Genomic DNA, 72,089 nt, shown 5'->3' with positions numbered 1-72,089 from the left:
TGATTACACGCTATGAATTGGATTGATTCAGTTTGTATACGTAAAAATGTAATATTTTCGGACTTAATCTGGAATGTAATTTCCCATTGAATCTTTTATAATAGTTTTATATTATATGACTCGAACAAAAGTAGTTACTTGGTTGGCAAGTATTTGCCTTTACGTACTTTATATTTTTTTGATTCAAAAATTAAATTGGCACTAGATTTTTTATTGCATTGGGCAATAATTTACATATTTGAACGACAATTTGTGCCAATAGAACTAAAGAAAGACTGGATGAAGACTTGTTAAGTGATTTTAATATAACATTAAAATAATTTTAAAATTTTAATTTTTTATGACGTTGGGATTTGGCAGCAAAATAGCAAATCATTAATGGTTCGATGGCAAAATATCAATGGATGAATTTAAAGGACTTTGGCAAAATTTGTTTGTATATCGTGCTTAGTGCTTATATTAAGGCCAAATATTATTATAAATGGGGTAAACTTTTTGCATATTATAGAAGAATTGCACATAAAAAATCTTGGTATTTCCCAGTTTGTAAAAAAGATCAAAAATGATACTCAATGTATAATTCATCTTGTACACTTCAATATAAAAATGTATTTGAAAGTAAATAAAAACAAACATATAGAAATTATTTATGTACATACCTAGATTTATTTACTCGTACATAGACAACAATTCCTTTAGAACCTTTTCCTTTATTATTCGGTTTCATTTCAACAAAGATCCTTTGAATCTTTTTGATTAACAAAAAAATTAGGACAGCATCGTCAATTCAATCATAATCTCAATCATCTCAAATATTTTGTATTGATTATTAATCGCAATAAGTCTATAAATATTTAGTTTAATAACTGTATTATAATCGGATATAAGTACATCATATTGTTAATATAGTTTAAAGAGGGAACAATTATAAACAGAAACTAAATAGAAACAGTGCGGATACAAAAACAAATATCTATATAGTAACTAAGTAAATAGATTTGGATAAAGGGTAAACTACAATATGAAAATCAAGGATTACAAGTATAAAATAATTTATTTTTTTTTTGCTTTATTTTATTTTTGTTCTTCTCCTTTTTTTGGATTGAAATTGGATTTGCTAATATTTATATTTGTAGAGGTAGTATACATTTGTAATAATATGTGCTTGAATACGTAATTAGACACATTTTTCAAGAATATTTTGTAATATTTTATAAATAAACCATTATAATTTTAATGTACAATATTTATTCATTGAGATAATTTTAATATAACAATTATTTTGTTTTTGGTTTTCATCAATTCAAACAAAAATTATAATATTATTGGCCTTTAATAAAGAATTCTCTTATACATTTTATAGAATATACATTTTTACAAAATAAACCTGTATTTTCGATTATATATGTATACAATACAGTTAACAGTAGAGTCGCACTTATATAAACTAATAATATATAGAAAGTTGTTCAGATAAAAAATTGTTAGATATGAGTGAGAAAAAATGAAATGGATGAAAATGTTCAACAAAAGTTTATAGAATGCTAATTTTACTGATTTTCTAACAGTTATTATGGATTGACTTATACAGAATGTTTCGTATAAAGTTGCAAATAATTTCAGGGATGTTTCTTTGATCAATTTCTATTAAACTTGTTTAAAAAACATATGAATAAAATTGGATCAAACCAATAGTTTGAACCGCAGAACTTTTCCCTTCAAAAAGTGCAACTACTGCTTTTAAATACAATTTATATTTACCTATTGCACTATTAAAATTATTTTCAATTATATACGAAACTATTTCTAAGATTGCATACATTTAGGACGAACGATTTATGTAGTCTTTGAAATAAAACAAAAATGAATTTAAAATAATGCTCGATTTTAAGGGTTAATTATTGCGTGAGTTAAAAATAATTATATTTTTTAATGGCTTGGAATTTACATTAAAAATTTGGAAAAAATGGATTTGAGATAACAGTAAATTCTAACGGTTATTTTGTTAAAGTTCAAATGTGGTAAAAGTTTTGCAAAATTTGAAAAATGCTTGTTGTTTCCCTGCGATAAATAGTTAAAAAAGGGCGTTTGTAGGCTATTGGCGGTATAACTTTTAAAGGGGGGCAGATAGGTAAAAATTTTGTTCTACAGAGATAATTTTTTAGTAAAGATCTATGCACATATAAAATTTCAGCTTTCTATATTGAAGCAGACAAAAGTTTTGTAAACATTTCTACGGACGGACGGATGGACAGAGTGAAACTAGTAAGCAGTTTTTTTCAAATTTTTTTTGGAAAATTGCTAAAAATATGTGAACTATGCATACATATCTCCGAGTATATCTGCACAACTGCAGCCATTGCTATTCAAAATCTTGTATAAAACGGGCGTCTATTATTGTGGCATGCGAGTCTGTACTGTATTACTGCATTTATATATGTAAGCATATGAAAAATATGAATAATATTTGCAATAATTATGTTATATTAAAAATATTTTTTTTGTGTAGTCTCTAATATTATTTTGGAAAATATTCATATGAAATCATTTAATGACATCCTACCTATATGTCTTTATGAATATATGGTGGAGTAGAGTGCATATATAATATTACTTATCTAATATTTTTGTATAAATAAATTTCAATTGTGTTGTTAAACTATTTAAACATTTTTACAAGTATTTAACAAATTTTAATACATATTTAATAATTTTATTTTGTTAATATTTATCATAGTACATTTGAGTATCCTTAGTTTTCAGTAAAATATTATTTTCAAATAAAAAAATAAATTATAAATAGAAATATAGCAAGATAGAAAATTACAAAATAATTTGAAAATTCTATATGTTTATATGGGGAATATTATGTACATATATATTAGTTATATACTATGTGTATTATGGGCACAATTTGTGCTTAAATGCAGAATGGGAAATATATAATTATTTTATTTGTTAAATGATTTCGAATATTTGAATGATACTCGAAGGATATCAACATCAAAGTATACATGAATACAAATATTTTAAAAAGATTACTTTACTTCTACAAATATAAAATGTAAATATGTAATTATGTTGTATTTATTTTTTTTTTTAATTTATTAATAAAAATATTTTTTTTTAATTTTAATTTCAATAAAGGTAATGAAATTGAGAAATTATTATTGTGAAAAATTCATAATTATTTTGTTATTGTTAAACTTGATATTTTGTAGGCAGGATAAATTTTGTATATGTAAAAGAATACTAAATTATTATAATCTTGAATTATGAATTATAAATGAAGACTTTCTTCTCTAAATAATCTCTGACTTTATAAAAACTATAATATTCCTATGTTATTGTAAAATATACCAGATTGCAACAAAAATCTTATCAAATCTCGAAGAGATATTTTATTTTATATTATTAGTAGAAATCATTCAAAGAAAATAAGCTATTAGTATTAGTCTAAAAGTATTTTTTCTCCGGGTCATCAACATTTGAAAATATGAGAGTAAGTTCGTTGGTAAGTTAAACATTTGTATGATAGAAGAGGGACAACTACATATTTTGAACGGTTGTTGTAAATTTTTTTAAGTTATTGAACAACATAAACTTGGAATAAAAAAATATTTGCAGTTATTTATTTTGCTTAATAAGAACCGATCTGGGTCCAGATAAGAGGGAAAAAGTGGAAATGAATAGGCCACATTCTGAGGCGGCCAACAACATCACTGGTGCGCCAAGCCCTAGAATGGAATCCCCAAGGGAGGAGAAATGTGGGGAGATCGAGAACAACTTGGAGAAGAACGGTTAGGACAAAATTTGAGCGGAGCGAAAAAAGGATGGCGCAAGGCAGAAAGAATTGGCGAGGAAGACCTATGTTCCCTAGGGAAATAGAATAGAGAAAAAAAAATTTTGCTTAATAACTCTTAAATATAAGTAATAATAGAATATTATTAATTATATAATTATATAATATTATATTATTTAATTAGTGATAGAATGATGATTGATTCAACAAATTAAAGTTCAGTTAACTTTGCTAGAATTAGAGAAAACGAAAGCTTTTTTTTTTAAATTAAAAGTTAAAAATTAAAATTTTTCGTAATTTTAGACTCATGTGATTTCGAAAGCTGAAAATAATGTGAGAAATGCGTTGTTCTTAGGTTTTCAAATTATATTAAATCATGTGCTTATATAACGGATTTATACTTAAAATTTTAATAAATGAAAAAAAAAAATAGTCGTGATTGAACTAAGGTCTCTGTAGCACGGAATCTGGTGAACTACGAACATTATCTCCTTACAAAAGTTTTATTTCCTCATGACTGTTTGCGATGGTATATAACATTTAACTTAGATATCAGGCATCCTGTATATGAATTGAGAAATTCTTATAATTTTCTGCATTCTTTTTATTTATTATTTATTAGAAAATATTAATTGTGGGAAAGCACACCTTTAAAAGTTTTAAATTGACGATAAAGGAACAACATAGATCTAAGTTTTTCTACATAACTCCAGTAATTATGCAATATGAATATTATAATTGATCGAATTATCTATGAGGCAATAGATTTGAGACCTTTTTTAAGCAACTAATACCTGGAATAATTTATTTCAAGAATTTCTTATATAAAATCTCGGGTTCATTATGTTGTGTGCTTGAAATCTCATCATCAATAGTAAAGTTTTCCTTAAAAATGTTTTTTAGGATTAAACAAAACAAGAAAAACTAAATTTCTTTTTTTGTTTCTTATTTTTTAAATTAATTTGAAACAAAATTAAGTGATTCTTACATAATTTATTATTACTGTTTTTTCAATTTTCAAATATGCATATCTATCTATAACATATTGTTGTACAAGAGTATATATGTAGATGTAGGTAGATGTTAGAAATTCAGAATCAAAATCGAAATTTAAACAAATATCTTTGAATAAATAAAACTTTGTGAAATAATATTTACTTATTTACGTTCAAATACAAAAAAGAAACAAAAAGAGAATAGAACAGCAAAAGATAGATTCTATTTATTTTCGAAGACGAGCAATGAAATAATTTATAAACCCTTTTCATTCAATTTTGTGTATTTCTTAACTCATAGTCATTTGTTGAAATATCCTTTATATAAAACATTTATAACATTAATGTGTGTTGGTGTGCACATATTAAACTAAAATGAAATATTCATTAAAAATAATCTATATACCTATACTTTTGATATCAAATATGTACGCAAAAAAAAAAAACTAAAAAAGAAAAGGAGAAAAAAACCCTTTCAAATGAAAATTCCATTAAAAAATAATTTTTAGTTTTAAGTTTTTTTTTTTTAATGTTTCATCATTTTAAATGGTTTTTACCCCTGCGTACACTTCTCTTTCGAAAAGTAGTGTATCGTTTCTAAATAATAATATTCAATATATTCACTTTATTTTATTTACTTATATTTTTTGTTTGTTTCAATTCAATTTACACGATTCGATACGATTCAACCGCACAAAATATTTTTTTTTTTTAAATTACTTAATTTCAAACATGAGAATTTATTCCTTGCAGGGTAAAGAAATTTTTCTGATAAAAAAAGTCAAGAGTTTGAGATGATTTGGTATACGACAGTGAGCGCAGTTGGTGGCCCGCATGTTAATTATGATTTTCGAAATATTTTTCTGTACGTGCCTTAATAGTTTAACGAAAAATTTATTACCATGTAGCAATTTGAAATACCGATTTCATTAAATATGTGACAGTTCAAAGTATATTTTTGACAGTTCAAGAACCTTATCATTTTTGTAATGTCATCATTTATGAAAAATTATTTTTATTCTGCAATATTTTCTTCTTATCTTCTAGGAATGAAGGGAATTTTCTGATATTTATTTTAATATTGCCAATAATAAACTGTTGAACGGGTCAATAGAAGCAAACTTACAATATTTTTTGGCCCACTTTATTGAAAAGGTTGTCTGAATTTATACTGAAGTGAAAATGAACATACAACTACATATATGTATATTTATTTTAAATTTGTATTTTCGTTTTATTTATTTATTATTTTTTATTACATTATCACAATCCACCCCCATCATACTAATAACATTTAATCTACATTTTCATTCTGTAATAAGAACCTGCATGTAGAGTTATTTTTGTTTTGTTTTTTCAAATATCCTCAGCATCTCTTAACCCCAACTTCTGTATTTAGTAATTGGAGAAATACACGTTTATATTTGTAACCCCAAATTTTGTTTCAATTTTTATTTTATTTACAAAAAAAAGAAAAACAAGAAATTGAGAAATATTACTTTACATATACCGAATTTTAAGGGGGGGATCATATTGCACGTTTTACAAATTTGTTTTTAAAAACCAGTTAAGATATGAAAAAAACACACACACAATTGGTAATACGGAAGTCTAAAAGTTTGGTGCTATTTTATTTTTTTTTTATTATTTTTATGTAATTTTCAAATAAATTGAAAAATAAAAGGATTTTAAATGAGTCCTTTTATGATGGTTTTCAGGTTTGTTTTTTTATTTTATTTATTTGCATTTACGAGGTATGGCACGTGAATTAAGATTTATAAGTATTTGATTTTGTAGGAAAAATGTTAATAATATTTTAATAAAGTTAAAATTACTTAATATAGCTTTGTTAAATTTAGCTTAATAATTTAGTAAGATAAATACACTATGGTATTTGGGATGACTATAATAAAAATTCAATATTTAGGTAATCGTAAAAATAGGAACAGTTTTTTGATTATTTTAAAAATAATTAACTAATAAGTAAAATTTCGCAAAAATTTTTTTTGGAGCAACATAGCGATAAATTTCCAGGCAATTGTAATTTTCGAACGAACAAGCCGAATCTGAGAATATTCGTTTCAAATGAGTTTCAATAGATGATGCCATTAGAAAAATAAAAAGTAGCCAATCATTCCTTGTCTATTTTAATTAGAGCTTGCGATTTGCAATGACGCAAAAGACACAATCCGTTTTTAATCTTTGGTATTCCTTTGCTGTGCGTACATTTCGATCTAACTTCAAATAATTTCCCTGTCGAAGGTTTTTATCATATCTATTTCTTATTTCGTATTAAATCTATTGAGTGCAATTCGGAACCTCATCCTAGAAACTCTTAACTATGTTTTAAAAATTTTACAAGTCACAAGTTTATTTCAAAGACCACGATTACAAAAATGTAGCGGATTTCTGATATATAAGTTCTATGCATGCAATCATGTCTAATTGAAATTATTAGCATAACAAATAAAAATAAAGTTGGGTCAAACCAATGGTTTGTATTGTAGCACTTTTCCCTTCAACAAGTGAAAATTCTGCTTTTAAATACAGTCTATGTAAACCTATCACACTATTAAAATTATTTTCCTTCATATACAAAACTATTTCTAGTATTGCATATATTTAGGATGAACGATTTATGCAGTCTTTGAAATAAAGCAAAAATGAATATAAAGTGGGTTGCACATAATGCTCAATTTTAAGGGTTAATTGTGTGAGTTAAGAAAAATAATTATATTTTTTAACGTCACGGAATTTACCGTTAGCTTATTGCGTTTATAGAAATTTGAAAAAGCTTCCGGTTTCGGAAATATAAGGCGTCAAAAATTCAAATTTTACAAATTTCAAGAGGCGATAGCTTAAGAGGGGGTGGAGATGGAAAAAAATTTTCTTCCACCGGAATGAAGCATTTATTAGTGTCTAAAAGTCCTTAAATTATTAAATAGAAAATTTCAGGCTTCTAGAGGCTGGGCTCTAGAAAATAAACGACATCAAAAATTTGAAAAAAACGGACTTTAGATAACGGTAAATTTGAGCGGACATTTTGTTTTTCTAAAGTTAACCTTTAGTATACCCCGCTAGGGGAAGCAAGCCACTGCCTTTCTGCGTTTTTAAAATTTGAAAAATGCTTATGATTTCATTACACTAAATAGTTAAAAAATGGCATTTTTAGGGTTTCTGGGGGGTATAACTTCTAAAGGGGGGGAGATAGGTAAAAATTTTGTTCTACGAAAATAAGTTTCTAGTAAAGATCTATGTACATACAAAGTTTCAGCTTTCTATCTTCAAGGGTGTAGAAGTTTTGTAAACAGACACACGGACAGACGGACGGACGGACGGACAGAGTGAAACTAATAAGCACTTTTTTTCAAAAAATTTTTGGAAAAGTGCTAAAAAGACAGAACAGAAAGAGCAACACGAAAACTCATAAATATTTTAAACTATCAATATAATTTTCCAGTTCAATTGGAGGAATGAGAAAATTTTTGAACTACTAGATTTTTCTTCACACACCTACATATAACCAACTTATTATAGATATTATTTTGGTAACTTGCAAGAAATTTTCTTTTTGACCTTCGGAAAAATTCTTAAATTCCTTTATAAATAAAAATACATCAAATGTGTACCAGCATACAATATAAATTATTTATGTATGTATATGTGCGTATATATAGTATAAATTTCTGAAATGGGTGTTAATATTTCGGTAAGGATAAAATTAAATTGTTTGAATTTGTAGTGTGGCGACCACCAACCATCCCAAATTCATTATTGATGATGATGACTCTTAAAAATCATCATTAAAAAGCATTTTTTTTCATCTTTCAACTTTTAAAAGTAAATTTAAGCGTGTAGAATAACTTTGTCTTTTTATTTTGTGCTTTTTTTGTCTTATGTATAATTTTATATCGGTTGCAAAAAGTAATTGAATTCACTTTAGTGAGAAACAGAAAGCTAAAAAGACAAAAAAAAATTTTTTTCTGTTTGTTTTTTTAGAAAATATTTAGAAACATGAGATAAAAATAAACAACTAGAGAATATTTGATATTAAAAAAAAGAAGTGGGTACATTTTTATATGGTACTCTTACGTGATAACATTAAGTGCGAAGTAGACTGATGCTGGGGTGGAACAACGTTCAACGTTCAACTGAAAAGCAACGTAACATATTATACGTTTAAAGCCTCTATAAAAAGAGATTGCGCTTTTAAAAGTTCACGTGAAACAGTAACTTCTAACAAATTTCGTATACGAATTTTTAATTTTAATTCAATCGAAATTTAAGAAAAATTTAATAGCGTAAAAAAAATTTGAAAAACCACTTGTACTGAATCAGTCATGTATTGCCTTGGAAACAGTTTGCAAGTGCCATACCAAATTACACATGTGGAGACGTAAATCGATAATAACGCTTTTTTCTCATAGCATGGTGTTCAAAAAATCTTCTTCATATTCAAAAACTTTTCTCACTTCTACGAGTACCAAAACTTTTAAAAGCTAAATTTTAAAATTTTAATATTTGAAGCTATAGAGAAATAATGTTGTAATAAATTTCCATTTGAGAAATTTGAGAAATGAAAGGCTCTGAGCAAGTGTCAAGTTAAAACCGCGGAAATAGTCTTCTTTTTTCCGTTCTTAACTGCACATTTTTTTAAATTTTTTAAGATATTCCAAAAAGGAAACGAAAAACAAAAAAAAGTACAATAAGTTAAAAAAAATACGAACAGAATTTTTCTAAATGTAATTTTTATTATTTTGTAACTAAAAGCTTTTACCGTATTTCGATTTCATTTTGGACACAAGAACATGCACACAAAGTACAAAAAATACACGCAAATGAAAAAAATAAGCGGAAAAAAAAATAAAAATACTGAACTTTGAGCGTTATCAATTCGTGCCGAAAGTGAGTGCTAAAAAATGCTATTAAAATTGTTTTTCTTATCTTTCTTTTAAGAAAAGTGAATAAAATTCGATTCTATGCAGGCCGAATACAAAGTTAAAAGAAAAATTTTGTCTGTCTTTTCTTTTTGTTTTTGCTTCTTAAAGCACACACATGTCAAATTATCGTTTTTATTTTACGGAAAAAAAAAATATTTTTAAAAAATATATTGCTGGTTTTCTTGATCCTATGGGTTTCCATTTCATTTTCACAAGTCGGATTACAAATTCAGCATAAAGAAATGGAAGGAAAGGAACGAAAAATTAATATTCTTATAAAAATATCTACATATACATTGATGTTCATATAAATGTGAAATGATTGTTGGCTATTGATGTTGGAACGTGAATTTTTAGCTTAAGTTCTTGTATTTATGTATATGTTGTACGCGTATAAACATACAAACTATAATTTTTAAAACACACTCAATTATTTTTCCATTACCTAAAAAAACAGTAGAGTATCAAAGGCGAATAAAACCATTTTTGACATGATCCAAATTTTAGAAGTTAAAAGATATGCAAAATGCGGTTTTAGTATGTAACATGCTATTCTTTTTTTTTTGTGCTTAATAGCAATTTTATTTGTAGATAAATGCTCTTGAAAATGAATAATACCTTTACGGAGTGTTTCTCAGACAAGTCATTATAAAACGTTCTTTTGAAAATTTTTGTTACCTTTTTTTGTAAAACATGCCTCAAAACTTCTTCAAGATCTTACTCTGAAAATATCTTGATCTGAAAATATATTTTAACGCAGTTTCACTTTCACCTTAAATTGAAGTGATCGCGCTTTAAATTGAAATGACGTTTTATTAAAATTTTGGTGTTCAAAAATTGTTTTTACTACTTGAATTCCATTGAGATTCTTTATTTTGTTCTTGTATAATAAGAGATCGAATTCATTTGCTGAACACATGATTACCTTTTGGTTAAATAAATTCTAAGTATTACCATGAAAACACCACTAGGGCATAATAAAACTTGATACGCCCCATAAAAAACAAATAGCCATTCTAATACATTATACACAAGAAATGTATTTATATTTTTAGTATTATTTTATTATATTTATATACGTTTGCTTATTTATTTTGCTACACAAGGTGTTCATTCTTTTCTGTTCTTTTATATGTATAATTGTGTCTGAAATTGGTATTTTGTTGAGACAATGAAAAACTGGTAACTAATTTTATTACGGTAAAAAATCATTGGAAGGTACCAGCATCCTACATCAACAGTTTAATTAAGGTTTTAATGGATTTTGGGTAGTTTTAAATCATTATAGACATCAGTCAGTAGTAATAAAATATAGTTCAATCTTTTCGAAATCGGAAGGGTAAGAACAAAATGTCAGTTAACTGCCTCGACCTTTTCGGAAATTTCGATCCGCATCGAACTTTTATGAAAGTGATGTTGTATTATGTATTATGTTGTACTCAGCACTTCTTTTTTTAAATAAATTATAATTTAAATTGCTTGTCAAAATTAGTGTGTTAATGCTTCGCCTAAAAGAATGCAATTACATCTTTCTTTGAGAGATCATTATTATTTTACCATTTAAACACACCAAATAAGAGTTTAAGTAATAGTTTTTAGTAATTTTTAACCAACAACATTAAATTAAAATGTGTTATATTTTATCGACCGCAAATATTTATTATAATTTTTAATAAGCCTTTTACCTTGCAGACCGACTAAATTATTGGATTTTGAGTTGAAATTGAAAAAAAATCAATAAAAATTTTTTATTAAAGTGTTTTAAAATTTTATGAATAGAAAATTTCTAACATATTTACAAAATCTTGGATTCTCACTTTCTAACGGAACAGCCTGTTTATGTGTACTTCCATACGTATGTGGCCATGATACGTTCGTGTAAATTTTGTATTTCTTTGTAAAATATTCTTACTATTTTATTTTAATATATCAAAAGTTTGTAATATTTATTGCATATAGAGCAATTTTGTTGCTTATGGATAAATTTTTAATGAAGCTTTTAGGAGTTTGCAAAATAAAAATAAAAATATTTTATTAAAAAGCAAACAATTTCTTATTATTATTATTATTATTCTTATACTGTTATTGTCTTTAACATTCAACTATAAAAAGTTGAGTGTAAAGAGAATTGGCGAGCAAGACTGGAAAATGAAAAAAATACTTTTTGTGTTTTGTCGTAAATAATGTTGATTTTTGACCATCTTTACCTAGTGGAAAAAGACAATTTTTCCAATTCAATTTTTTGTTTTCTTTAGACTCTTCCTTTGCCACAATCATGAATCTATACACTAATATAAGTAAAATTATTTTGTATATTAAATGAAAATTCCCGTATCTTATCCACTCTCTTTTTAAATTTAATTTTTTGCTTCTGTTATTGTGCTTAATATTATGGCGAAAACTTTTAGACCACTCAAAATAAAAATGCCTAAGCCATCTAATATTTTACAAATTTATTATCCATTGGGCAAAGGATACTAAATAATATTCTTTATTGAAATTGAAAATTTTTACTTGTATAAAATTTTCTACTTGTATAAATGAATGACCTTACATACAAAGTTATCATTTTAAATTTATGTAATAAATGTGACCACATAACTATATACAACATGATCTACTAAAAATGTATGTTTATGATCAGGCCAAAATACATATATTTTGTATGTGTGTACTTAAAATTTATTAACATTTATAATATGAGAAGGAGATATTCACGTGTGGAATTTCGTGCTAAACTAAACTTTTAATATAAAATAATAAAAGCAAAAATCAGAAAAATTGTTGTAAAGTAAGAGAAGAAGTCTCCCTATTACTACACCATTCAGTTTTTTTATTGAAAATTTGTAATTTGTAGGGAATGAAGTTAAAAAGTAATTGGATTTATTATGACCGTCAGGATATTATTGATTTAAATAAAATAAAAAAAAATATGTATGTGTATGTATACAAAAATAAACATTAATGTTGGTCGTTTTTTGTTGTTTTTGTTTTCTTGTTTCATTCATCCTTGTTAAAATAATAAATAATCATAAAAAAGGGATAATGATATGGTCTAGAACATGGACATATACTGACGGTAACCATAAAAAAAAAAAACGGAGAAAATGGAAAAAAATGCACTTTAGCTGAAGTGAATTTTAATTAATGGGATAAAATTCGGGAGTTCGTAAATGTGATCATTCCGTTTTCCATTTGGATTTAGTACTGTTAAACAGAAAATTTTAATAATTAATATTGGTACAGGAATGAGTTGAATTTTAGAATGAGTTTAAGGTGTAAATAAAAGTGCTATATAATTACGGATTTTTATAATATCCTTGAACAATACTATATATATAGATTTCAATTAACATATAGCTACATATAAGACTTGTATACAGAGTAATACTCACTCATATAGAAGGCACATATTGTATATAACCTGAGTATAATCTTGTTTTTTTTTATTTGAAGAGAATTTATTACGGTTAAAAAGGATTTATAGTTTAAAATAAAATTTATTTGTGGTGAAAAAAAAGACCGAAAACAAATTTAAGTTGAATAAAATTATTTTGTTAAATTAATTATTATTTTTTCATTTTAAATAAATTTATAACACTTTTAATTTTTATTATAATTTTATAATAAAATTTTGAAAAGGTTAAACGGTATTTCATTCTGTTATTGAAAACTTTATTAAATTTTTCTGGAAAATTTAAAAAAAAAATCCTCATTTAATATCATAACCTGGTCCCACAAAATTTTGTAGATTGACCATTTCATTTAAGTATTGTGATATAACCTTAGAATGGGCGGGAATTGCAATTAAAACACGTAATACAATAATAACTACATTTTTTAGTAGGAGGAAAACAACTACGGTGTACAATGTATTGTTGTATGTAGCTTAACAAAACATAGTTATTATGATATTCTTGCTGCATTATAGGCATAATCCTTTGGTTAAATTTTTTTAAATGTTTAAAAATTGAATGTTAGAGACCTTATAATAATGAAGCAATGAAGCAATTTCTTCTAGTAAGGATTCTTCTGTAATATATTTTCCCCCAAATCTAATATTTTTATAAAGTTAGATAGAATTATGTATGATTCAATTAAAACACTTAATTTACTTGTCTAATAATAGACAAATGCTAAATTTACGTGATCTAAAACGAGAATTCCAAGGCGTAATTGTGTTAAATTTAAAGACTACAATGAATTACAGCAGCATTCATAGTTTAAAGAGTTTGTTACTAAAAAGTTGGTCTTAATGAGTGTTACATAAATATTTGAGTGTATACGAGTGGGATGAGCAAGGAATGATTTTTGAAAACTTAGCTTCCGCTACTATAAGATTTAGTTTCTCAAATTATTCATATTTTCAAAAGTTTCCATTTTCAAGAATATTTTCATATTCTATTTTCAATATTCAATACTTTAGTTTTATGTTTTTAATTAACTGAAAAGCGTATAAACCTGGCAGAGCAATTTGAGTGTTAAGTGAAGTTCTTCATATTCATCTGAATTTATTACCAAATTACAGGGTTATTAAATTTGTAATTTTTCATTTTACATTTTCATTTAATTAAAGATTTTTAATAAGTCGAAAATTTTTCTCAAAACAATTTTTTAAATTCGGTTTTATTTCAATTTAATTTTTTTTCAAAACATTTTCTTATAATTTTTTGAATATTATGCAAAAGTTTTTGGTTAGAACATAACCTTAAAGAATGAGAATAAAATATTAAAATTGTAGGAATTATGGGAAAAAAAAACAAGAAACACTAATGGACAGATAGGAAAAATTTTACGGATACTTGAAGTTACAAGGGGAATAAAAGTATTGGTACGAAAAGGATGAAAAACTTTATGAAATTTAATTATATTCGAATTGAAAAAATTGCGGTACCATCACAGCTTTATCACTACGACTATGATATTTTCAACAATAGTATATAAATATGGATCAAAATTGCAATTGTAGTCTAGTTGAAGGATTCAGTCACTTCAGTCATAAAGTTAAAAGTACTTAAAGACTGGAAATTAGTAAATTTTGTCAACTAAAAATTTGCTTTTTATTTATTGATCTTAAATTGAGGTTAAAAATTCGTCTGCTCTAAGTCTACAAAATTTTCATTCAAAATTCATTGAAAATTCGACACATTGAACAACAAACTTATGAATAATTTACAATTACTTTGGACAACAAAGATAATAAATTTGCATATAAAAGCAAATTTTTAATTATAGGTTCGCAGTGTCAAAGGTTCGGCGTTTAAGCGCATACTACAAAATTTGCTCTGGGTAACTAAAAAAATTATGTATGTTAAGCAAATAATGATTAACAGTCAATTGTTTCCTGAAGCTATTGTAATTTTGTAATTTCTTGAATAGTTACTGCTACGTGAACAAAGAATATGTTAAATCATACAGTTCTGTTACTTAGAAACTGTCGATTTTATAGTTAGATAAAATTTGTATTTAACAGTTTATTTTGTTAGAAAAATTTTTTTTTTATCTCCATCTCATTGCAAAATATCACCTTTTAAAATTTTTGAAAATTTGAATATTTGGATTCTTATATTTCTGAAACCGCAAGCTTTTCAAAACTTCTATAAAAGCAGAAAACTAACAGTAAATTCCATGCAATTAAAAAATATAATTTTTTTTCTTAACTCACACAATTAACCCTTAAAATCGAGCATTATGTTAACCCCTTTTTATATTAATTTTTGCTTTATTTCAAAGACTGCATGTATACGTCATCCTAAATATATGCAATCCTAGAAATAGTTTTATATATGAATGAAAATAATTTTAATAGTGTAATAGGTACAAATAGACTGTATTTAAAAGTAGAATTTTCACTTGTTGAAGGGAAAAGTGCTACAATACAAACTATTGGTTTCACCCAACTTTATTTTTATTGTACTCGTAACTGCAGAAAAAAGTGAATAAAACTCAAAATTTACTTTTTACCAAATTGCAGCACAGCAAAAAAATGTTTTTTATTCTAGAACTAAAAATGAATTTTCCTTAAAAAGAAAAATAAAATTTTAATTGTTTTTCATTTTAGTTTCAAGTTTATTTTCATTTTTATAAGTAAATATGGCAAAAAAAAAAGAAATGATCAAAAAATGATATAATTTAATTAAAATTAAATTTTTCTTAAAAAAATTTGATTATTTCATTCAGTAAAATATTTTTTACATTCTTAATGGAGAAAATTCTTACGGTAATGGCATTTTAAATAACAAAATGAAAAATAATAGCGAAAATAATCGAAGTTTTCAAGTTTTGATGGCTGGACCAAGTGTAATGATTTAAAAATTAATTATATTTGCAGTTAATTATGTTAATTATGCAATTCGAAAGCGTTATAAATAGATGCTCAATTAATTGAATAGAAGCGGAATTGGGGATTTCCCAAATGTGAAATAAATTAATCAAATGACTATTAATTAAGAAATAAAAAAATAAATTGGGGATTTAAAGCTCATTTCAAATAAATGAATTATATTTTACACGTTTGAAACTAGAAAAGATTTATTGAATCTGGAGATCTTAGTACAACACTCAAAATGTTTTCGACCTCTAAATTGGAACTAGTTAATCAATTTTTTAGATAGCTATTTTAATTTTTTAAAAAGTTTAATTCAGCAATGTGATATCTCTTCGTTGTTGTGGGAGTAAAAATAACACTTGAGGCACATTCGAAATTGCAAGTACGTGAAAAACAAAAATCAAAAAGGAAAACTCTCTTTAAGAATAGAATTAATATCTCGGTGTTTTGGGCTCCTCCTAATCTTATTCAACCTCTTAATTGGGTCTCCCTTAATTGGATTCTTTCCCATTGAAACTTATAACAAAATGATGACAATTTGCACATTTAAATAAGAAAACGCTGGAATAAGACTAAAATCAATAAAAATAAATTCTAAGAAACAATATTATCTAGTACTTCCAGCACCATGCCGAAACATTGTTGATGAATGTGAAGATAACAGCTATAACTGTTTCGGAAAATAGCCTTCCAATATTTCCAATTTACATTTTTGAAAATGACCTGAAATTCTACACATATTTTGTTGGTGGAACTTTTTTTTAGAATTGACCGTAAAGAAGGTCTTGAAAAGAGCCTTAAAATATAATCTTAAAGCCAATTATTAATTTTTAAACAGGTCTGTAACTTGTTCAATAACGTTGAAAAACATATCCCATATCTCTGTTACCGAAGAAGGTCTTTATTTAAAAATCTTTTATTTTGAAGTTTGAAGTCTTACTTAACTAACTTTCATATCTCTCATACATGTTATTACACACATACATAAGCAATTTAATTTTATATTTTTATCAATATACCGTTATTACATAAACAGTTCTGGTTCTCATATATTAAACTATATATGTACATATAAATAATAAAAGATGAATAATATTTTAAATTGTATTCGTTGCACTATTGCATTTTCCATTACACGTTATTCACTTACCAACACACATACATATTTACTTATATACACATATTTTCATACTTATAATAATATAAAGTAATGAATTTCAGAAGAGGAAGAAATAATTCATTACAAATTCACCTGAACAAAAGCAAAAGAAAATGTAGAAAAAAAAAACATAAAAACAAGGAAAAGGAAATTGAAAGAACAAGAAGGGAAAATAATAATTATGAAAGGCAATTGAAATTTTATTATTTTGTAATTTGTCTGCTTTCTCTTTTCAATCTCTTAGAGAAAATTTATTATTTTTCTGCATCTCAAAAATAAAATCGTATATGTGCCTGAAATAGCAATTTATTAATATTTGCAAAATTTTAAAATTAAGACGACCCAAACTTGAGGGAAATAAAGTGAGTAACTTAAACGTCGATATATTTTAATAAAACACTCTGGGTAGGCACTAGAATACGCAAAATTAAAGATACTAAGAAAAATTAGAGAAATTTTTCCAAATGTAAAAAATGGTTTCGACAAATTCGATTCTAGGTTTGTTGTAAATTTTTCTCTCATATTTCTTAATTTAGTAATTTGGCCATTTGAAAAATTTAAGCTCCATAAAAAAGCTACTTTTGAAAATTATTTTTGGAACCTTTATGAATTTTATCCAAGTAGAGCTGTACCATATTAACTGACCAGACTAAGCATCTATTTAAGTTCATTATTGTTTCACGTAACATTGAAATCACTTTGAATAATTTGTTCATTTCTTTGTTTCTTTGCGTCCCATTAGCAAACCACATTAAAATTTTAAATTAAATTTTTTTGTATTTATGTTTGTATGGTGTGTACATATATATTATGTGTCTCTTTATGATTTGTTTTTATATTATTTTTCGTATGTTTCTCATTTTTTACATTCATACAAGCATATATTAAATAATACGTTTGTTTGTACAAATATGTGAGGTTGAAATAGTAAATATTTTATAATTTTACCGTTGTATCATGAATGATTTTATTAAGTGAATTATTTCTGTTTGCTATTCTTTTTTTTTTGAAAGTTTATGATTTATTATGAATTGCTGAATTTAATTGTAATTGTGAAGGTGGTTTACAAATATAACAATGTATACAATCCTTTTTCCTTTTGGGAGAATTATTACTCGTCTAGTGAACATCAAAAACATGAAGAGTTTTAAAAGAAGAAAAACATTTCATTTTTCTCTATTTTTTTTTCATTTTTGAAGATTTTACTTTTACTGAGGAAATTTTGTAACATAACCGCATTAAGTGAATAGAGTTTATGGTCCAGGAATTTACATATGTACGTAAATATTAACTATCAGGTATAAAACCACCATAATATATCTTTGCATGGTTAGAATAATCTGTTATAAGTCATTTTATACATAACATGGTTGTTTACATACACTTGAGTTAAAGAAATTGTAAAGAAATTGAAAGAAATTTATTTATTAATGTTACCATATATACTCTGTATATATGGTAACATTATTCGACTCACAGAAATAAAACTCAATAAGTAAATTGTAGATTTCAAGTTCATATTTTTCTAAAAATAAACTTTTGAATAATTAAAAGGATAATATAGATATAAAATTGCGAAAATGATTATTAATATTAAATATGGAGCAAATAATTAAATTAAATGACTGAAATTTGCTTAAATTAAATTTTAAATTGATAAAATATTATCAGTCGCCGAAATATATGCAATTTTTTTAAATCAATATTTTAAAATGAAGTAGTCTTTAAGGCCTACGACTTAAATAATTATTTAAAATATATTGCACCTCTAGAGTAATCATATCACAAGCTAGGCTCTGTGTAATGTCAAACTTCCTCAAAAAATGGGTCTTTAATCGATTCAAATTGGTAGTACTAATTTTTCTTTTGGTTACATTTAAATCTGCCAATATAAAATGTGGAAAAGTATGTGTTAAGTATAAACAATCAAAATTAAAATGAAATTGAAAAATAAAATATTAACAACCACATTTGTAAATAGCGTCATATTTCGAAAGGGTAATTTAAATACCGAAATGATTCATCATAGGAAATTTTTTTTTCTACATACATAATAAATAATAAAAATAAGTGTATGGATAGACCAAACACGGCAGTGAATATAACAAAAGAAAATTTTTAAATACCATTTATGCATGTGTGTATGTGTACATTATATATATATGTATAACATACAATAACAAAGTAAATATGTATATATTGTGAGATTTCTTTTATATTTGCTTATGTGCTATTTGCACAATGGTTTTTCCTTTATTATATTTTCTTTTTCCCTTGTATTTTTATAATAAACTCACACCCCTTGAAAATATTGTTTTGTTTAAAAAGTAAGGATTCAGTCTTCTGTAAAAGTGAAAACAATTTATTTGAAAGTAACAGTGCGAATTGTATTTCTGTTACATTTTTTTTTATCGTTATTGTTCGTACATTACTCAAAAGTGTACGGTTATAATTTTTGTTACTGCAGCATTACACTTAACCCCATACACTACCTTAATTTTAAGTAACAGATTCAGGTGTACAATTAAATTGCTATTTAGTATTTTGCCGCTTTAGAAAAAAAGGTGGAATGAAAAATTAGTGTAAAATATTTTTAAAATTGTTATTGATTATAGACTTACGTACAAACTTAAATTTTATTTAAATTAAAAATTTCAGATTTAGATACAAAACGAAAAGGAGATTTAATTTTTGGTGCGATCAGTGTGTATTATTTTTGCTATTCCTGACACTATTATATGACTTTATTCTGAAATATTTAAAACACTATTTGCAGAATGGTCGAAAGTCAGTCATCAAAGCGATTTCTTGAATTCAATTTAAAAATATAAAATTGTAAAAATTTTTACTCTTCAGGAGGAAAATTTTTTGAAAGGAATCTAACACGTTTTACATTAATCTATAGATGAAGAAATTCCATAAAATCTTGAAAATAAAAAATCATATTATTCAGAATTTATAAATAAAATTTAAATACTATCAACTATGTAATATCATCGCTAAATGAAAACTCACAAAGTCAAAAAAATACATTTTGAGTAATTCAACTTTAAAGTGAAGATTTTATTTAGAAATGAGGGACTCGTGACCTATGATCCATTAATTTCATTCGCCTATGGAAAATAACTGCAAAATAAGGACTTCTTAGACTTAATGAGTTTTCAAAGACAATAAATGGTAATATTTGTAAGGTTTTTTATTTTCAATAAGTAGGAAAAAGGAAAGAAAATCAAACAATATTAATAACGTAAATATGAAATCCTTTTAGAGAGAGACAAAAGATATATTAATAAAATAAATAGCCTTTCTAGCATTAGTTTAAAAAAATGAACAAAAATAAATTATTGAAGCTCTTTAAGTATTTTTAATTAGACTTTCCGACACTGAGATCTAAAAAATCGTAGTATTTCAGTTCTGTTACGTCATATTTAAGTCGCATAAGTGAATTTTCATTGACATAACGTTTTCATTTGAATGGAATTGGTATTGTATATACTGCATAACTTTCAAACTACTAACCGTCCAAGAACTCTTAAAACTTTTTAACATAAAATTTCAAATTTTACCACTATTGTGTTACATCTAACTCAATTTAGCCAAAAATGGACTTGGTGAGTTTTCATTTAACGATGACGATATAGGCATTGAATTGTTCCAATTAATGCATTAAATTGGAAAAAGATTCCAAATAATTTTATTTGATTTAATTTTAAAGAATAAAAAAAACATGTTTACAACTTTTGTGTATTTCATTCAATATTTTAATTAATTTTATTATTTTGTTATTTTATATTTGAACATGTGAGCAAAATTATAAATTTAACTAAAAAAAATTTCTTTTTTTTTCAATTTGCTAAAATTAATGTGATTTAATCATTTAAAAATTAATTTATAATTCGAAAATATTTTCACTTTAAATGTTAATTCAATAATAATTTTTTGTATATAATTGTGTATATGTAAATATATTTGCATTTTAATTTATTTATTCAAATTTATTTTAATCGAGTGTTTCATTAGGATATGAGTAATTAGGTAAATAAATCTAGCACTAAATTTTATTACGCTTAGGTAATACCTAAGCGTAATAAAATTTAGTGCTAGATTTATAATTATATCACTTAAAATTGTATTAGAGGCGAAAAGATATAATTATATGTATAAGATTGTTTGGTTGGTAAACGTGGCTGATGCAGTAAGGTCTAGCCCGCCCCAATTAGAACAAATGTGCCATTTTGATACCATTAACCCGTATAATTATATGTATATTATAAAGATCAAGAAAAATTGACATCAGATAGTTGTACAGATTTGATTACCACATATTAAGCTATGTGAAATTTTTCGAGAGCGATTTAGTGAACAAGAATTTTTGAGTTAATAAGTAAAGAATTCTAATTGTTTACTACCAATTGTAATCTAATTCTTTACCATTTTTTAAATGCAAACGCAATTAATGACATAATGATGATGTTTTTTCAAGAAAACTGAACTGGATCAAGTTTTCCTGAATTATGCATACATTTAAATGTAGGGAACTTAAAATATAAAATTTATAAGCTAAAATTTTGTATATAAAGTCACCGTAGCATTTGTTTTGCCATATTATCCCACATAATGCAAATTGATTTTGATGAATCATACAGATTCGGTTTAAAGCCCGATGTATTTTTCAATAAAGGGTGTTCATATATTATATTTCACTTAAATTCACATAATATAGTACAAAAGTATATTTCACATATTTATGACAGTTAATAGCAGGACACCTTCTGCTTAAATGATGCACATATTATGTATTTTTATAAATTATAACATGAAGAACTATATCTGTTTGATATGTTTGCATTCTTACAAAAACATTGTGTAACAAATTTATTAATTTTATCTGATTTATTTTAGAAAACCATTTGTGAATGAGTTCTTTATGCTGTCCTTTTGTTTCTAATTTACATATACAAACATACATAAGTGTGAGTATATAATGTTATATCAAAATACATAAATATACATACATATTTTATTATAAAGCTATTTAAATTCTATTGTTTTCTAATTTAGCAATATAATTTTTATGATTTTACAATTTTCTATTGTGAATGATTGTATTTATACGGAGCTGTTGGTACAATATGTAAATTATGGCGACATAATGTATGTATCTATATATACGAAATTATATACGTGATTAATATACAATAAAAGAGACATTATAAATTTTCTAAATGAATGATAAATTTATGTTTAAATGATTTTAAAACAATTTAATAAAAATTAAATTAAAAAAATTATGAAATAATGAAGAATTTTGTATAAAAATTTTTTGAAAACATCGAAGTGAATAAAAGCGAATGTAATAATTTTATTTTAAAATAATGCTTTCGTAGAAGAGCATATTTTGTAATGGAAATTTTTAGTATTTCAACTCCAACACTTAACTTTTTTTGAACAAGTGAAAACACTGTTTTTTGAAAAACCTACTAGCCATTTCATAAAATATCAAATTTTTGCATATATTTAGGGTGATATAAAAATTGAAACAAACGATAACATAATGGTCGAATTCAATTTCTATGCGAAGCAAGAGGCACTTAGCATTTGCAAAAATAATAAGGAGCCAAAAATTCAAAAGAATTCCTTGGCTACTTTTGATTTTTTCAATTGAAAAGCTTTAAAATTGAAAAGAGTAGAAACTACTGAAATTATAAAAAATGTGCAAAATTTTTGAAAAACTAGCGATGCAAATTTATAAATGACAAAATTATTCGTAAAATTAAAGCACAGATGTCTGCTTCTTATGTGCGTCTGCAAATGTTACCGTTTATATTAATTCCTTGTTTCACAACAAAAATGTCTTAATTGCATATTAAAAACTTTATTAAAATGTTACTAATGATACACTTTAAAGATTTTCACTGATTACAAGTTTTGTTTTAAACGATCCAGTTTAGATGATTGCAAATAATTTAGTTATGATTTAAATATAAATGGAATATATTTAGTTAAGTTGTAAAATTCTATGAAATTGGAATATCGTGTGTTTGTTGATTTAAATTTTTCATAAAACTGATACTGTATAATTGTAAGCTTGTTGTCAACGATATTGCTAGTTGAAAAAAGTTAAGCTGGTTTTTAGTATTTTTTAACTACTATTTATTTCAGATACGCATCAATAATTTATTCGGAAAATTCACAGTCAGCTTATACGTTGAACATAGTTTACAACTTGACTCCTTAACATTTTTTTTGTAGTACAGTCATTTCACAACATTTTTCGTAATTTTAATTTTATTTTTTATATTTTATTAAAATTTCCTATTATAATAACGTAGATCTTGTACAAATTCTAAGAAATTTCGGAAAGTTTTTATTTCGATTTAAATGTCCTCAAAATTCTTGAAATAAAATTATTTTTGAGCTGAAGTTAATGTTTTCTCTATTGTTATCATTGTGAAAAACCAAATTATATTGTCCTTCCCAATCTATTGTAGGATTTGAAAACAACCAATTCCAACCAACAAACACATTTATTTTCATTTGAGAATAATTTTAGTTGTGCTCCCCTTATCTATTCAAAAATTTTATAATTTTTATTTTCTATTTAATGTTTTTTTCCTATTCAATTCCATGAATTTTCACAATTTTCACTTACATATTTATTTTTGTTTTATGTTATTTTTCTTTTATTTTTATTGAATATTTAAAGTTTTCCTATTGTAGAAGGATGATATTATTGTCACCATTAAAAAATGTTCATTGTCAATTATTATAGAATTCTAATCTAGATTTCTTTTTCCCTTTTAATTTTATTTTTTTTTGCTTACCTGGAAGCTTAGGAATACATCCTTGTATTATATTTTTGCATTTTGTTTATCATTATTATGCTCTGTTACCTTAGTAGTAAATTTTAAAATTGTGTACAAAAGTATGATAGGAATTTTATGCAACCTTCATTTCTAGTCTCTTCGACACTCTTTATTTTTCTTTAATATTATTTTTTAAATATTATTTTGAATGAATTTAGAAATGTTTGCCATAATATTCTATACAAAGTGATTCAGTAATTAGTAGTATAACATATGTCATAAGGCATCAAAAATAATTGAAATTGTTGTGTCAAACCGCAACGATGTCTGAGGTATAGGAATTTTAAAGAATTTTCACGAAATTTCTACTTGCCCAAGTTTTTTTGCTTTTAGCTTATTTTTATTTTACTAATTGCTCATTTTGGATGCCTTAAACGTTGGTTATGTTATGTTGGTTACTGAATCACCCTGTATATACATAGTGTATATAATACGATCCCTTGATTCTTAAAAATAATGAAAAACATATTTTTGAAATTCAAATCACAAAAAAATGGTAAAAATTAAAATAAAGGAAAAAAATTCCTATAAAAATATTTTAAAATGCAAAAGAAAATATTTTATAAAATATTAAAATAGAGGACGAAGGCATTAAAACAGCGACGAAAATTTAAAAAAAGAACTTGAAAGGGGTTTCATAAAACTATGGTGACGGAAACAACGATAATTTTTTTACGGGTATAGAAAATGAAAGAATTTAATATAAGAAAAATATCTACAGTTATATTGCTTTTTTTTTAAAATAAATTTTATTTTTTTTTTTAATTTTTTATATTTCTGGTAAAAATGCAATTTAACAAATCAGTTTTGTTCTATAAATGTTTGAAACATTCATAACGTTCGCCATACAAGCTAATTGTGTGAATGAAATGCAGCTGATTGAAATAAGCAGGTTGTAATCTCCATTTTGAGGAGACGTTCTAATTAATAAAATATAAGAACTGTAGCAGATTGCTCCTTGAAAAACAAATGTCAATCTTCGATTTGGTTAGTGGCTAGTGTTGTTTCCCAATTGGTTCTTTAATTAAAATAAAATCCTAAAGCATGGAATTTTGATCGTTATATGTGAGCTGGCCCAAGGCTCGTGAGTATACGCTTTTTATATTTAACGGAACAAACCAATTTTAGAATGTAAGATTAAAAATTTATATCGACATTAGTTTTATTTAACTAACGAAATATGGTCACTGACAAGTTGAAAAGCAAAGTAGGCTTACTATGATTCCTTTGGGAAATCCCCGAATATCAAAATATATCGAAATCTGTTATTTCCTAGCTAACAAAATGATTAAATCTTCAATGTTAGCTTAAGCAAAGTTTCGCATTTGCAACCTGTTGAATTTATTTTTTTACCTTCCTTTTTCATTTTTTCAATAATCCTATAGATTACAGTTAATCATCAAGTCATTATTATTCATTTCAATTCATTAAATTTCTTAAAAAAGTTAAGGGTTTAATTGCACAAAAATGATTTTAGATTGGAATTACAGTTATTTTAATTGAAGGAATTTCTGTTGTCTTGGAATTCTGCATACCTTCGACTACAATTTTCACTTTTCTTTTCATTTATTTTTTAAAATAATTTTTTTTTTATTATGATAAAAAATTTTTAAAGTGTCAGGAGCTTGTGAGAATGAATTTTTGTGTTTCGAATTTGTTGTGGCTGAAAAACTGATTCGAGCGTTAATGAAGATATTTTAGTTTTGGTATTCGTTTTATTTGACATTTAAATGATAAAAATATTTTTTAATTTATTTTTTCCTTTTGGAAAATAAAATGAGGAATGATGAGAATTTTTAAAGAAAATATTTAAGATTTTTTTTTTTTGCAAATAAAAGGGGAGAAAATAGAGAAAACTTTTTAAAAAGGAATTTATTTCATCCTTTTTTAATTGGTTTTAATTATAATAGCTGATTTTGAAATTTATTGAATAAGGTATTGAATTTCGTGTAATATCCTTGTTGATAGTAAATGTAGAAATATATACTTAAGGTGAGAGTTTGTTGGAATATTTTTCTGTGTTTATGGAGTTGAAATTTGGCATTTTGTACCTGATTCGGAATATTTGTAAATTTATTCAAGAAAGTTTTTTATAAATACTTGTAATGGAGACTTGATTTTAATGATTGAAAAGTCCTGGTGATCAATTCTATTTACGAGTATTTGTTTAAGGTGGTGCAAAATTGTATTCAAAATGAATAATGTTAATATCGGAATATTTTCAAAAACTCACAATTACTTTCTATAGAAAAATAGCTTTCAAAAATAATTCAGTCTTAATATTGTCAATGATAAAAATAGATTATTTCTAACCTATGTAAATTGTTAACTTATTTCAATTAGTATTGTAAACCGATAAATTGCCTATTCATGTATTAGTTCTTAAAATTATTTTAAGTTTTATTAATGGAGCACAATCAGAACTGAAATATTTTGAGGATACTAGATTATGAATTTTAAACAGCCACTGTAAAAACATGTGCATCTGAAAATTGAGAATTAATAAAAAATTGTTTATAAAATTGATCGAATCGAATCAATTACATAAGTGTTATAAGTTGTTGTTGATTTTTCATGAAGATAATTCTAATATTTTACATCAATTAACATAGAATAAGATTATAATAAAATATCCTATATACTATTATAAACATAAAAAACAATAGAGACTCAATAGTCATTTTAAAATGCAATTGTTTCGAAATTCTTTTCGAAGCAAAGTTTTGACGTATGGTCAATGTAATCAATCAATTCATCTTAATGGATTTTCCAATTAAATACAGTTAGGTCAAACCTTTGGTTTGTAATGCAGCATTTTCTCCTTCGACAAGTGAAAATAGTGCTTTTAAAAACAATCTAGCTATGTACTACATTATTAAAATTACTTTTATTCATATACGAAAATATTTTAAAAATTGCATATATTTGGGATGAGTAATGTATGCAGTATGGAAAATATAATGAAAAAAAATAAAAGAACCGGAGTAAGATAAGAAAAACAATTATATTTTTGGATGGCCTTGAATTTACCTTTAGCTTTCTGCATTTATAGCAATTTGGAAAAGCTTACAGTTTCGGATATATAAGGTGCCCAAAATTCGATTTTTCCAAATTTCAACGAGCGATAACCTAAGAGGTGGAAAAAAATTTTCTTCTAATGAAATAAACTATTTATTAGTGTCTACAATCCATTAAAATTTCGGGCTGTACAGCCTGAGGTGCAGAGTGAAAATAGAAAATTTTGAAGAACGGATTTTAGATAACGGTAAATTTTAATGGCCATTTTGCCTTTTTAAATTTCGAGTATAGTATGACGCGATCGAAAGAGTAAGTCACTGTTTTTCTGCTTTAAAAATATTTGAAAAATGCTTATGGTTTCGCTGCAATAATAGTTGAAAAAGGGAATTTTTAAGGTTTTAGGGAAGAAATAGGCAAAAATTGTGTTCTACGAAAATTAGTTTCTGGTAAAGATCTATGTACATATGAAACTTTAGTTTTCTATCTTCAAGAATTTAGAAGTTTTTTAAACAGACACACGGACGGACGGACAGACGGACAGACGAACGAACAAAGTGAAACTTATGAGCACTTTTTCCAAAATATATTTGGGAAAGTGCTAAAAAAGAACGACATTCAAAATAATTGTCAAGTTAATAGTTGCATTGGTTTTCCTTGATTTCTCTCTTATTTTTTAAGTTGATTTTTTAATTTATAGCTCTGTGATTCTTTTTAGATTTTTTCTCCTGCAATTTTATCTACAATTAAATTGAAAAATTTTGGTTTGTTTACTGTATATTTATTTTTAATTGAATGTACAGAACTGCGATTTTCAAATACAACATTATTTATTGGAGAAATAATTTCAGTACGGTTTGAAAGTTTATAATGGTTTCTTTTAATGTGGAATGGCTAAAAGTGTAATAAGTAATAGTTATCAGAACTTTCTAGGTTACAAATATAATTGATTTAGTTGATAAGAAAATATGATTATACAGGGTGATAAAGAAAGCTATACAACAATATATACCATTGGGTAGAAGATCGAAAATGGGTAAAACTTTTGTGCCGGACTGGATGCCAGATCTCAAGGGTTTCCGAGTTCCAGACGTTTAAACGAATTTTCACGAAATTTTCACTTATCCAAATTTTTTTGATTATAACTTCCATTCTGAATATGGGAACTTTAAACAAAGAGTTTCTGAAAGCCCTAGTAAAGGGCTTAAAATAAACATGTTGCATATTCTGTATTTTATGTACCTTTGGAATACCAAGCATTTGAACTTTGGTGAAAATCAAATTTTTCCCTTGTTTTATTTTCCCAGTTTTTTTTTACTAGATAATTTCGTAAGAAATTTTTTAAAACCTTGAAAATTTTTTTATAGAATTTTCTCCAGCTGCTTAAGCTTTATTTTAAGTGCTTAAGCATTAAAATTTTTTTTATGGTACAGAAAATTTAGCATAAAAACCAAGATTTTAAAGCCCCTATTTTCCACTATTTTCGATTTTTATTTATTTTAAGCGCTGTAATTATCAACTATTATTTTTGGATGACGAGAGTCACCCGAGAAAACAGTTAACATTCAATAACAAATAATAATAAAATTGAAACAAAATTTTATACACACTTTTAATTCGAAAAACAAAAATTGATTTTAAAAAATTTGAAATTTTTGAAAAAAAAAACTGAAATTTTGTATTTCAGAAAACAAAAAAAATCTAGTAATCAAAAATTTTTTTTCGAAACTTTTCTTGGTAAAAAAAATTGGTAGGTTTTTAATTTTTGCCAATTTTTGTGAGAAATGGTACCTATATGGTTTGGAATTTTTAAATGCATTTTTCTCAGATTGGGTGCAATTTAAAAATTTGAAAAAATAATTATGGGAATCTAGATACCATTTGGCATCAGAAGTTATTAAAATTTCTCAGTTGGAGCCCAGTTTAGTTTTATGACATGCCATACAAAATTTTGACATTTATTTTAAAAAAAAATTTTTTTTTAATAGGAAAAATTTTTTTTCACAAAATGGAGTTTGTAAATGACATAGTATTAACATTATTAAGCTAATAAATAATTTAAGGGAATTAATAAATTTTAAACAAATTTCTACAAAAACTAAAATTGGTGTATGGTTGATAAAGGGGTGTCACATGTAAGCAAATAATTTCAAATATGCGATTTGATAGAAGAGAAACATGATTTTTTTTCAGAATTTGGTGAATTTCATAGGAGAATTTAGTGTTGGTTTTGAGAAATTTGTAAATTTTTTGGATAAGGAATTCGTATTTTTTAAAATTTTTTGATAAAGAAATATTAAATTGAATGTAATTGTAGTTTCATCAACATCTGGTTTGATTTTAATTGAATTTGTGGCTAGAATATTTGTGGTTTTCGTGCTATATCTTCTGTACCATTATATTATTTATTTAATTATATTTAAATATTTTACTATTTGAGGGAAAATTCTATAAAAAAAATTTCAAGGTTTCAAAAATTTTCTTACGAAATTATCCAGTTAGAAAAAACTGAAAAAATAAAACAAGGGAAAAATTTGATTTTCCCTTAAGTTCAAATGCTTGGCACTCCGAAGCTACATAAAATACAGAATCAAGCAGCATGTTTATTTTAAGTTCTTTACTATGCCTTTTAGAAATTAATTTTTTAAGTTCCTATCATTTTCAGAATGGAAGTTATAGTCCAAAAAACTTGGATAAGTAAAAATTTCGTAAAAATTCGTTAGAACCTCTGGAACTCGGAAACTCTTAAGATCTGCCACCCAGTCCGGCACAAAAGTTTTACCCATTTTTGAGCTTCTAACCAATGGTATATGTTGTTGTATAGCTTTCTGAATCACCTTGTATAATGAAAAACTGACTATGCAGTACAAAATTGCATAAATATTTGATTTTAATTGCAGATAAAGAAACAAAAATAGTGTAGATAAAAAATAATAGTATTCTGTGAATGCACGATGGAAATATTTCGCTATTTCTAATTAAAGTATTCCAGCCAAACCATTTTCATGAAATTTACACTACACTATCTTCTAGTAAGCTGGCACATAAACCGAAAACTGTGCCATCCTTTTAATTTCTATTACACTGTCATTTTTATTTAAATTTTATTATTGTCTTGGCGATGCCAATATCTTTTCACTGGACAAAAGTAAAAATATCTGGGGAAAAAGAAATGAAAATGCCGGATATAGTTGAAAAGTAAAAAAAAAAAACAACCAAATTGAAAAAAATCTTTTCTACAATAGTTTTTTACTCTTGTTTTCTTTTGTATAAAACTAATTGGATAAAAATAGAATGCAACTCTAAACAATAAGAATAATTGTTTAAGCGAAGCTAAACGAATGTGGCTCTCTTAAAATTAAATATTGGGTTTTAGGGAATTAGTAGAAAGGCGATTGAGAAATTGGAAATTTTAACCAAATTTTTTATGAGAAAAATTTTAAACGGATTTTCCCCTATGAGTAGTGAAACAAAGTATTGCGATTTCAACGTTATTTCATTCTGCATATAAAACTAAGTTGAGTCCTGTTTAAAGATAAATGTCAGAAAAGACGTTTTTAGAAATTGCACAATATTTTATACAAAAAATAATAAGAACAAAATTGAAAAAATTGTATTAATGCGAAAGATTTTATAGGACATAAAAATGTGTTCAATTAGGGACCTTTTCGAGAGTTATAGGGAAAACTTATTCCGAAAAATAGTAATTTCTTTGTAATATACATACCCTGTTTTAATAAAAAAAACTCCTTTTCTACAATAAAACAAACGGTAGCTTCAATTTACCATAAAAGTACTCACTTTGGTTCAATATAAGTATTTTGTTAACTGCAATAATTATTACAATGTTTTTGCATAAAAACCTTCAAAATTCAAAGAATTCGCAGAATATATTGTTCATGTGGATACAAACAAGAACTATACTCAGTTTAAATTTTTACCCTATTTTGTCACATTCAAACATAATACAATTGCATCCAAATTCTGACATAAATATTAATTAAAAAATATTTAAAACTTTAAATATTTCGAATAATTTCATGTTACATATTGAATCTAATCTGCATAAATATTAAAAATAATATTTACATTTATTAAAGAAATCATTTATAATACACTTTCATGGTTCGATAGACAATATTGTATTTATTAATGAAGGGTTCAACCTTTGAGAACCCCTTAGAATATTATGTATACTGTTACGCGCGAATACGTTAATTAGATAATTTATTTAAAAAAGAAGAATAAAAGAAAAACCTCATAATTTTAAGTTTTAAAAACTTTAAAATACTTTTTAATAAGTTAAGAATTTTATGAACTTGAGGTTCTCTTTATTATTTTATGTTAAAATATGATAAAAACCCATACAAATATTGAAGAGATAAATACCTACATAATTATATGTTAAATTTTACACGGCATACATATTAGGTATACATGTATGTATACACAAAATTTACCGAAATCCTAGCAATATTATGACAATCAATGAGAACAATACAATATAGCCAAGAGTGTATGGCAGTAAACGTAAAATATGAAAATTTTTAATAAAGTTTTACTTACATACATAAAATATAAAAAACATAAAAAGGACCAAATAGAAGATTTAAAACAAAAAAAAAAACTATAACAAGAGAATTAAAACAAAGAGATGTTCTTTTTTCTTATTTTTAAATTTTTTTTTATTGTTTTTTGGGATATTTCGATTCTACATATTCATAAGACCCCATTAATAATAATTCTTCATTAGCTAAATTAAAGAAAATAATGCATACACATAAATATTACAATTTAAAAAGGATATCCCCAGGAAGCTTGTCCCTTTTCTTCCAAAATTTTCTTGTTTCTTTTAAAACAAATATCATACACATTTAACAGTAATCAATATTACTTATATGTATGTTTATATGTGTAATACTAGTATGTATGTGTATGTATATAAATTTGTTAATATTCATTTTATCCTTTATAATAAAGTTTATCCTATTTTAGCCTATAATTCAATATCTTTTGTGTGATATTTTTTCCTTTTTTTCCTTAAACTGATTCCAAGTTTTGTTAAAAAAGAGATGGAATTTATCGTAATAATTATTATAAAGATATTATCAACTAGATTAAGCCAAAGAACGAAATTTATATGACTGCATTATAAATTTGAAATATCTCGATTTTTATACTTTTCGGGGTTTGTGTGTTTCAACAATATTTGCCAATTTCGATTGAAATCAAGTCATTTAAATTTGCTCCTTCGTTATTTCATTTGCTTTATACAAATTTGGAATTTATGTCTAAATCAACTTGTGAACTAATGTGCAAGTGGAATAACGCGTCGGCAAGATAGCGAAGTGGAATAACTCGTCGTGTTTTATTATTTACTTCTTAACTATGAAAGTTTCATTGAAGCTACATATAAAAGAAGGCTTCATTTTTTCGATTGTCAAACTCTTTTGCTAAAGGGAACATTCTTATTATTGCACCATTAAATCTTTTGCATATTATATGAAAAGTTTTATAGATTTATGTGATTATTGTGGTTCTAAATGGGTAATTATAGTTCCTTTTTTATTTTTTCTTTAAATCAAATATGAAATAGAAAATCAGCTGGTAGTAGAAAAAATGGCAATATGGAAAGTAGTCTGGTTTTCTAACACTGTTATAATTTCCAAAAATATTGCTGATCCATTGTTTTATTAAATTTCAACAAATTCATGTAAGTTTCCTCTACATATTAGTAATTGAGGTCTGAGCCCAAAGTATTATATTCACAGTTATTATGTAAATCGATTCAGACGAATTAGAGAACAAGAAGGCCACAGACAGACAGATATGCAGGCAACCATCTTTCTGAAAATAGTCATATATGCTCCTTTATTGTGAGGAAGTGGATTTCCGATGAATGTTCGACATGCAAATCAATTTGTGCCATCACGTAACTTTGTGTGTATTGAGCTTGATAGAAAATATGAGCACCACATTTTTTTTTTAATCTCAAGAAAATTGGAAAGCTATTATACAAAATATATGATATTCTCGTATACTTGCTAATTATGCCCAATTGCTTATTTATCTTTGGCTCCAGTTATAAATTTTCGTGAGAAGTAAATTTTTATCAATGCTAGTACATCGCAATTGACAAATTCAACGAAAATGCAATACTTCCTTCAAAGATTTATAAATTGCCACAAAACCATGGCCGTAATTCATGCAATGTCGAGAAAAATTACCACTTCAGTTTTGGATACTCCATCACAATCATTGTATTTTTGAAATATCGAATTGTGTCATTGGTTTATTTTTACGTACACGTGTTTTACTTCTTGTGTTCTATATAACTATACTAAATTGTTAAACATTTTGTCTGATACCCACCTAATTTATGTACATATGTATACAAATTCATTTTTATACTCCACATTTATACCGTTAATATTTTTTTGTTGTAATTTTCTTAACGCTTTCATTTCCTGTTCTTATTGTCTTCTTATTCGTTGATTTTTTTCTTCTTCATCCTTTCATTTTTATTCTTATTGTAATTCCTTTTTAAAGATAATTTGTATCGAAAGTTTTGTTTAGAATAATCCTTGCATTAACTTTTAAATAAATTGGAGTTACTATCATAATATTGTATTTATAAGGACTAACGTACATAAAATAATATGTAAAATAAAAGAAATAGAAAACAAAATCTTTATTTTACTTATTATTTTCTGATTTCATTTCAAATAAAATAATTGCATATCAAAGTTTATTTTCTTAAGGCAAAAGAATAAAAAAAAGTTAGTAAAAGAGAATCTTTGTTGTTTTGCTCCTTTTGTTGAAAAGAACAAGAAATAAAAGAGTACAGCGGAATACAAAAAGAAAAACTAAATACATGTGTGTGTACGGACAAAAATCCTTATTATATGAATTATACTATACAATATTCATGATATTATTGAATTGTATTATCAGGATAACTAATTTGTTTTTCATTTATTTTATTTTTATTATGTTTTCTTATTCAATGTGTTAAAGAGATAAAGTAGGGCAGGAGGGATGAGGTGTATGAAGTCGACTAGAATAAAATACAAATAAAAAAATAAATATACAAAATTGAAAAGAAACAAAAAAAGTAATTTCTTTGTAATAAAATGGGAAAAAAATTGCTTGAAGCAGAAATGTGCTTTTTTCTTTCCAGATCAGTCTTTTTCGGCATTAGTTTTTTGTTTGTCGTAATAAATTTTAACAGATAAATAGATTCATTACACACTTGAAAAAATTGTTTGTGATTCTAAATAAGTACTATGCCTAATTGTATTATAGTTTGCGAATTTGCTTGAATTTTTAAATTTTAAATAATCATAATAGTATCACTAGAATTTGTATGACGATTATCCAGAAATTATAAAGACAATTGCTAAAATTCTGTTAGGAAAACTAATTTAAAAAATTAGAAATTTTATCCTTTTAAAAAAAGGTAAAACTAAATTAATTATTATCTAAAATTTTTGCTTTTTAAAATTTAGGTCTTCTGTTTGTTAATGCACACTGTACAAATATTTAAAAAAACAATTTTAAATGCTGATTAGAAGAAATCGGCAGAATTTCTTCAAAAATATTAGCTGAATACTAGTCATAATTTGTTGTTAAGCAATTTTCGAAAAGTAGACACTTCAAGCTTTATCACCATTAGTTGCACCAGGAACTTATACACATAAAAATGAAATGTGAATTTGAATAAGGCTTTACTCGGTTTTTCATGCCGACAATAAACAGAAAATGAAATATGTGAAAAATCGTACACTTTCATTCTTTTAAAGCTCTACAATATTATTTCCAAAATATTTTCTGTTCTAGATACATGTAAACCCAGAAATCTCAAAGTTAGAGATACGTTTGATTTTATATAGAATAAGCCTAGCATAATTTTATTTTTTAATCCAAAAATTACTGCCAGGGTAGGCTGACTAGACTCGATGCTATTAAAACAAAGAGAAATGAATGTTATCTATAACCAGCCATTTTATATAATGGTTAAAGTCAAAAAGTTATAATTTCTATCTAACTGTATTTAGTTATAACTACCATATAAATATGTACGTATTGTATATAAAATTTTATTGAAAATATTATGTACGTAGATTTTCACATTAAATCGCAAGTAAATACAATATAAATAAATGGGAATGCGAAATAGAAAGAAGAAAAAAAAAATTCTCCATCTTAAGTTTTGCTTCTTTTTATACAAAAAAAAAGAGAGAAAAAATCACCGTTATAGAATTCTTAACCCTAAAAGAATCAAAGTACGTTTTTTTTTTTGAAAATAGTTGGCAGGGGTGAACAATATTATTATTATATATTGTGTAATAATGGGAGTGAGCATCCCATATTATGTGTATGCAGTGGCAAAGTTCTCTTATTACGATGCCATGTATACGAAAACAATAATATAAAAAGTAAAATATAAAGAAGTGGGAGAACATTATATGATTGTATGTGTGCAGATCACATATTATTATAGAAGTATGTGAGTATACATATATGTAATGAATATATGAAAATGAACATATTATAAACAAGTAATACAAGATATTATTATGTTAGGAAAATGAATTTATACCCACAAATCGGATAATGTAATCTCATTTGTTATAATTAAGTCGACTTTTTGTTGTTTTATTCTTGCTTATTTGTTTTTGGTTAAGCACATTATTATATACACTTATATACATATATAGTGTATGTAGGGTTAAGTTTACATACATAATGTTGGTATTATTATAGGCTATAGAATGTAGACTTATGTATGCTTAATGATAATATAAATTTATTTATGAGTGAAAATTGTATCTATAAACCGCGTTAAATGAGTTGTGTTTTTATTATAATTTTTCTGTTTTCCTCTTCTTTTTGATTTTCTTTTAGTGGATTTTGCTTTAACTAACAATCTATTTTAGAGTTTCTTTTTGTTTTTATATTTCTTAAATTTTGTGGGTGGTAAAGAGCTTTTTCCCAATTATTTTTCTTTCTTAAAGTTTTTGTTTCATGAAAAAATTTGTTGTTGGTATTAACACTAAATGAACATTGTGTCGAATTTTCGAGTATGCCAAGTATTAACCAGAACATATTAAGAAATTTTTTGTCGAGTATAAAATATTTACTGCATAAGTGTACATTATTGTGCACGTGTGTATTTGAAACTGTAGTGTATCTACGCAAATGTTATGTAAAAATCTTATTTTTCAAATGCTCATATTGAATGGAGCTTAAATTTTCAGGCTTCCTGTTTTTCTTCTCCTTAATATTGTATTGTGTGTATTTGTTCGAAACTCGTGTTATAAAATTAAAACATAAAATCAAGAATTGATTTTTTTTTACATTTTTTTATTGTTTTGTAAATAAAATGCTTGCCATACACAGTTTTTAAAATGCATTAAACCTAATATGTTTTGACAAGATCGTTCTTGTGAGGTGTTATTTTCTTTCGCTGTATTAAATTTCAATAGAGGAAGAGCAATATTGTATAAATGAACAAATTATTGTTATTATAAAATGATTTCATATTTTGTGTATGTGTATGTAATCATAGTTTATCAGAAATATTTTTGATGGCAATATTTAAAACTATAGGTAAAATAAAAATAGATTGAATATTTGACCACATTTATTTAATAAAAGTGGTGTTAAAAAGCAAACGTATGTCATGTTTTTAATTTTTGGAAAAATCCTGAAAAAATGCCTAATGCATTTTACATTAAAAGCCTCTTCTAAAATGATTATTTATCAAAATATCAGTTAAAAAATTCTCAATTAAAAAATTGAGTGAAAATTAAATTTTTACAAAAAATTGAAAGTAAAATCACCGTGGAATACGAAGATAAGCACATATACACATGCAGTTTTCATTGCAATAAAATATAGAATATTTGGAAATTTGAAACACCAGAAAATCTTGAGTCATTTAATTTTTCTTTAACAATTTTTTGAACAGACCATTCGTCCGTCCGTCCGGGTGTCTGTTAACGAAATTTCTATACGCTTAAACCGTTTTTTTTTTCAAACTTTTATATTGGTTTTTTCTAGACCGTTAGTTATAAGAGTCTGAAAAATTAGCAGGATTATAAACTCTATTTAATTGACGTTTAATTCGTTATTTTTCTTTTGCTCATCCTAAATATATGCAATAATTTGATAATACATATTTCGATATATTATGAGTTAAAAGAAATTTAGATATTATGTAGACTGCTTTTAAAAGGATTGTTACCAACCGCATTGTATACAATGAGGTATATTATGTGATGGCAACAAATTTTGCATATCAAGTTTTCGGTGAGAACGCACTTCTCCATTGTAGGAAGTGTAAACAAACTATTTTTAGCAACCTGTCAGTCAGTCGGTCTGTCTGTCTGTATGTTAAAAGTTGACGTGTTAAAACAATAAATATGTAAATGTTTTGGAACGATCAGGGTTTGGAACCGAACTTTTTTATCATATCTATGGAACGGATTGATGGAATTTCTTGAAATTTGATATTTGAGTTCTGGTTATTACAGAAACTAACTGGCATTTCAGAAAATTCGGATGGCACAAAACGAAACTCTCCTAAGAACCAAATTTACATTTTTTTAAGTATATTAACTAAAAGCTTACTAATGCCCTATTTAAAAATTCTGTAACACTTTCATTTAACTAGACAATACACATTGCGGTCGGTCATGTGCTGATCACATCAGATTTTTTTTACTTGTTTTAACTTATAGTTTAAAAAAATTAATGGTTTCATTTTTGTCATTCATTTATAAAAATACATATTTCAAATTATTATTTACATAAAAATAACTATGCAATAAATAATTATTTTTATGCATATGCAACATATGTATATATCTATCTATACGTATTATCAGTATTCATACGCTATGTAAGATTAAATTGAAAATTTTTTTAAATATGAATATTAACATTGAGTTACAATTCTTGCGTTCCTTTTAAGATTTTATGGAGCGATTTTACAAATCCTAAGTATTGACACTATATAGTAAAAACTAACCTAGAACTTTTAATATTTATGCCGTAGTGGCTATTTTCCATATTAAAAACATATAATGCTGAATTTAAGAATAATTCGTAGCAGTATTTAATTATGATCAACCACACTTTTTAAAACTGACTTTTACAGTTAGGGGTTTTTTATTATACCTTTAATACTTGTTAGGAGCTTTGTATGACCTTAAATGGAACGCAAGTATTTATACAAGTATGATTAAGATGGCTATGTATGAGCGAACTAAGCAATATTACGTATTTGCGTATCATTAACGTATATACCATTCAATATATAAATATACTTTATACTACCTATATAGTACTAAGGTATATAAATACATATGTATGTATATAGATAAATATGTTGATTGTTTATACTACACTTAACGCATAAATGTTAAATTAAACGTAATTTTATTTGTTTTGATATTAAAGAGGGATTATAATAGTTGACATTTATTATATTCTCTCAGCGATGTTGACTAACATATACAGAACGTTTCCTATTCACTTATATAGAAATTCATGTATGTATATATACAAACATTTATGTTAAAATGTACAAATAAGATGCTAAAACCTAATTGGATTATATTTCGTGGTTTTGTTGTTATAATTATACACTGTCTTCTGTAAAATTTTTTGAGAAAACAAAAAAATTCATTTTAATATCCTAGGATTAATATTAAATTAATGATAAACATCTTTGAAAATTAAAGAACAAATTTTAAGTATCTCATATATGCAACGATATAATACAATAGAATATTATTTAAAATAAGGGCTTTAGAAAGAAAATAATTTTAAACAAAATAAAATACAAAAACGAAAGGAGAATAAATTTACAAATTAAAATTTCGTCAAAATGTGTGGATTAAATTATTTGGTATAAGGTTAAGTTAATCCACATTATATGGTTGATAACATACCAAATTTCATTTTGAAAATTCTGATTTTTAATCTGTAATTTTCTTAACCTAATTCTTTACTGTGAGTTGAGAAATGGCATCGATTTTTCAGTTATAATTGAGTTTTTTGGAAATTTTTAAAATAATTTTATTTTAAATTTTAAGAATAAATTAAATTAATTAATTCAGTTTTTCGAACATAAACATAGTTATTGTTTTCAAAAATCTAAATATTTTTGCTCTCAAAATAAAGAGCCATAATATTACAATTGAATTAAATACTCATACAACGTACCTTTCTCAAAATCAAATGTACTTTACTAAATATAATCGGACACGTTTTATATTTCACTCATATTTTTAATTGACTATGATTTCAAGACGTTTATTTGTAAAAGGTTTTTCTATTACAGCACCCTAAATTCACAGAAACTCAATAAACGTCTTAATTATTAAACAATTTGGAAAGTTAATATTTTATTTTTCTCAATAACAATATTAGAGAAATGAAAAACAAATTGTTACCATATGCTTACAATATAAATTTAAAATTATTAAAAAAATAAACAAAAGAACAAAACAAATTTCCATTTTGTTTATCATTGGTTGGATAACTATATTTTTTTCCCTCTCATAGCATTACAAAAAGGACATTACAAAATTAAACAATAATCAAAGAAAATTAATTTTAAAAATTCAATTCAATTTTGATATTTTTCCCTATTCAAAATCATAACAGGATAAAAGCAAAAAAAAAAACAATATTCAAACAATCTAAAGTTAAATTGAAAAATATTGTTAATTTTTTTCCCAAAAAGAAAAAAGAAAAGCAAGGACCAAATAGAGAAGTAAAAAGAACGTACATAGAGGACCTCAAAATAAAGTGCTATGAAAATGCTTTTAATATAATTGGAAATGAATTAAACCTATAATTAAAATTGAGAATGAAAACAAGAGTAACGAAAATTACACAAAAACGATAATTTTTTGTTTATTTTTCAATTTTTAATTTTTTAATTTCCCTTAAATAGCTACAATTTTTGACCTTTTCAAATATCCTTGAGTGGAGAAGAAAAAACAAGAAAAATGAAAATTTAAACTAAATGAAAAATAGAAAAGGAAATTGTAAAAATTAAATCGAGCTACTTAAGTGTTTACAGCGCCCTCTTTTTGAAATTTCTTTGCTTGTTTCTTAGCAAAATTTCCAAAAACATTTACTTAAAAAATTGACGGTCTCTGTCTGTCTGTTTAAGAAATCAACTTTCAAGATCGAAAAATAAAATTTTACAGATAAAACTATAAACCTATTTTAGGACAAAATTCTCACGTATCGCGTAAGTGTTAAAGCACTTCCAAATTAAAAACAGCAGGATGTTAAAAACTTACTTTATCTAAAAAAATAGGCAATTTACAAATTCGACATAGATTTAGGAAGTAAACAGCGTAGCTCTCATGTCTTAGATGAGTTTCAGAATGTTGAGTCCAAACTTTTAATTGATTGTAAGTTTAAACCGCTGCTTTAATTCATTTTAAAGTTACATATTTTATTTTAGATATTTTTGACAGTTTCTGGTTCTCGATAATATTTAATATAATTATATTATGGGAGTAAAATTTCTCCTACCCTATAAGGTTTTCGAGAATTTTCTTTCAAGTTGTAGAAAAGCAAGAATTTTATTACTTCATTAATATTGTTAAAAAACAAATAATAATTGCATACTTTTAGGTTAACACAAAATATTAAAAGCAGTGTAAAAGCTCGAATTTGATCATTAAGACAAGGTAAATAACTATATTTTTTTATTGCAAGAAGCTTACATTTTTTTGAAAAATAAAGAGCCGAAAACAAAAATTTTGCAAATTTGAATTAGAGATACTCGTTACAACTTGCAAAGAGAGAAAAAAGTATTTCTATTGATTTCTAAAATCCCATTTAATAAAAATTTCGTTTTTAATAACCAGATTTTGAACTATGTAATTTGCAGATACAATTAATTTAAAGGAAATGTGCTACTTTATAAACCATCTTTATAATGGACCACATTTTTAGATCACATAATCATAAGGAAAAGGCAAATGATGTTTTTCGGGTCGATTATTTGTTCAATTGATATATGTATACAGGTACCATGTATATAGTATCTAACACACATATAACATGCATGTGCTGATATTTACTAAGGAAATAAAAACATAGATGCCAGATAGGTACAGGTTACAGGTCACAATATTGATATAAGTGACTTCACGTGTACAATTTCTTTTAAAAAATTTATTGTTTATTTTGCTGTTAGTAAAGGTATCATTTGATTATATCCTGAATTGGTCATATCCTGAAATTCTCAGCTAACATGAAAGTATCTAATAAAATAAAAAATGAAAAAAAAAAAATTACGAAACTTCCGGTTCGCATTTGAATATAAAATATAAGAGACAAGAGAGTGGAAGGAAGAGCAACAATATTCTCCGGAAATTGTTGAGTGTCAGATCCTAAAAACATCATTTTCGCTTTGATGAAATTGTGGCACTACATAACCGTTATTACCACCATCATTATTAAAACTGTTTGCTTCCACATTTTCCTGCAACCATTGGGTTTTTCAATGTAAGTCGATTCCATTTGAAGTTGAATTTTTATTTCGCGAATTTTTAAGAAGTCAGCATATTCAACAGTACCTAAGAAGAGAACATTAAAAAATCGTATTATTTATTTTTGTTTTCTCTTTTTCTTTAAAGCTATGGAAATATGAATTAAATATCATACAAATAGAAAAAAAACACAAAATATAGAACCGAATTATAACGGTAAAAATAACTGTAATAATTTTATATGTGATTTTTATGTACTTTTATTTTTTATGGATTAATTTTAATTGCAGGACAAAAATAAAAGAATACAAAAAAAGAAAAACAATCAAAAAACTTTGAAATCACTTGGAAAAAAAAAACATCTACTGAGAATTCAATTTTATGATTTTTTTTTTCCTTTTTGTATTACATTAATTTCTGCGTGGATTTTAGACCATTGGAATTTAAGTTACCAGGAAAATTAAAAATTAAGTAATAATTAACGAAATTTTTAAGAATCAAGTTATGCCTCACGGTCAAATCTATTGTAGGGAAAAAAATCTTAAAATAGGCGGTACTTAAAAGTCATACTGAAAATTCTGATCTTAACAAATGGTATAAGTTCCCTTCCTTCAAAGAGTTACGGGATTTGTGAATAGCCATTCTCAAAAATTTCAAAGATTTCAATGATTTTTCAATATTCTTTTTTTAGTACAGCTTGAATTTTTTTATTTGCACAAGTTCATTTCAATAAGAAATTTATTTTACCTCGTAGAAGAATACCTGTTATCGTTTCCTCCATTTAAAAATTAATTTTCTATTCAATTTTTCAATTAATTTTGTTTAATTATTACTGAAGACAATTTCTCTTCAAGATTGGAGTAAATTTAGTGCAGTTTGTGAGTTAAGTAGTTTGTTTAGAAGTTCATGAATATTTCATAATTGTAAGTAAGTAAGTATAAATTCGATTGTAAGTCAAGTATTTGTAATAATGAAAAGGTATTTAACTTTCTTTCTTAAATCTTTAATATCTTCCTTTCCATAATTATTGAGATCTGAAAATAATAAGCAGTTTAAGATTCTTAAATCAGTTTAAAATTTTTGAAATACTTTTGAACTTTAAGTACAACACAGGTTTATCGAACATTTTACATTTTCAAATTTTGCAGTTTCAATTTCAGTTAGATTTTCGAAATATCTGATTTCAGGAGGCTGCTGGAGTTCTTTGTTCTACAAATTCAAATCCGAATAGAAGACTTACTACAATTTTGCTTAAGTACATTTCCATATTGATATTATTTTGGGTATATGAATAAAAATATATGTAGAATTTATTTTTGTAAAAACAAATAAAAAAAAAGACAAGGAACAGTAAAAAAATACAAAATGACCTTATATTCCTGTGAGAGCAACGTGGAATTTTTGTAATGGGCCGATATTGTTTTTGTTTAATTTTCTTTCTTCTTTTCTTATTAAAAAAAAAGAGAATCAACAACAAAGAAAAACAAACAAAAATGCTCATAAAAAAATTATTTTCGTCACATTTTTTTTACTTCAGTTTTTTTCCCCAGTTTTTCTTGTACTTTTATTGCCGTCGAAATGAAAAATGCTTCTTTTGTGTTTTTCTTAGTCCAATTTTTGTTTTTAATATTTTCTTTTTGTTTTCATTCTCTTATTTTTTAAAGGCCTCCTATATCGGCCTTTGGCTTCTTATTTTCATTTTTCTTTTTCATATTTTTTTTATTGTTGGATAGAAGGGCGATCGCTTAACAATGACGGTTCCCTTTTAGTCCTTTTAGTGAAAAAATATAATTTTTACCGTTATTTTAATTTTTTTCTTCCTCTACTTTATGATATTTTTCTTTTTGTTCCCTCTATATTTTATTATTGCGTAGCTATAATGTTTCGCTTTATAAAGTCGATTAATTTAATGGAAAATTGAAGAGCAAATAATGAAAAAAAAAAAAAACAAAACTTTTCTTACACAAGCTTTTGAATGAAAGACGTAAAATAAAGTTGTTAATAAATCCAGGAAACCTTAAAATTTCGAAAAATAATTTTTATTATTTTTTTGGAATGGGAGGAGTATAATATAAAATAAAAATTGAATTAGTGATTTGTTAAGATGGAAGAGATTGAAGTGCAGAAGAATGTTACAGATAGGTGGGATATGCGAGAAGGCACAATTGTTTTTTTTTTTTATAATTATGTAGGAGAAAACTAGAAGCGCATATAAATTTAAAAGAGGGGTCGAAGAAATTATGTTTGTTTTTTGCGTTTTTACTTTTTGAAGTTTATTGTTGTTAAGCCGATAAGCTATTAGGAGGCAATTAAAGCATTAAAGATCAGAGATTTTGTTAATTGTTTTAAGTATAATTGAATATTATTATTTATTTGAATAAATTTAAAAAAAAACAAAGAAAATACAATTAAGGAAAAGTCAAAAAAATTCCTTTTTTTATTGAAGAGGGGAAAAATGAAAAAAAAAATTAAAACGAAAACGAATTCGCTCAGTTGTGTATTTTTTTTATAAGAAATGGCTAATAAAGTACCGTTACGTAATAATGACATTTCAACAAAAAAAAAATATTTTTAAATTTTAAGGAATTAATTAACAGTTAGTTCTTAAGAAAAACAATTTTCATAAATTTCTTAAAATCAACTGAGGGTACCTATGAAATTCCTAGGAAAACGCAAAATTTCAAATGTTATTTTTCTGTTAATAATTGCTTATTATTCAATTAACTTTATTATTGATGGGGACTTTCAATATTAGAAAAGTTTGTTAATGATTACGCAAACATATGATGTGAGTTGCAATAAATTTTAGAGAGTAAAGCAAACTCGCTCCTAGTGCGCAATACTGGAATACTTATTTATTGATTTCAGGTTCCTAAAAAAGTTGCAATTGTCACATCTAACCACAATATTTAAAATTGTGATCTTATAAACAAATGCCAAGAATTTTCTGCGAAGCCAAAATTGGAACTTAGATCGAGCTCACAATAAAACAAGGTTTTGTGTTCTTTTACCAAATTTGACAATTTGCACAATTTTCAATCATAAATTTTTGTGTAATTTGTTTTTGTTTTTATTTTGTTTTTTTTTTTTAATTTTCAATCATTTTTCTTAATGATTTGTCTTTGCAAATAAATTGTACATTTATGTATTTAAAATTCATTCTAACAGTCGCTAATTTAATTCATAACTATACAATAATTATGTAAAAATTATCTTAAAAATTATGTTAAAATAATTACACAGCACACAAAATTATATGACTAAATTATTTTTTGTATATATATAAATTCTAAATGGTTACTTTTTTAAAACAAAAATTTTCTATTTTATTTTAAACATCATTTAATTTATCTATGGGTTGTGTAATTTTTAATAAACCATCTGTTAGGGATGAACCTAAATCATTTGGATTTGAGGTCATATTTTGTGTTGATAATTTGAAAAATGCTGTATCACTATGTGTTATATTGACAATTGTGCCAGTTAATGGTAATGTACTTAGAAGATCCGATGGATTAGATATTGCTCCGATATTAATTGGTGCTATACCAGTTAAAACTTGTCCAGATATATTTGTTTGTACTGGTAATGGTATATTACCAAAATCAATATGACTATCATTTCTATGCGCATCAAAAAATGTTAAATCAACACGCTCATGTCTACAATGAAAACAAAAATAAATGAAATTAAAATTATTTTAAATATAATTAGATAAAATTATTTTGAAAAAGCTTACGTTTCTTCACTTGATGTATCATTTTCTCCGACATCAGTTAAAATTCCGATTTCATAAACGACAGCCTTAACAACGTACCTTTAATAGGTAAAAAGATAATATTATAATAAGGAAAACGTCTATAATTCACAGGGACAAAAAAAAACTGAATTCTAACATTTCTACATTTCTGACGCGGTTGATTTCTATCACTAGCATAATTTAAGTGAGAAAAAGCAATATTTGAAATACCATATTCGAGTTTATTCCATTTGGAATAACTATTACTTAAAAAAATAACACTTAAATTTTTCCCTGTTTTTCTGATGATTTAATCAGTAATTACTCTCAAGTATTGATAGTACTGACAATCAATGATTGATCTGAATTGGAAACTCATATTTTTGGGTAAGTCTAAAAGTTTAGCGAATTTTTTGCTCTGCCCAAATGTTAAAATATCCAAAGTTACTGTTTTGTATGGGAATATTACTGAGTACATAAGGTACGAACTTTGATTGTATTTAATCAGAATTAGCAGTAGCGATGAATATTTTAAAAAAATGCAATTACCAAAAATCCAGAGTGGTAATTGTAATTAATAATTTTTTCTTTCTTAAATACTTACAAGTGTTGAGTTTTATTTGGTTTTTCTAAATCATCACTATCTTCCATAGTTTGATCACTTGTTTCACCCAATAAAAAATCATTATCTAATGGTAAACTAGTACTAAATGTTACAAATATTAGAACTATTAAAGAAATTTTCACTAAATCTTGTTTTATACTGAACATTTTGTTATACTTTATTTATTTAAAATTTTGATTATTTTATTTTAATTCAAAAAAACTGTTGTCGTGCAATAGAATTACAAAACAATAGTGGAAAAATTTATTAAAAATTTTATCTAAAATTTTTGAAAAATGCTTTACAAATTTAATGGCCAAATGCTATGACCACAAAAAATGATATTACACCTTTCACAATTTTAGTAAATTTTTCACTTTTTTTAAATGATTTTTTGTATCACTTATCCGGACACGTATATTATCTTGAAAATTTGGTATGCAAATGATATCATGTAATTGAGAATTCACTTTATATACCAATGGGGAGAAATATATAAAAATTTTTTTAATCGTATTATGTTGTTAATTGTTTTTTTAATATCAATTTTCATCAAATTGACTCTAATTAATGAAACTCGATTTTTCAAGATTATTTAAGGTTATTACCTAAATATTTAAAAATATGGGTTCGTGCATATGAGTTTATATTTATATGAGTATGTATAAATATTAGCCTTAGTATTTATTTATTACTCTTTAAAGTTTTTCTATTAAAAGATTTTTTTTACAAAACATTTTCAAGATTTTATTCGAATCTACTATAAATAAAAATAAAATACCAAAACTAAAAATATTGTAATGAAGAAATCTGCAAACATTTGCTTATATTATGAATAAAATAATTTAATTTACAGACTTAAGATATTGGAATTAAAATCAGTGTTTAATAAAAGCTAAAGGCGGCGGACCCTTAAACACAAATTTTCTTAACTGATGGATAAAGTAAATTAATTTTTTTGTTGGTTTTGCTCTCTGATCTTTATTTTGGATTTTGATTAAATGCAGTTATGTTAAATATTTCAATTGTAATTGATTTTTAAGGCTGCTATATTAATTCAGCAGAAAAGTTGTACACGTTTCCTAATTTATTCTAATCCTAAAATATTTTTCAATTTATCTTGGTCGTGAATCTTGTTGGTGAATACTTGGAAGATCTATGTTAGCAAACGTAACTCAACGTACATTTCTGCTTCTTAACACTGTTAATTCTCACTTATCTATACTTATATTTCTCTTTTATGAACCGTTCAATAGTTCTAACTGAAATGATTTATTCATTTATTATTTAAATGTAAAAGAAACAAAAATGCATGTAATATAATCTGCCGGATTTAGACCCAGATTTTAATGTAGCAGTGTTTTTTCAATTAAACTAAAATATTTTTTGAAGTGCGTCCAATGCATATATTTTGAGACATTTTACAAGTCAAGATCTCGAAGATATTGAATTTCGGGGACACCATTTTCCCTTTTGCTATTAAAGCTTTTCTACGACTTAATGTAATCCTTAATACAGGATCATCACAAGTAATTAATTTCAATTGCATATTTCACTTCTAGATTCTTATCCAGTACAATGGGTCTTTGCTGAAACAAATTAAATTGGTTTTTTTTTAAAACTTAAATCATATCTGCAAATTTATAGGTAAGTACACACAATTTAATTTGGGAAAAACCAAGCATCTTGGCTTTATATCACAAGAAATGGAAATGTAAATAAATTTCAAATAATTGTGTAAAAGAATTTATTTAGTTGAAAACCATATTGTTGTTGATTGTTGATTCTGTCGTAATTTTCCATTCAAAAATTTCAAAGCTTCACTGATATTTATAATTAGATGAATCATTTGTTATTCGAAAGCTATAGTTAATATGGTTCATAAAAATCTTATGTCATCTTCATTTTAAATTTAGAAGTCTTCATTTATTTAATTAGAGGTTTTAAAAAATTTGATGGTCCGCAAACCTCGCATTATACGTGGCTGAAATGAGAAAACGCTGTGTGTTTACTTCCATTTTATATTTTCATAATATAAATTAGTATTGAATAAAAATTTAGTAATATCCCTAAAAAAAATATTTTTGTGCTATATTATGTTTGTATATAACTAACTATTTTAAAAAAATATTACAAATTTTAGCATTCTTATATGTTTAACGTCATTATTAGTATATGCAATAATTTAAATAATGTAGTTATTTACTATAGCAATTTTTTATTGGAATACCCTAGAAAAAAACCGAACGCAACAAAAATAATTTCGAGTCAATTAAATTAACACAATATTATAAATCGTTTAACATCTAATTACGAACGTAAAAAAAGAAGGTAAACATTAATTGCGACTTTGTTTACTTCTAAAATATTGAAAAAACTGTACTGTGATTGGTTTTTGCTCATATAATATGTGTGCACCTAGACCTGATATGTATATAAGTAGATATTAAGGCAATAGTAGCTAATAAGCCCATAAACTTGATTGAAATTGAAATTTTCTTGTTAGAGTTTTCTCTATAAGACAAATAAAGTATGGTGTTGTTGCATTGCGTCGCTGTAGACTCAAATCCGCATTAATATTTTGTTATTGAATGAAATTCATTTGTAAAAATATTGAAAGCTTTCGGATGTTTAACATTTCTCTTAACAACATAATCACTTTGTTAATATTTTGGTGTTAGTTGCGTCAAAAGTTTTTTATTAGCCTGTTATTTCTTTACCTTTTTCTTTTATTTTATATGTAAATTGATTTTAAAAAATATGTGTATATAGTGACGTCAAAGATATTGTTTTGATTTCTGAGGAATTTTCAGGAAAAAAATTTTAAATCTATTCATTCATATATTTAATTATTTGCAGGTGTTATTTATCAAAGTCGCAACAAATAAAATGTGATAAACAAAATTTTATTGCCAAGAATTTTAATATTTTGGATAAAGAATTTTGTTGTTTTTCTTTTCTTAATTAAATTATTCTTGGAATAAAATTTTCGCGATAATTATTGATCTCGTTTTGAAAATAGCAAGGGGATTTTTTTTGTTAACCTTAATTATAGGATGACACCTAAACCCGATAAAAAATTTAAAACAGCAATCTACTATGAATGCATAGATTTCTTCTGCATTCCATTTAAAACTGCTTTCAATGAGCACTCAATTAAAGTTAACAAATAGACTTTAAAATCAATATTGTTAGAAAATCGAAGAAATTTTTTAATTTTATTGTTCAGCTGCTGATATTTTGTGACTTGGATAGGCCAAAGTTTTGAAAATGAAGTTTTATAGGAAACTGAAAGGTGACCATGTTATAAATTGGAATGTATTTAAAATACCTTATCAGTTGCTTAAGTATTGCATTAGATCTATATTAAATGCTTTGTTGTGTACTTTATTTGCCTTATAAACAACTTCTTTAACATTAAAATACAGAAATTTTAAATTGAGTATTTCAATTGTTTTTAATAAATTACTTAAAATTTAAATAAAAAAATTTTAAGAAAAATAATTTTTTTTTTCCAACTATTCAAAATAAACAAGTACACTCTATTTTTCACAAGTCATTTTCATATTTTATAGTTGAAAATTTCTTCAAGTTTAAAAATTATTTTAACTTTTCTTATTTTTTTCTATACAAACATGGGTATATGTGTGTATGTATAGATATGTTTTGTGTTATGTGTATGATAATGCAGTCATACATGCAATGGCTTTGTTCTGTATACTTTTGTTGTTCGAAAAAGTTTGGCTCTGGCATGTACATTTCGTTTAACTTTCGAATAAAATATCTAGTTGACAAACAAAAACAAAAAATTATTATTATTTTTTGTTTTGAAAATTGCATTGTAAAGCTCAGTTTTTCACCCAATGTTTATTACAAAAGTTTCGACAAGAAAGACTTATTTTCTTGAAGGATATTCATATGTATATGTAATAGGATATTTACACAAATAGAATAAAAAAAAGTTATGTAATTTTATAAAATATTCAAAATCGGAATGTTTTATTATAAATAAATTAAATTCTACACTATTGTTATGCGTGTTACAACAAAATTACGAAAGTGATTGTAGAAATTTTACACGGAAAGAACGAAACGTTCGAATTGCTAATAAATAAATTAATTTATTTACATTATATGAGCAATAGCTTAGGAATTGTCATTTTTAACTTTCAAACATTTCGACTTTGAGTTTGATGAGAACACTATAAAACTGTGATATTTGTTATATTCATTCTGATATATCATATCCTCTTGTACAATTTCAAGTATATTACATAAAGAGATTGTGAATTGTAAACTGTATAGATGGAAGAATAGTGTACCTCTTCAGCGTAAGAGGTTTTATTGCGTTCTCTCTCTAACAGCAAGGCACGCCGCATTTGGGTAACTTATAGCACTGTGTAATTGGAGTAACTTATAAAACAGTGTTTCGCTTTTCCAGCGGGTAAGAACATCAGAATTCTCCCGATGGAGCAGTCAGGTCTCCTTATCCTTGTTACAAAATCTGCAACGTATAGGCGAGAATTTTCAGTCGGCTCCTATGACCTGTCGTATGATATTTTTAAAGCGCCTCTAGTCGTTGTCTCCCTAAAGATCCCTGACTTTCCGAAGTTCTAAAAGATCCCCCGAAAATTTTCGGATTTAAGAGGCATTTCGATTTTGAGGGGGAAATATTAGCAACGTTTAGTTTTTGCTTTTTCGATTTCCTTTACTTCCTTGAAGTAAATTGAAATAAATTATTGTGTTATGGCATTCACTTTTGTTTAACTACACTCTTCGTATACATAGCAAGTATATTGCCAAAACATATTGAAAATAATAAAACTTAGAAAACTTAATTTACTTGCAGAAAATTTGCATAGATTTAGGCTAATTTTTCAAAATTATAAAATTATCCACAATGTGGCAACTCTTTGTCATCCTAACGATTCATATCCAATGTAGGATGAAGATGCAAATATTTTTAAAATCTCGTGATGAGTTTTCCAATATTTTATCGAATTTAGAATAGCAATATTGGCTACTGCTATTGAGTGTATATCATACTAATTGGGTTTCTTATAAATTGAATTCATTATTGCTTTAGGTAATATTATGTAGTTTACAGTGCATACTATATATTCAATTTGCGTTATTATACAATGTTACAAAAAAAAGGGCTATTGTTAAAAATATTTCAAAAAAGTTTCTCTATTCAACTTACTAAAATTATAGTTAGATGACATATGACAAAAACATGCAAAAAAAGATGCAATAACTTCCTTCAAAATTATATTTTCTTTGTTTTTACATGAATACAAGTATGTAAGTATAACAAAATCGAAGTGAATATGAAAATGTTATATAAGATTGTAGTTTTCTTACATTTGTCAACAATAGCATTGCTGTAGAATGCGAGTTTGTTCCTTTTGTCTTTTCCGAAGAAATTATTCAATTTTTTCATGCTTTTTTTCATGCTAGAATTTTTTTTTGTTGATACTTTACTGAAGACAAATGCAAACATTATAAAATTTATTGTTTTATTTGTTTGTAAAAGTTGTTTGTATAATTTATCCACATACATACTTAATATGTTTATATATGTATCTACATACACATTTTATTAATTTTTCCTACTTTAAAAAAAATGTTATTTTTAAAGGAAATCTCATTTATTTAAGCTCAGTTTATAATAACTACATAATAGTCTGTTAAGCACTTTACTGTTTCATGGAAATTATGGAAAATTACCTATTCTATTGCTCAAATCTGGACTCAATACATTGCGAGGAAAAAATAAAAGTTGAAAATTTATTCAATTTGGAATTTCAAAGGGAAGAGAACTTACTAGATTCTTACAAATTGTCAATCGAACAATATTGCTGTTCGATTTCTACTCCACTATATTCGTGAAGGAAATGAGCTTCTTAAAATTCCAAAAACATTACATAGAAATTCTGTTATAATCTTGCATTTATTTTTGTCAAATTATTTGTACTGTTTTTAAAATATACTTATACCAACATCATTCTGAATGCATCCCAAAGGAGTTGTAGTGTTAAGTATTAAGTTTTTCTTTATTGTACTGTTTTAAAAAAAAAAATATTTCCAAGTTATCAAAAAAAATAAATAAACTTTCAATATGATTTAATAACAAAAAATTTTCATATATTTGTACTTTATTTGTAGGAGCACGAAATATGTGCATACACAACACTGTACTCGTATATATGTATAGTAAATGTGTTAAGAGATACTTTAAATAAAAAGTTTTCGAATAAAAATTTTAAGAAGTAAAAGGAGAGGGAGTCAAACTTTTATATTTAGATGAGAAATAAGTTTTAATGACGAGATAAGTCGATTTTCTCTCCGTTTGCCTTGTTTGTTGTTTTACAAAAATTTTTTTGTTTTTAATTTTATGAAATTATTTAACAACTTTTAGTTGAAAATAAATTTTTTATTTTGTTATAAATTTAAAGAAAATGCAATATTGAATTGCATAATATTATGCTAAAATAAATGAATAAATTTTTATATAAAAATTTTCTGGTTTTTGTGACAAAATTTGGCTTACATACCCATTTCTTGTTCAAAATTATTAAATCGTTTCAAATTACAATTTTTGGGGTAAAATGCATAATGCAAGTGTAATATTGTGTACACACCCACATGTGTACCTCGATATTATTTCATTATTCAAATGTGTTTTACCTAAATGATCTCGCTTTACATTAAACTTAGCGATTTAGAATTTGCCACATACCAAATCAGCTTCATATTACAAAGCTGTAACATGAATTTACCTAAATAATTTGACTTACTTGATATAATAAAATGCTATTGAATTATTTTGAATTTAAGGGCTCAGATAGACATGTAACTTTTAGTTATACAACCGTTTGATTGCTTATTTGTATTCCATAGGTTTATATTTAAACATGCACACACGCAAGTGTACGGTTGTAATTCTTTACAAACTGATTGCAATTTATGTTTAACGCATTCGATTTAAATAGATTTAAATAGTTTAGTTGGTTAGATGTGCGCACAACGATTCCACAAACAAGCAGTAATTGCAAAATTGAAAATTGCGTGTCTGTCTGCAACCTATTTGATGAATTTACATATACATATAAAATCGTATTATTGTGAAATGACAATAAAATTTTGTAGACGGTTCACTTGCAAATTTTCAATTTTTTATTACATAAGCTAATTAAAACAACTTTCTTTTATAAATTTTAGTAAAATTTATTGTGTTTCTAATTAATTAAATAAATTATAAAATTAAATGTAAATAAAACTACTTTTACCCTGTAAAAGTGGGACATATCCACGTTTTTATTAACAATAATTATTACTTATATTTTTTTATTATATTTAAAAAACGTGCATAAAAATTTTATATAAGATGTTAATTCCTTAAAAATTATTATGTGTTTGTAAAATTATTATTGTTTTTATAAAAAAATTTAATTTTTTTATTCTTCCGTATTAAATTGTTATCATAATTATACTAAGAAATATTTAATATTTGTTTGGAAAATAAATTTAATTAATAGAAATAGAATTTTTAGACAAACATGCGGTCAGTAAAATATGAAATTTTGATACGCACAGGTTACTATTATGGTTATTAAATTTTGGTAAAGAGGAGTAGTCTATAGGTGCAGTCATTCATTTTACTATTTCTATTGAAGATTTTCTATGTATCACAAAAATTATTAGAATTTTTATACAAGAGTTGCAAATTTTTTTTTTTGTATGGAGGTGGCAGATTCTCCTCAATGTAAGAATATTATGGGAAATTTCAAATTAAAATTGATTAGCAATTTGTGAAAATGGTATTTTATAAAAGTTTATCAAAAATTTTATGAAAATTTCTATTGTACACTATGGACTCTAAAGAAGCCAATAGTTGTTTAATAAGTTTAGTGTTCATCACATTCTAATCTTAGTTTAATCTGAGGATTATTATTGTCAGTAAACTTTGTATGTATGATCTTGTAATTAAGGTTGTTTAAATTGTTATTTTTTTAAACATATCAGTAAACAAGACACATATAAATACACAATTCTATATTATTTTGTACGTTTTCGTTAAATTTAAAATATGAATCATAAGACATAGTATTGACAATATCATTAATGTAAAGGTTTCCGAAACAAATACAATTTATCATTTAACGCTTTCAGAATTTAATTAATTTTAATAAATATTTGTTATTAAGTTAAAAATTATGTGTTAACAATAATTTCTGCTGGAATTGATAATTAATAAAATCTTATTTAATTAACACATTTATTACAATTAAAGAAAAAATTCCATAAAAATGTTTAATTTTAAAACGTTAGGAATTTTTTTTTTATCATCTTCCAAAAAACAACATAAAGAAAAAGGAGGAATTTAAAATATCTTCATAGAAAAGATCTGCTAACTGGATAACAACTAAAATAAATTTATAATTAATTTCACAATTCTAAAAATATCATTACCGTGAGTATAAAATATTATATACTAAGCAGTGGCCGAAATGGGATACTCAAAGTGGTGGGATGGTAAAAAAAAAAGTATTATTTTAGTTATTTTTTAAAAAAATAACTAAACAAAATTTACCAAACTTTGGAAGTAAGCTAACGAGAATATTTATATTCAAAATTAAATCAACTAAAAATTGAATCAAAAACTGTGCAAATTGTTACCAAAGAAATGCATAGACTACTATGTAGTAACGAAAATTTCATTAATACTCTTAGAAAAAAATTATGCGTTACTATTTGAAATTGGTTAAAAAAAAATTTAATTAAAAAAATTTTTACAATTCATTAGAAAATTTTCTTAAATTTTAAAAAACATGTTCCGGAACGCATTTTTCTCTCCTATTAAGTAGTGGGACGCATTTCCAATTATTTAAAAGTACTGGGATGGCATCCCACTCCATCCTGCCTCACTTCGAGCACTGATACTAAGTAATAATTTAATAATTTTTGTATACGGTAAATATTCTTGTCGGCATATTTCTAAAGAATTTTCGAAAAACATGTTTCTATTTCCGTTTTCTTCTATTTGTCTGCCTGTCTGTTTATCTGTTCGTTCGTTAGTCTGGCTGTCTTTAAAAATATGACATAATTAAATATAGAAATATTAAATTGAAAGAATTGAACACATTATTTCTATAAAGAACAATGTGTAGATATTTTTAATCCTTCTAAGTTAGAGTATTTCCAAATTGTAAGAGTGCAAGTTTTTTAAGTAATTTTTCTCCTATAAACTGCATGTTGGGTTTGTTGAAATTACAAATAAAATTTAGTTATCCCTAAAATTTAGTAACCCTAAAATTTCCAAAAAGAAAAATTTTACTGATTTTTATTTCTTCTACAGAATTAAAAAATGTTCTCTTATTATTATATTTTAAATAAATCAATTAATAATACAATCCAATATAAATGCTAGAGAACAATTAGATTTTTCGGACATTAAGATTGCTTCCATTATTTAAAGTCTTAAGTTATAATTGGGAGAATTATTAGACCTGTAAATAGTTAAAGCGAAATATGCTATGTTGATTGAGAATTTTTTGATAGTTTCCACTTATATTATAGTTAGTATAGAAATTTCCGTTATTTACCAGTTTTTTACGGTAATATGCAGATCTCTCCAAAATTGAGACTTATGTAAAGTATTGATTATAAACTGTAAAGAGAAATACTAATCTGTTTTTAGTGCACGCCATATAATTAAATTATTCGTTTCAACTCGTCCGGAATTCAAAGAAATTTACGGTAGTATTTTTTTCGTAGCAAGGAGAAACAAAAATTATTAAGAGTTTAATTGCGGCCTATACTCAAAAATCCTTTCCTTTTGAAATATTAGAAATAATATTTTGAATAATATTGTAAAATTATCATATTGTAAGCTGTGGTAAAGTACATAGTTGAGTACGATTTTGAACGCAACAACAGGAAACAAGTAAATGAAAGTAACTGGTATGGTTGTCTTAATTTTTGATACAATAACTTTACTTTTAACTATTGAGTGTTAAGAAATAATGTTTTGGGTAGAAATTGAAATAATTAGAATTAAAAATTAAAGTATTTAAAAATATGGTACTTACGTTTAAGAATTCTTCAGATTGAAATAGCTCTTAAGGAGGTAAGGGGATTGTTTAATTCATTTTGAACATTTATGAAAAAAATCCAGTGCTTCAAAACATACATATCAAGTTTTATTCACTGTTAATTTGGGTCTTCTAAAATGATAAAGGAAAGTGCCAAGCGTATATTATTTACATTTGGGATTTCAATTTTGGAAAATATTGAAGTACCATAGAATTCAGAGTAGTTTATACCTTTAAAGGTTTAAAAGCAAAAGTTTTTTTTTTTTTGCAATCCTATATTTTCATTCATTTTCTGTTAATTATTTATGTAAGGGCAAGGGAAATATATAAAATCTTTTACATAATTTAAATGAAACTCGCATGTCATTATTATACAAAATGTACAAAAGCATGTTTAATAAAATTGAATAAATTAAATAAGAACCATTTAAAATAAATTGTAAATATTTAAAAAAGTTTTTAATTGAGTATTCTATCATTGCGGCCATTAATATACAGAGAATTAATTTTAAAGATATCAAGGGAAAGAGTTCTTAATTAAAAATATATTAAATGATTTTAATTGTGTTTTCTTTTGAATAACATCAGCTTAATGTTCTATACATAGATAACTGATTATTTACACATATACAAATGCACAATATATATACAAATATGTGAAGAGAAAATACATTACTTGATTTACCCTCATTCGAAAGTAATCCGATATAAAATTAAAATTTAAATAAATATTCAAAATTTAAAAGTAAAGTATTGAAATCAGTAATGGTAAAAATGTTTTTTTTTCCAGGTTTTTCGAAGGAATTGTCCAAATTTGGGAGTGAATTATGGTGATGTGCGGGAAATTCTTTAATTCCAAAAGTTAACATTAATTTTGCTAAAATTTTGTTAAAAAAATATTAATAATTTCAAATATTGTATGAAATACAGAAAAATGAATTATAAATAGATTTCTGCTGTCCCTTACCAATTAAGATAAAAAATAGAAGGTGAGAGCAGTTTCTGTATGAATTTTTTCTTCTTATTAATAGTATACAATTAAAGCAAACTGTAATTCTATATAAATATTTTTCAACCACTTTCATACTTATATATGAATTTGGAGTTGATACAAATGGAAATAGTTTTGCGAGAGCGTAAGTGTGTACAGTATATTTGTATTGTAATTCATTTTTGAAGAATTTTGTATAACAAACCAAAATTTTCTGAAACATTGTGAACGAATTCAAAGACAAACAGATTCAATTTAATCAGAACGAATTTTATTTAATGGCTTGTTCTATATTGGAATGTGCTATTAAAAATTTATTAAGCCTCATTCAGTATTAACATTTTTTAAAAGGATTTATTTTCAAAAGTATACACAGAATTATTTAATACTTTTCTCGTGTTACGACTTACGAATATCGAAAATTTAAATATTGGAAAAGTTATACTGTGTATAACAGAATGGTAGTAAAAATAACAATTATTATATAAATACTGAGTAATTTGATTCCATTTCAGATGTCAATGAATCAATCTTGCTCCTCATTTTTCACTCATTTTAAAAGATTTTTTTAAAATTTAAAAAGCCTCTTCTTTTTTATTTCGTTTTTTATTTTCGTTTTTTTAAAGGATAAAATTATAAATATTTTACAATTACGATCATAAAATAAAAATGCAATAAATAAATTTCGTTGCCAAAGAAAAAATATAAAAAATAAAATTAAAATAAATTTTTAAAATAATGTAATAAAAAAAAAATAACCCGAAATTTTAATTTTATTAAAAGTAATTTTATTTATATTAAAATTTATTACCATTTTATCATATCATATGAGTCATTTAATAAATCACATATGCATTTGTATATTCATTCATACAATGGGAATGAGTGAGTATTTAAAATAAATCCTTTCAATATAATTCTATAATGTATAGCATGTCCTTTTTACCACTGAATTATATGAAATGGAAATTTTTTTAAATGATATTATGAAATTCATTTTATCCTTATAATTTAAAATTTAGAACTAATATATTAACAGTATTAAAGAGTTTCTACTACTTTATCTTATTATGCACGTCTTAAAACTAAAAATTTTATTTGCTTGAAATAATCGAAAACCAGACAATTATAGCTCTATCTAAAAATTTAATCGTATAATATCCGTATAACGTACATAGTAATCAGTAATACGCAATTAATATGAAATAAATACTTCAAGTTATAACTGAATGAATTTTGTTTTCTTTAGTATCAATGATTCAACTATTCTTTAAGTAATTTCAAACCAAATGAAATCCTATCCAATATATCTAAAACTATAAATTTGCTGTAACTTAAAATATTGAAGCTAGCAGGTTGTATTCTACAGAAAAGATTTACATAATATTGTGAAAATTCCAAGATTTTTAAAAAATAAAATTGCCACTTCAGTAAGTGACAATACTGTTTTTAAAAACAATCTATGTACGTAAGAAATTATTTCAAATATTGCATATATTTGAGATGAGTCAAAAAAAAAAAATATTGAAAGAGGCGTTAACATAATGCTCGAATTTAAGGGTTAATTACGTGAGTTACGAAAATACATTATATTTTAGGGGATGGCGTTTTCCGTTAGCTTTCTGCAATTCATAGAAACTTGTTACAGTTTCGGAAATATAAGATGCATACTGCGGTTCAAGTGTGGCATGCAGAAGAAACCAAACATTACTTTTCGACAATTACAATATTTCAAAAGTGTTTATGGATATGATTAAATAGTTAAAAAATGGTGTTCGTAGGGCTTTGAAGGACTACTTTTTAGAGGAGAGAAAATTTTCTTCTATGGAAATAAGTTTCTATAGTAAAGAAATATGTGTATATGAAATTTCAGCTTTCTGTCTTTAAGAGTGTAAAAGTTTTGTAAACGGTTCCATGTACGGAAGACAGAGTGAAAATAATTTTCAAAAGTTTTTTGGAAAAGTGCTACGAATGAATGGCTTTACAATGCTTGACTGAATTTTAAGTACTTTAGATTTTCTCTTTACATTAAAATGAATTCAAAATGTTCTCTTACGGTGGCATATCGTCAAATATTTCAAAATATGGTTAAATTTTTTGAAATTTATTAAACGTTTTTAAATTCCAATACAACATTGTGTACAATAACCATGAGACTTAATAAACTAAAACAAACTAATTGATAAGAAGTCTTAAAGGCTGCTTATAAAAAGTAAGCTTTAGTTGACATACATATTTTGTTCCTGTATGCAATTATAAGTATAGATTTATAAAATATGAACCAATATGTTACGCTATGATGTTCACACTAAATGCTTTCATTTATTTCATGATTTTATTTAACATTCTAATCTACTTCCAGAGCTTATTCAGATAAAAATTATATTATATAGCAGTAAAAAGGTGCCCAAAAATATGACATTTATGTTAAATATAAAAATATCAAAACATTATATAACGGTATTTAAATGTATTCCATTATGCCACTAAATCGCCTCTATTGGCTTGTATATGTCTAAAGTTCTTTACACCCTTAAGGTATCCAATAAGTTGTAATTATTACAAACTATGAACAATGCAAATCACAAAATGGATAGCAATTTATAAATATAACAATTATTGCAGCATGTTACCCAATAGTGTGGTTGTACAAACATTTTTTTTAAAGAATTTTACAAAAATATTATTTTGTTGGAAAATTTGTTTATAAAATTGTTGTATTTATGCGCATATTTTGTAGATGATATGCTCATTTTGATGCATTCATTTAATGTTTCGAGAGGATTTTCATAATATTTATACAAAAAAACAAAAAAACTATAATATGAAAATTATCTTAGAACAGAGTTGCTTCTTTAAATAAACGATATGCATAAATTATATCCTTGCTTTTTTATTTTTTATATTTTTAAAATATTCAAATATTTTGTTTAGTAAATTTGTTTTTGGACTTGTTTTTTTTTTGGCAAAAAAAAAAAAATAAACTCCGATTTTGAATAGAAAAAAAAATCATTTTATTTTTGGCAACAAAACAAAACTAATGTTATTATTCTAAAGGATAATAAACATAAATTTTTAAACAAAATTTTGGCATAAAACTATCTTTAATGTTTTGTGGTCTTAATATCTTATTTAAGGTTATTATAGAATTATTACAAAAAAAAAAGAAAAGCAAGAATATAAGGAAAATTTTATACAAAAACAATACTGAGATAAGATAAAAAATAATTGATTGTAAAAATTTGGGATCTTTGTTTAGAAATTGGGAGGAGTTCTTCTATGTAAAGTGTTTATCGATTTCAAAAAATTAAAAAAACTAAAAATGTTATAAACAAATTAAGGATTTAAAAATTATTCATATAAGCAAATTTGATGATTGCGGGCGATCCTATGAAAAATTAAATGATTTTGCAGCTTTTTTAGTTCAGGGTTGTGCAGACATCGTGCTTTTACAAAAATTTTAAACTTAGAATTTTTTATAACAAATGTTGATTTTTTAATTTATAGGGAACTTCTAAGATAATCAATAATAAATTTTCAATATTCTTTAGAAATTGTTTACCCCTTATAAAATAGGTTTAAGTATGTTGTAGTAATTAAATTATAACGTAAAATTCTACCGATATATAAGTGAATCGATTTGACATAACTAAAATAATTGACAATATTCTAAGAACTAGGTTGTGTTAGATATAAAAAAAATGCCGGAATTTTTTTTAATTGTTTTACTTTCTTTAAATTTTTTAATTTCACATCCTCCGTATGACTGAGCATACTTTAATCTAAAACAAGAAAAGGCTATGAGATCGCAAATCGGAATATATATTATAGCAAGTGAATTCTTCAATGTTTTACAATGAAAAAACAAACGAAAATATATGCAAAGTGGTTCAGTTCTGAAATTTAAATTAAACTTACCGGTACTGTTCGTGGGTAAGAAAAGTAGCTGACTTTTTTGAGATAATTAGCGTTTTTTGAAAAATTTTAAGATTTTTAACCCGAAATTTTATCTTTGAATGACCGTAATTCGAAAGCAGAGTTGAAGCTGGAGTGGTTATTAATAAGACAGAATTTTTTCAATCTGATTGTTTGTTAACCCTCCTAATACCTCTTACAATATTTGTTTAAAACTTCAAAGAATTCACCACGAGCGCGTTTACATTAGAACCGGACCACCTGATATAATATGCATTAAGGTTTGATTGGAGAATTTCATGGATTTTCCAAAAAAAGTGAGAAACATTTGGAAATTAAAGTGAAAAATATAGTTTTTACAGTTGGTGGCGCTCAAAGTTAAAGAATTTCATAAAATTTTTCAAATTAAAAATGTGCATCATTTTTAAAAAGTGAAAAATTGATTTTAGCTTTTTAAATTAAGAATGGTAAAACTAAGAAAACAGTAGACGAAAATCCTTTTAGTTTGTATTTTTATACTTTGCATATAAACTCATAGGATATTTAAAATTTCGTAGGTATTGTATTTGCAACAAAAAATTTGAAAAATTGATTAAATTGTGTTGGGTCTGCTATACTTTAACCAATTATTATTTAACTTTTAATTGACTTCAAAAACAAATTAATGTTAATCAACTAACCAGAGCTACAACACCCTAGTTCCAAATATATGCCAACAATATTTAGTTTATGTAGTTATTCTTATTTGGTTGAGTTTTTGATTTAGTAGTTTTTAAAATGACATCATGCCAATAATATTTTGTCACGGTTGTGTAAGTTTTAATGATAGCTGCTATAAGACCAAAATTAATCATAGAATGTTAAAACTTTTTCAAAATAATATTTAAAACCTTCATAATCATGATTTCTTTAATAAGACTATCGTTTTAAACATAATTTTAAATCCTTAGTACATAAATTATTTTAGCGCATCGCACATAACAAAATCAAAAAAGAATTTACAAATTTAACAGAATTTTCCTTTCCTCGGGAAAAATTGGAAACTAACAATAAAACATTTTCATAGATTAAAAGTTGGATAAGTTGGAAATTATTTTGATTGAAAATCTATTAGAACATCTGCTAGGGAATAAAATTTTAATGGAAGAAGAAATGGAAAAATTAAACCGGAAATTGAAAAATATTCTAAATCTCGATAATTATTCGATTTTTTTTCTCTTTTCCATTAAAATCAAAAATGATGAATTTATAAATTTCATCATGGAAATAAATAGCCATTTTTATCTATAATAATTTTTTATCTTCTTAATTGTTCTCAATTTTTTAATGTTAATTTAAAAATGAAATTTTGTTTTTGTCTGATTGTGGTAAAGATAAGTCCTTTAAGATTATAAATAAAATATCCTGTTTTTATTTTTTAATTTTTAAATATGTTTTATGGGAATAAAATATTCACATACATACATTACAGTTATAAACATAGACATATCTACTTAAATATTCACTTCCGAAAAAATGAACAAAGAAATAAAGAAAAAGCAGTGAATAAATAAGGAAAAGAATGAAGTTGTTTAATCCGCGGAAAAGTATTTTTCAAGTTTTTAAATAATTTTCTTCTGTTTTTTTCTTCTTCTTTACATTCTCATTTTCTAACTTTTCTCTGTTCTGCTTAACGTTTTATTGTGCTTCTTTTTTCTTAGGAGGATTTAACAATAAGAAAAGTGTTCTATACTTGGCATAAGAATTGCAAAATGTATAATCCATCATAAAAGTATGTCCCCGCTTCTTTAGTTTGTTATTTTTTTTATTAACTTTTGTATACAAACATTGTTGTTTTTTTTTTTGGTAGGATTTTGCTTTAAAGCTGAAATTTTTTTCTGAAAATTGTCTTTTATTTTTGTGTATTCTAAAAAAATGAAAAAACCAATGACAAAATTGCAATTTAAAAAAATATTAAGAGAGCACAGTCTCAAATTTAAAATAAGGCTTTGAATAGAGCAACAATTGTAATAATTTTTATTTAATTTTTGTTTTCGAAAAAATTCATAAAAATTTCTGTTTGAGAAAACAAATTGTTGCCTAATTTATATTTGCAAAATGTTTTAAAATCTTTAAATAGGTTCGAATTCATTTTAGCAATCACAATATTGTTTCTATCAATATTTACGGTTAAGTAGGGTAACAATATTTTCAGATCAAAAGTTCATTTCAGAGCCAATAAAATTGTGTCATAATCAGTATATTTTGTTTCTGCAAGAATTAGGTTAAGAAATTGCTTAAAGTAGGTATTTATTTTGAGAGGTATTGAAAGCAACTTCTTCCAAAAGGTAAGAATTAACTTAATTTTAAAAATTAATAAAAATATGCAACTACCTTAAGCAATCAAATTTTTTGCGATTTTCTGTAAACTAATTAAAATTATCAGTTTGTATTGATGCAATAGTTTAGTCGCTTAGATGTGGCCACAACGATTTTACAAGCAGTAGTTGCAAATTCAAAATTGCATGTTTACCAGAGCCCTTACAGATAGAATTAAAATTTTCTTAAATATATATGTATTTTGAATTTAATTTAATCAATTGATCGCTAGGAAAATTAATCAAAACAACGTAATTGAATGCGAAGACAACTCAAATTTTCTATTACTTTTTTGCACTTTTCCAAAAAATTTTTGAAAAAAGTGCTTATTAGTTTCACTCTGTCCGTTGGCATGCTTACAAAACTTCTACGCCCTTTAAGATAGAAAGCTGAAATTTAATAGGTATAAATGTTAATCTTTACTAGAAACTTATTTTATTTAATTTAAAATTTAAAGAATGAATGTACGAGCAGACAAAAATTTTTATTTATTAAATTTATTACGCATTTTCTTCTAACACTTTTTTACTTCTTGTTCTTTATGATTTTTACAAAACTTTCTGATAAAAAAATTTTTCTATTTTTGTAAAAATAGAAAAAAAAATCATTTTCCTATATTCTTTTAAATTATTTATTTTATTTTTTAAAAATATTATGAAGACCTGTTGCAAATATTCAAAAGTATAAAAAAATAAAATACGCTAACACACCCATACCCTGGCATATTATGTAATATGCTAGCTTATATAAAGCGAACATGTACATTTATACGGTGTACATTTTATATTGTGTATATTTAGAATGAAATTATGTTTCAGAAATGTCATACAAGAATAGTAAAATGAACTACAATAGAAGAAGATTCTACAATGGAGAAGAATAATTTTCCGTATATCTTAAAATAAAGTCTCAAGTGTGCCACTTCGTATTATTAAGTATACAAAACACACATATCTACATTTAGAACATAAAGTAACTCTAAGGATACATTAATCTTAATGCCATATCCTTAAAATAATAAAATTTCTATTAAAATGAATCAAAAAAGAGAAAAATAAAGGAAAAGGATAAAAAAAAAAAACAAGTCCTTTTTAAAACAATTGTAAAGAAGAACAGTAAAGTTAAAACAAACAAAACAAAAACAAAAATGCACACTTTTGGGAAGGATCTAACGAAGAGATTAAAAATGAAATTTACTCAACAAATAAACAGAAAAAGAAAAATAAAACAAAAAACAAAAACAAGAAAGGAAGAACATGAGTTGATTTTTTTGCTACTTTTTTATTATTTTAAATTTTTTTTTGTTGTTGTTAATTTGTTATTTTTGGAACAAGATTTTTAAAAAATGAAGCAAAAATAATGAGGAAACGGATGAAAATATTGTGTGGGTTGGTATATGTAGGACGATTATTGTTTTTTTTTTATTTTTGTTTTTTTTTTATTACAGGAATAAAAACAAACAAAAAATTTTTTGCACAGTATTAACTAAATTCGTGTTATATTAAGAATGAAATGGAAGAATTGAAGTTAAGGAACTGAAAGAGGGAAGGGAAGCTTAATTTTTGGTGGCATAATTCAGATTTTTGTTTTCTTATACTTCTTTTTCTTCTTTATTACCGACCGTATTGTGTAAACAATAGGTAGGTTATGTGATGGCAACAAATTTTGCATATCGTGTTTTCGGTGGGAATGCACTTCTCCATAGTAGGGAAGTGTAAGTAAACTATTTTTAGCAACCTGTCGGTCCGTCGGTCTGTCTGTCGGTCTGTCGGTCTGTCGGTCTGTGTGTGCACGCGTGTATCTCAAGTTCTGCTGAACCGATTTTGATGAAATTTTATATGTAAGTGTGTTTCCACCATGGCACGGATTGATCAACTTTTAGGATATATCAGGCCTCGGGAACTGTACTTTTTAGCGGACCTGTTTTACATTTTTGAACATTTTGAAGAAAGTATTCAACCGATTTACTTGAAATTTCATACATAAGCTTTGCTCGATCGTCCGCGAAAATTCCTAACTTTTGGAAGAAATCAGGCATTAGCAACTGGACGTTTACTACGGGCCAAATATACATTTTTGTGTATATAAAGAGAAGTAATCAACCGATTTCATTGAAATTTATTATTTAAATTGCTCGTATTAAACCAATGAACATGTAAATTTTTTGAAAACATCAGGGCACGAAAACTGATTTGCGGGCCGATTTTACATTTTTCACCATATCTACGGAACGAATTGATGGGATTTCATGAAATTTGATATTTGAGTTCTGGACATTACCAAAACTAACTGGTGAGCATTTCAGGGAATTCGGAAAGCACAAAACGAAACTGTACTTAGAGCCAAATTTACATTTTTCTAGATATGTTAACTATAAGCTTACAAATGTCCTTAAAATTGGAAAGAAGTACTTAACAGACATTTTTTTAATATTCTCTAACACTTTCACTCAAGTAGACAATACACAATGCGGTAGGTTATGTGGTGTCCACATCAGATTTTTTTTTAATATTTTTGCTTTTCAAAGGCAAAAGATAAAAAAGGATAAATATAGGTAAATATATTAAGAGAGGGATGAATTTTATTCATGGAATAATGACGATTTTTTTGTTATTATTTTTATTTTTCTTTTAATCCTCTTATTTGTTATTGTTAATCCAGTATAGTGAGTAATAAAGCGTTTATGGGTTCTGTTGATTTTTATTTTTGGAAATTAATTGCAAGTTACTGGAAAACTTTTCAACTTTTTTTTTTTCTTTTCATCTTCTATTTTTAAAATTTAAAATATTTTTCTAATTAAAATAAAATTTCTTTATATAAATTTGACACTTTATATGCATTATTCTGAATATGAGAAACTTAGATTTTTTATAAAAGTACTTGTTTAAGAATTTGTACATTAAATTATATAGAGAGTTTTTTAAGTCGAATTGAAAAAGTATGCTTTTTCAATTTAAATGAACCAAAATTTTAAAAAAGTCAAGGTCATAAACTTAAAAATATTATTGAGATTCTGTTCTGACAACTTTCGATGTAAATGAATTTGATCCAAAAACACAAAATAAGATTATCAACATTTGTTTATTTTAATTTTTTGTCATAACCAAAAATTATTTGTAATAACAGTGATGACAATAGTGATATCCACAAAAGTAATCTTCAAGTGAGAGAATTTTTTTTCCTTTTGCTCGTTTTTTCCATATTGAATACAAAATTTATTCATGACTTTTGTTTTTCAAGGAGGCAAAATGCAAATATCCAAATCAAATATTGGGAAAGCTTATTCGAAATTCTGATTTAATAAAAAGCGAGATAGACAGCCGAATAACGTATCTCGCTTTTTCCTCTCACTCTTTTTCACTTTACTTTTAAATCAACATTCTATAATAACACTCCAAATTTAAATATAAAATTTCAATAACTTTGGTTGATTTTTTCCCTCTATGTGGGCAAAAATGTAAAAATGGCTCGAAAAAAAGTCCAGTGCCAGAGGTCTGATATATCTCAAAAGTTGATCAATACGTGACATAGCCAAAACAAGCTCACATATAAAATTTCATGAAAATTGGTTCAGCCGAATTTAAGATACACGCGTACAAACACAGACAGAAAGACCGACAGGTTGCTAAAAATAGTTTATTCACACTTGCCAACTGTGGAGAAATGCGTTCCTATCGAAAATTCGACCTCCAAAATTGGGTGTCATCACATAACCTACTTTATGGTATACGCAATGCAGTCGGTAAAAAAAGAGATTCGCAATACGAAATAATTCTTCTCACTCGAAAATTACGTTATACGAAAATATGATGGTTACTCACTTACTTCTCATTTCGCGTATAAAATAACGAGATACACGATCAGGTTCTAAAAATAAAGTGAAATATAAATGAATAAAAAGCAGGAAAAACTATTAGACAATATTCATAGAAGTATTTTTAGCATTTATTTTCACTGATCAAAATTTTTACAAATTCCCATTACTTGAAGTCTGCTAATACTCATGATTGTAATTTTCTTATTTAAGTAACAAAAACCTACCAGAGATCAATAATGTAGTAATTTGACATTTAAAGAACAAATCATTTGAATTTAGTGAAAATTTATTTTACAAATTTTACTAAATTAGAAAAACGAATCAAAATTACGGCATTGCAAATAAAATTGGAAGTGAATGAGAAAAATGAAAACTAAATAAAACAAAAACAAGTTTGGAAAATCTCACGATTCTTTTGTAATTTACCCACAAACTTTTCAAATCAAATAATGGATAACAAATTAAATTTTTTGTTCAGTTTTACAAATTTTTTTTTGTCCTTTTTTCGTTTCTCCTATTTTTTATTTTAAAAATTTTTACCTTTACTTTCAATATAATTAAGCTTTAATGTATTCTTACAAACACACGAACATTTTAATAGAAAATTAAAACTTTTTTATTTGAAAACTTGTACAAAAAGAGAAAAAAAACTGTGCACATTTACACAATCACATACATACATGATTTCTCTCCAAGTGCGGTCAAATTGTGCTGGAATTTTGTGTGTTTTTCAAATTCTAAAATTGAATAAAAAAAATAAAACAAAAATACAAAAAGACAAAGGATGAAAAAAAAAATTGAATTTTCAAAGGAAATGTTTTTCAAAGCTTTGAAAGGATGGTAATGTAAAATCGAAAAAGAAAAGAAGGCTTTTTGCTTTTTTTTCTGGTTAAAACCTAAAAATTCAAATGGAATTGTTTTTTCTTTTTCTGCTGCAAATGAAAAGTAAAAAATTTTTTATTTCATCCACTCGATATAATTTTAGAGTATACACCATTTTTTGAGGTTTTAATAGTTTTTATTGCTTTTTTAACGTTGATTTTTTGTTTTCTTTTCCGCTTCTAACATTAAAGACATGTCGCAAGAAGTAAGATGCTTCCCTATAAAATAGCACTCTGGTAATAAAATTATGAGTAATTTTTAAGTCTATTAAGTAATCTAGTTACTATTGGATTAAATTATATTTTACTTGAAATTCGGATTATTGAAACCAAGTAGGATCTTTTGAACAAGTCTACATTATTTCATTTTCAAAATAGAGTAGTAAAGATTTCTTAATGCTAAACACTTAGATTTGAACCATAAACGTAAACCAATGCTTGTATCATGGAGATTTGTGTGAAATGAGAACTTTCATAAAAGTTGTTAAGTATTTTGGATAATCCGAAAACTCTGGATTCATCATTAAAAAGCAAACTACCAACTTTGCTCTTCTGCAAGAGTTTATGATTGAAAGAATTTCGTTTAACGATCTGATTCAACAATAAATAATCTCTCAACCCAGTTTAATACATTAATGAAGTATAGAACCACTCGTTGATGGTTTTTAATGTTGCCGTATTATGATTATTTGTATGTGTTTTTGTAAAATAGTATAAAAGATGAAATTTAAATAAAAACAAATGAAAAAATATACAAAACATTTGATTTTTCTCCTCTTCATTATTTTTTTATATTTTTTTGTGCATAGAATCCTTTTAAAGGAACACGTGATCTGAATGGATTTAAAAAAAAAATTAAATTTTTTTCCTAAATTTTGCGTTTTCTTTTTTATTTCATAAAATTTTTTCAAGATAAAAATGAAATACCACCGTTCCCCTTTCTTCTTCCTCTAATATAAAATGTACGTACACATTTTTTTTGCAATTCAAATTTAAATGATATACCAACCATAATATACGTCCGAAAATATATTTTACGTTACAGAATAAAATATAATTCATACATACATACATACATAAAATACAATCTAATGCAAAGTATGAATAATAAATAAAAGTAAGTAAGAAATCGTGAGAAATAAATTTAAAATTATTTTTGATATTTTGAGGAGTGCTATGGCACATTATGAAAGGTTGCAAATTATTCGACATTGAAAGAAAAAGCTTTCATAACTTAATAGTAATTTTGGTTATTTTGGGAGCAAATTTAAAAAAACTGGGTTTATAAAATGTAGGATTAAGGAGAATCTCTAGCTAGTTATCAATGCAGTGACTCAAATTTTACATAAAGAAAGACTAAGTTACGATGGAATGTCCCTTTTGGCCAGTCCTCCCCAACATTATTATAGATGAAATTTTGAGGAAAATTCACTAGATTGTGATAGGTCTTAAAATTCACACAACTTTTCCGGAATATCAAGCTTCTTGGTCTTCGATGCCTGCGTCAAGTTAACAATGTTGTACTTTAATAAAATTTGATTCACGAACAAAAAAGACATTAAAAGAATCAAGGTCTTCACAAATATGTGCTTCTGCATCATATGCCGAATATTGTGGCCCAACAGAATAAGAAACAGTGACCTACTTATGCAAGGAGGATCCCAGGCCAGATTAGTCCATAGCCAAGCAGGCATTAGAATGAAAGACCTAGGGCAGGCGTATTACCATAAGAATACATGACGAAGAACAATAAAATAACAACCGCAGGTAAGACTGCAGGTAAGACTTGGGTTCGAATAATGTCGCGCAAAATAGAGAAAGATAGAGACATTTATTCAGAGCCCTATGCTCCTCAACAGGACTTTTTATTTTTTTATTTTTACCGTTTTTACTAAAATTCAGAAATTGCTGAGATCCAGTTTTACAGATAAAAATTATTTTTCTTGTAAATACTCCTATTAACTCTCCTATAACAGTTAAAGACGAAATTTTTTTAAGGACGAAAAGTAGAGACCACAAACCATGCACATCCACCCACACTCAATAAGATAAAAGCCACCATCGAGACCTTCTCAACTCTTATTACCTCAATTAGTGTTATAGTGCAGAAATTATTAAACTTTTAAAATTTCAATTGTTAGATAAGTAGCAGGTGTGGACTCACCTAAAATTTTGAATATTGTTATCATGTTCATACAGCTTTTCTGTCACTTTTGGTATAGAGACGTCTTTTTAAGGTGAGAGATATGAAAAAACAAAATTAGTTGCCATCGAAACCTTTCCAATAACGCATACTCCCGGCTCGCCGGGTTATTTAAAGGCTGAGTTATTTAAGTTAAAAGACTTTTACGTCAAGAAGAAAATAAAATCAATCTGACAAATAACTGATGCTTTGCATTTTGATGATATATATTCTATAGATGAAACTATACACCTACCGTCCTCCTTCTTCATCTACAAAGTATAATTCATCTTACCCCTAAAAGGCTAAATGTTCTCTTTTAGGGTCCATTGGCCCGAATTCTTTTTATAGAATACTTAGAATATTTTCCAGTTTTTCAGAAAATATAGTGGCAAATTTTTTACTTAAGAAATATCTCCACGATATATTTTACCACATTCAACCTACAGATTAAGTTAAAGGGCAAGAAGCATATATTATAATTTTTTGTTGCAATTTTTTTGACAAAATTTCTAAGAAAATTTTATGTACAAATTTCGCACTCTTTATATAGAATTTATAACGATACTCGTATCCTTGTAGTTTTATTCACAAATAAAAATTTTTTTATTTAAATTGTGCGCATTTGATTTTTATTAAACTTCTGGCTCCCAAAAACAACAATATGCTCATTAGGTTTTCTTTGGTTATTCGTTCGTCTACAATATTACAATACTTCTGCAGTTTATCAAACTTTATTAAAAAGTATACAATGTCTATGTAAAAGTTATTATGGAATGTTGTTTAAATATAAATTTGTTAGAAATTTGGCCTCAATTATAGAAACTAACCCTTATGCACTCTAGTTTTCGAAATAATTTGGATAACTCTTGAAATCCTTGTGTGTCTCATTTTTTTACTCATTTACTTAATATTTTTTATTGAAATTGAATTTTTAATTCTACTGAATATTTAAATTCTGTAACTGCAATAAAAAACCTATAATGTTATATGAAATACAGTGCAATATGCTAAAAACAGCGATGCGCTTGTAATTTCATTTCATTTCTATTACTGGAGGTGCTTCTTTTAAAGTTAAAAATAGTTTATATAAATAGGCATTTATTTATCAAAACAGCTCTTTTGAATTGTTCTCTAAGGAATGGTCAGAACTTATATTAATTTGAAACTTTTCACCTCTAGCTCTAGTTACACACCGTAAAGCAAGTTTTAAATGTGATTATTTTTTCAAACAATTTACTTCATTCCTTGTTTTACTTCTAATAATTTTTTAAAATATTTTTATATTTAAGGTACTTTTTTATTATAAAAGAAAATAAAGTTTCTTTTGATATTTACTGACTTCGAATATCTCCTTAATGGAAATTTCATATGATCGCATAACACTGAATATGTCAGAACTTATATTAGTTGATAGCGTTGTGATTTTATTTATATTTTTTTTATTATTCTTATTTTGTGTCTTCTATTCGAGTTCTTGTCATTTCTATATATGATTAAGACATGTGACGGGAGTGCTAACGAAACGTGCTTAAATATTAGATGCAAAGCTTTTTAAAATAATGTAATATATTATAAAATATATTTAGAGATGTGTGCAAATATCGCTTTTATCTCATCTTTTCAAAATTATTATTGTAACAAGAGTGAATTTGGATTGCCACCTTGTGTATTTAAAAAATATTTAAAATGATTGAATTAATGAATAAATTTGTTTATGTAGAGAAATATGAAGCAGAAGATGAAAAGCCAAACGTACTTTTGACGATCTATAAAAGAAATTCAAAATTGTAATATTATGGTCAAAACAAATTGTAAGCTTGTAAGTGAGATATTGTGGTGCATACCATATTCATTTACAATATTCATTAT

General features: G+C 25.3%; 1 protein-coding gene across 1 annotated transcript; it reads right to left on the bottom strand.

Annotated features, from left to right (window-relative positions):
* Positions 1-44,699: 44,699 nt before the first annotated feature.
* On the bottom strand, positions 44,700-46,407 carry LOC129606414 (uncharacterized). The gene is made up of 3 exons (XM_055516738.1): positions 45,977-46,407; positions 45,373-45,450; positions 44,700-45,295 (listed from the first exon to the last, which is right to left on the bottom strand). Exons 1-3 carry the CDS (start codon positions 46,141-46,143, stop codon positions 44,965-44,967), a joined length of 576 nt encoding a protein of 191 aa, XP_055372713.1. The 5' UTR covers positions 46,144-46,407; the 3' UTR covers positions 44,700-44,964.
* Between the last annotated feature and the right edge of the window lie 25,682 nt (positions 46,408-72,089).

Source organism: Condylostylus longicornis, unplaced genomic scaffold (genome assembly GCF_029603195.1).
Source record: "Condylostylus longicornis isolate FDR11 unplaced genomic scaffold, ASM2960319v2 ptg000018l, whole genome shotgun sequence".
Classification (NCBI taxonomy): domain Eukaryota; kingdom Metazoa; phylum Arthropoda; class Insecta; order Diptera; family Dolichopodidae; genus Condylostylus; species Condylostylus longicornis.
Note: the sequence above shows the minus strand (reverse complement) of the source record. Positions and strands in the feature narration are given on the sequence as shown.

Coding starts and splice junctions, on each gene's coding strand:
- LOC129606414 (XM_055516738.1), bottom strand. CDS start 46,143: ATGTTCAGTATAAAACAAGATTTAGTGAAAATTTCTTTAATAGTTCTA. Junction 45,451..45,976: donor CCAAATAAAACTCAACACTT/GTAAGTATTTAA, acceptor TACCTATTAAAG/GTACGTTGTTAAGGCTGTCG. Junction 45,296..45,372: donor GATACATCAAGTGAAGAAAC/GTAAGCTTTTTC, acceptor TTTTCATTGTAG/ACATGAGCGTGTTGATTTAA.